The sequence below is a fragment of the Hakea prostrata genome, chromosome 8, assembly GCF_041222555.1.
Source record: "Hakea prostrata isolate BN-2017 chromosome 8, UWA_Hpros_2, whole genome shotgun sequence".
In the NCBI taxonomy this organism is placed as follows: domain Eukaryota; kingdom Viridiplantae; phylum Streptophyta; class Magnoliopsida; order Proteales; family Proteaceae; genus Hakea; species Hakea prostrata.
This window is the reverse complement of record NC_142607.1, coordinates 34652481-34724569: the sequence shown is the minus strand read 5'-3', so window position 1 is coordinate 34724569 and position 72089 is coordinate 34652481. Positions and strand designations below refer to the sequence as shown.

At 40.1% G+C, this 72089-nt stretch overlaps 1 protein-coding gene across 1 annotated transcript; it reads left to right on the top strand.

Moving 5' to 3' along the window:
- The first annotated feature begins 29661 nt into the window (after positions 1-29661).
- LOC149007646 (cytochrome C oxidase subunit) lies at positions 29662-68289 on the top strand. Its single transcript, XM_089167549.1, has 7 exons — positions 29662-30229; positions 30455-30792; positions 31721-31873; positions 32415-32507; positions 34383-34441; positions 65312-65405; positions 67456-68289. The coding sequence occupies exons 1-7, from the start codon at positions 29746-29748 to the stop codon at positions 67696-67698; spliced, it is 1464 nt and encodes a 487-aa protein (XP_089023675.1). The 5' UTR covers positions 29662-29745; the 3' UTR covers positions 67699-68289.
- The last annotated feature ends 3800 nt before the right edge of the window (positions 68290-72089 follow it).

Sequence of the window (72089 nt, the reverse complement as noted above, 5' to 3'; positions counted from 1 at the left end):
CAGCCGGTACCCTATCTGGCATACCCAAGTGTGTGATCCACAGTCCACAAGATCTAGTATCGAGAAAATCAACCTCCCACATTCACAATAATATAATCAAGAACAAGACTAAATCAAGGTTAACAATATTATTTAAATGAATCAAGGTAAAGTAACGAGATAATCATCAGAGTGCGGAAATGATACCAATAGATATATAAAATCAAACTGTAGAGTGAGGCGGAATCTCACTCCACGATTACAGCGGAATGTAGATCGAAAGTCAAAAAAGATTACAACTAGTTCTAAAGACAAGAAAGAAAGATATAATCTAACTAAGCTAAGAGTCTATTCTACTTTATAAAGAATGTCTTCATAAACATAGACTTCATCAATCATGCTCAGACGCTCCCACTCCACAGTAGGGCTAATCTTAGTAACAAGTAAGACTCCTCGAGGAATCCTCAGCGTAATCTTCATAGTTGCCAACACCTTGCGTGTAGTACGCTTCTTCAGTTTGCGCTTCCTCATATTGACCTTCATAGTCATCAATGCCTGCAGAATAATCTAACAAAAGATATTGTACGAAAGAAGTGAGTTTCAAAAGAAACCCAGTAAGGCAAGTTATTCCATAGCAACACAAATAACATGATAGCATAAGTAAAGCATATTGTGATATGATATGAGATAGATAAATGCAGGTATGAGCCTAACTCTATGTATGCTGGTCTCTATAGGCAGACATGCTTTAAGTCATAGCACCATACTTCTTTGGGTAGGTCTCAAATCACTCTCCCTAAACCAATCTCCATTGGTAATTGGGTCATGCATCCCTCATGGACATTCCTTGTTTAGGGGATTAGGTCACTTCTCTCACACATCACCATTGGTCTAAGTATTGGCGCATGTCAGAGTAAAGCCTAGCCCAATGCAAGTCTTCTACTTAGTCATATCAACTCAGGTCCCCCCCCCCTCCCCCCCCCCCTCCTCCCTTCCCCCCCCCGCCCCCCCGGCCCCCCCCCGCCCCCCCCCCACCACCCCCCCAGTCCGCGCGGGGGGGGCGCGCGCCCCCCCCCCCCCGCGCCCGGGCCCGGCCCCCCCGCCGCCCCCCCCCCACCTCCCCCCCCCCCCCCCCCCCCCCCCCCCCCCCCCCCGCAGCGCGGCCCCCCTCCCCCCCCCCCCCCCCCGCCCGGCCCCCCTTTGGGAACCCCGGGGGGCGCCCCGCGCCCCAGGGGCAGAGGGGCGGGGGCCCCCCCCCCCCCCACACCCGGGCACCCAAACAAGGGGATAATAAAAATGGGAAACGGTTACCCCCCCCCCCCCCATACTAAATATCATGAATAAGATAAGACTAAATAAATCGAGTGCGGAAGGCAATAACATTAAAGCATAATCATAAGGGTGAGAGAAGGTATGACAACCACTCTCTCAGAACAGCGGAAAAGAAGTGTGATAACGTCAAATACATGTCTAAGTGTCAAAAGGTAAACTCAAAGATAAGTTAGTTACAAGACCAATGGTTCCACAAATACACCAGGGGAATGGGGCACTATGCTAGGGTTTCTTCTATACTAATAGTAGTCTCCTCAACAGTACGGATGAAGTAAACCCAGCGCTGCCGCTCCCGCACAACTGTGGGGCTAACCCTGGTGCGAATAATAATCTTCCTCGGCTCCAATATACGAATCCTCACCGACGCCACTACCCGGAGGGTAGTATGTGGAATCATAGTCCGCCTCATAGGAGGTGCCATCGTAATCTTCGGTACCTGGAATGTAATCTAAAACATTTGCACAAAAGGAATGAGTTCGAAGAACTCAGCAAGGAAGTTATTCCATAATTAGAAATCATACACATTCGTAACATATAATAATGCAATGTGATATGGAACATATGATGCAGATATGAGCCTAACTCTATGAATGCTGGTCTCTAAGGTAGACATGCTTTAAGTCATAGCACCGTACTTCTCTGGGTCGTCAGTCACTCTCCCATTTCCATATCTTGGGAATACCCGGGGAAGATCGGTAAAGTCATCAAAAACCATGGTAAGGGGAATCGGTCACCGCTCTCTCACATCACCATTTGGTCAAGTACTGGCGCATGTCACAGTAAAGCCTAGCCCAATGCAAGTCATCTACTCAGTCGGTCAAGTCAGATTCAGATACGTCCATTCCTTGCCCCCGGCGATCCTTTCCGGTATCCTTCACACTAGAGTCAGCAAAATCCCGGATTTCGGACTCATCAACCCTATTGGTCATCCACATATAGTAAACGGGAAGCTCTCACGTCCTCTCACGGATTGGTTACCGGTCTTGAGCGCCCGTGAGCCCAAGTCTATCCATATGCAACTCTACCAATAAATGGCCCCTTTCAGGTATCCGTAGCATGGTTTATGTCCCCTACCGGATTGGCTACCGGCCTAGAGCGCCCATCCAACCATACACTACCACGGGTTGTTCGGTCTCAATGCCCTTCCGATTCGGGTCTGACACGACAAGGATGAACCTAGCCACACCACTAGAGACTCCTATGTATGTCATCCAATAACTCGGGAGAGTGTCGATAGGCACCATCGGAGAATATCCCATACTATTCCCTCCGATGCCCAAGGACAGAAGTGTCAGTAGGACACCCTCCAATCCCAAGTCATACGTAAGCAATCACACATCAGATCTCATCATTTCTCATGCATCCAATGCATATTCATAATAGTACTCAAATCATGATATTGAAACGAATCATTATAAACATAAGCAAATCAAAATGATAGAGTAACACAACAATTGTATAAAGATTTAAATATTACTGTTCCAACACATATGTATCAGTATCATAATGATTGAAAGAATTTAGGGACTTCATTCTTTGAATAAAGCATAGTTCAATATTTGATGACTTATATGTTTATGGATATAACCATCCTTACCTTGGATGAGTTGATGATGAATTGAGAATACCAAGAATAGTCCAATAGAAGTGTTAAGGCCCTAAACAAACATCAATAATAAGTTAGAAAAGAAGTCGGGAAGATCGGATGTCATTCGAGTCAAAATCGACCAAGGTTGCTGTGTCAAGAACAACTTTGGTCGATGGTTTTGGTCGATGGTATCGACCAAAATGATCGACCAAAATAGTCCTCGGGCAGAATAGTGGATTTTGGGGATTTTGGTCCGAAATGAGTCTTCCGGTGTTCGGATCAATCTGGAACTTGGAGGCATACTTAACAACAGTAGTAGGACACTATAAATCAAGGAATTAACCCAATCCAATGGTCTAATTAAAAAGCCCCAATTTGAGCTATCAAGTTCAAGTGATAAACATCATGGCATGAGTTGGAATTGATTGCATTGATGAGGAATAGCATGCAATAGCTAGAGGAACTAATAGAAATTCGATTGGAATCATATGGCAATGTTAAACATGAACATAATACACTTTATAGCTCAGTTTGATATCAAATGGTATGATGTTAATAGGTAAAGCATGGAATACATATGCTAGGCATGAGATATAAGCATTAGCATCAATGAATGGCTAAGGGAATCATGGATTGAGCATGAGTAGGCACTTGGAGTGGTGGTTGCAAGGTTGCAACACCATTCCAAATGTCCCATCAGCAAGATGACAATAGAAAGGAGTAGAAAATGGTAGGGTAGAGAGTGGAATGAAGAGTCTTACCTTAGTGTAGAAGATGAATGCAAGAATCAATGATAAACTAAGTGTCTTTGATGAGATACCCTTCACACTAACCAAGGAGCTGCTTTGGGAAGCTCTCCCCACGTTCCCAGTGAGAAAAATGATTGTAAAAGGCTCAAGGCTCGAGGTCATATTAAATAGAAAAGGAATATTCCATGGAATCATTAACTTGGCAGACTGGGACATTTTGGTCGATGCTTTTGGTCGATGGTATCGACCAAAATGATCGACCAAGATGATTTCAGCAGAAAACTCAGGTTTAGAATAGCAACTTCAAGTAGGGATTTGAAAGGCTATACAAGGTCAAATTGAGTGAGGTTTTCTTACACAATTCAATCAAGAAGTCTAGTTTCAGGGAATACCTTCGGATTGTGCATAGGAGGTCATTTGGTACATCAACCATATTAATCTTCTCCGATGCGCAGATTTTCCTTAAACACTGACAATGCATTTAAGCAAGGGGTATCATTGTCAATGTCCATGGGCTCGGTCTCCGAATCATGATCATCAATTAGGATGGTCCATAGATCTCTTCTTCCTCCGCTTCGGGTCCTCGGACCTGAATACAACAGTGGATCCGGGTCAGGGTCAAGGTTAGAATAGGGCTGGATATTACATTCTCCCCCCCCTTAAAAGAATTTTGTCCTCGAAATTGAAAGCGTACCTGTGCTTCCAAAAAGATGAGGAAACTTCTCCTTCATGTCTTCTTCTTTCTCCCATGAAGCTTCTTCAGGGGTATGGTTTTTCCATCGGATCTTCACCAGAGGGATGGTGCGATTCCGCAACTGCTTGTCCTTTCTATCTAGGATCTCGGCTGGTCCTTCATCATAAGAAAGATCGGCACTAAGTCCTTCGGGTGCTTGCTGTAGTATGTGTTCCGGGTTTTCTAGGTATTTCCGAAGCATTGAAACATGGAACACATTGTGAACTCCAGCAAGTGACGGAGGCAAGGCCAAGCGGTATGCTACCGGTCCAACCCTTTCCAGAATCTCAAAAGGTCCAATGAAGCGGGGACTAAGCTTTCCTTTCACATTGAATCTTGTCACCCCTTTCATAGGTGATACTTTAAGGAAGACTTTCTCTCCAATTGGAAATTCTAAGTCGATTCTTCTCTTGTCGGCATACGACTTCTGTCTAGATTGAGCAGACTTAATCCTTTCCCGAATCATGTCAACCATATCACTGGTAGCTTCAATCATCTCTGGACCTAAGACTTTTCTTTCACCAGTCTCAGTCCAATACAAGGGTGTTCTACAAGTGTTACCATACAAAGCCTTAAACGGAGCCATGCCTATTGTTGCTTGATAACTGTTGTTATAGGCAAACTCGACTAAGGCTAGGTGTTCATCCCAATTTCCACCCATGTCAACCACACAGGACCTAAGCATGTCTTCAAGAATGTGAATTGTCCGCTCAGATTGTCCATCAGACTGTGGGTGATGAGCTGTACTCAGATTCAATTGGGTTCCCAAGGCTTTCTGCAATCCATTCCAAAACCTTGAGGTGAACCTAGGATCACGGTCCGAAACGATACTCACTGGTACTCCGTGTAGACGAACTACATTGTCCACATAAAGTCTAGCTAGCTTATCCAAAGAGTAGGTGATCTTCATAGGAATGAAATGGGCTGATTTAGTCAACCTATCAACAATCACCCACACAAGTGTCATTTCCCTTACTCGTCCGCGGCAAGCTAGTGACAAAGTCCATTGAGATATCTTCCCACTTCCAACTAGGAATAGGAAGGGGCTGAAGTAATCCAGATGGGGGTTGGCGAACAGCTTTCACACGTTGGCAAGTTCCACACTTGGCAACAAAGTCTTCGACATCTGCTTTCAAACCAATCCACCAAAAATGTTCCCTTAAGTCCTTGTACATTTTGGTACTTCCAGGGTGTACTGTAAAGATGGACTGGTGTGCTTCTTTCAATATTTCTTTCTTGATTTCATCAACAGCGGGCACACAGAGTCTACCTCTAAACAATAATGTACCATCCGTAGATGTACTAAAAGCAGGGTCCATTTCTGAATTCGAGGCAATCTTATCAATCTTCTCTTTCAACTCCTGATCAGAACTTTGCAAGGCAACAATTCTATCTCTAAGGGAGGATCTTGCAGTCATGGCATAGAGAATACAATCCGAACCCTTAGGGATCACTTCCAAACCAAATCTTTCCATTGAGGACAACAAAGGCCGACTCAAAGCATTTAAATCCAACTCTTTTCTTTGACTCTTTCTACTAAGAGCATCCGCCACTACATTTGCTTTACCCGGGTGGTACTGGATGTCACAATCATAGTCAGAGACCAACTCCAACCATCTTCTCTGTCTCATATTCAACTCCTTCTGGGTGAAGAAGTATTTCAAACTTTTATGATCCGTGAAGATGGCGATCTTCTCACCGTATAGATAGTGTCTCCAAATTTTCAAAGCAAATACAATAGCTGCAAGCTCTAAGTCATGAGTGGGGTAGTTCCGCTCATAATCCTTTAGTTGTCGAGAGGCATAAGCCACTACCTTTCCATGTTGCATCAACACGCAGCCCAAACCGATTTTAGAAGCATCAGTGTAGACCGTCAATCCACCGGAACTATCAGGTATAGTCAGAACCGGCGCGCATGTCAATCTAACTTTCAGCTCTTCGAAGTTCTTCTCACAAGAATCGGTCCAGACAAACTTCTCCTCTTTTCTAGTTAGCTTAGTCATAGGGGCAGCCAACCTAGAAAAGTTTTCAATGAATCTCCGGTAGTATCCTGCTAATCCAAGAAAACTTCTTATCTCGGTCACAGTCTTCGGTCTTTCCCAATCAGTAACAGTTTGGACTTTCTCTGGGTCAACATGAATACCCTCGGCTGAAACAACATGGCCAAGAAACACTACACTTGAGAGCCAGAAGTCACACTTGCTAAATTTAGCATAGAGTTTCTTTTCTCTCAACCTTTGCAACGTGCAGTTCAGGTGCTCCGCATGCTCTTCCTCATTCTTTGAGTAAATCAAGATGTCATCAATGAAGACGATTACAAATTTATCGAGTACATCGTGAAATACTCGGTTCATGAGATCCATGAACACGGCGGGGGCATTAGTCAAGCCGAAAGGCATCACTTTAAATTCATAATGTCCGTACCTTGTTCTGAACGCTGTCTTAAGGATGTCACTTGACTTCACCTTCAGCTGGTGATATCCCGATCTCAAATCAATCTTTGAAAAGACAGCAGCACCTTTCAACTGATCAAAAAGGTCATCAATCCGAGGCAGAGGATATCTGTTCTTGATTGTCACCTTGTTCAATTCCCGGTAGTCAATGCACGACGCATACTACCATCTTTCTTCTTTACAAACAAGACCGGAGCTCCCCAAGGCGACACACTTGGCTGCACGAAACCTCTCTCTAAGAGTTCATTTAATTGAGTTTGCAACTCTTCGAGTTCGGTAGGTGCCATTCTGTAAGGGGCCTTGGATACAGGAGCCGCCTCCAGAATTAAGTCTATAGAAAACTCAACTTCCCTATCAGAGGCAAACCCGACAAGTCATCCGGAAAAACATCAGGGAATTCACTAACAACTCTGACTTCTTCAAGTCTCTTCTTCTCTCTGACCTTACTTCCAGACGAAGCATTTCCCAAAAAGGCATGGACTTGCATTAGAGTGGACAAGGTCTTTTTGCTAAATCTTCCCTTCTCTCCTTGAAATTCGAAAACTGAATTCTCTTCTACACGGAACTGAATCTTCTTTGAGGAACATAAGATCACGGCATTGTAGAAGGTCAACCAGTCGATTCCCAAGATTACATCAAAATCTCTCATGTCAAATAATACAAGGTTTGCCTTCAGATTCCTTCCACAAATCAAAATAGAACAATCTTCTAACACTTTATCTAGTTTAACAAAGAGATCCAACAGGGGTACAAATAGACAAATGACTAGATAAACATCGAGGTGTCAAGTTAGTCCTCAAGGCAAAAGTAGATGATATGAATGAATGTGATGCACCCGTATCAAATAATACAAATGCGGGAAGAGAAGCTACTAACAGAGTACCTGTTACAACATCGTGGCAGGGGTCTTGCTCGGTACCGGATATACTAAACACTCGCGGAGGGAGGGGCGAAGTAGCAGCAGGAGTACTCTTCACTACAGGAGCTTGAGATTGCACAGACTTGTTGGGGCAAGAACGAGCATAATGGCCTGCTTGCTTGCAGAGGAAGCAAGTAGTATCTTTCGGTCCAATAGGGGCTGCAGCAGGGGGAGGTCTCTGATAAGCTGGTCTAGGATTCACCATCCCGTGCCTAGGAGGATAAGTAGCTCCCTGAGGTCTGGCTCCACTGGACTGACCATGATAGCTCACAGGAAGGGAATTAGGATTCTGACCAACATGTCTCGGCTGAAAGGCGGGTGCAGGATAAGGAGTAGGTCTAGCAAAACGCCGATCAGTGCGGTCCACAAATCCGTAAGATCTAGGCTGCCGGGGTTTCGAACTCGAGCATTTTCCTTTTCATTCTCTTCAAGCTTCTTCGAGTTTTGAACCACCCGAGCATATCCTTCAAGAGGCAAGACAGTGAGGTATGCCTTAATAGAAGGTCGCAAACCCTTGAAAAACTTTTTCGCCTTGGCTTCTTCAGACTTAATAGACTCGGGGGCGAAGAAGAAAAGTTCTTCAAATTTCTGCTGATACTCAAGCACAGACAAAGTACCTTGTACTAAGGCCATGAACTCGGCCTCCTTTGCGTCCTTACACAGCTTCCGGAAAGTAGTTCTTGCAAAAAGCTTCCTTAAACTTCTCCCGTAACGACACCACCATTCAAGGTCTCAAGGATAGGCCTAGTGGAAGCCCACCATGCATCGCCTTCTTGCTGAAGCTTCGCTCGGCAAACAACACTTTCCGAGCATCGAACATTGCAAATGTCTCAAGGCCTTCTCCAACTCACGAAGCCACTTGTTCGGAAAGAGGGTGTCCTTTGTTACACCAAAGAAGGAAGGTACTTGCAACTTTAGGAAACTTTCCATCAAACGGGTGTGGGGTGTCCCGGTGAATCTTTCCATAAGAGGGGCTGCGGCTCCAGAAGTTCCAATTCCGGCACGGTTCTCATTGCGAAGGGTAGCAAAACCAGTCATCATTTGATTAAATTGGGCAGCCTGCTGTTGCATCATGTTGGTCATGACGCTGGCGATATCTCTAAAGCTTCCGATATCGGGGGCACCAGGAATGCCATTCGTGGTGTGGCTATCGTCCTGTGTCTGCTGATCAGAGCCCCCAGCAGGGGTTTCTTCGTTTCCGTTGCTTCCGGATCCGACGAAACGATTTCTAAGTAAGACCATTCTGCAAGGATCAAAGATAAGGATACCAAAATTTCAAATTTGACAAAGACAACTTGGCCAACGAATAGGATAACCAAATCATGGTTAGAATTATCAATATAACAATAAAATAAATCAGCATTGATCAAAATCCAAAGGAAATGAGTCCAAGAATCAAAAACTCCCAAAATAACCCAATGCAGAAAAATGAAGGATTTTGGTCGATGCTTTTGGTCGATGGTATCGACCAAAATAAATTCTGCGCGAAAAATCAGATTTAAAGGGCCCACTTCTCATTTCATTTTCATTTCTCACTCAACCATTTCGAGTTTAGCTCAGGAGAAAGCGATTTTCTAGGGTTTTCAAGAGTGCTAGGACTTGATTCAAGGCTTCAATCATTCTTGATAATCTCACTTGATCATCTACACAAGTAAGTTCTCTTTCTTTTTCTCTTTTCTTATAAACTTCGTTCACCATTGTTGTGTTCTTCAATAAAACTGAGTAATACTTGCAGCTAATGGTTAGAATCATACATATACATGATTAGAAACATGTTTTCATAACTTTTCAAATAAGATTAAGTTCCAAACACAAGATTGCATCCATTTTGGTTACCAAAACACTATTCATTTCACAAAAACTCAACTTTACAAGCACTAGTCTCATTTTCAACCCAAAAGGAATTTTGACATGAAACAAATTTCTACAACACTGATCTACTAGGGGTAAAGTGTTCCCACTCTCCATTCGGTCAAATTCCAATTTTTCAAAAATCACAAATGCAAGCCAAAAGAGTGATTTTTCTCTCTCTTACTTGCTGAATTTTCACTTTGAATATGCCAAAAAGATGGATTTTCACCAAATAAAGTATTCTAGCATGCTTGTGTAGGTCTTATGCATATGTTAGAATGATCAAACCAAAATTTCACCAAAAATCGAATTTTCTGAAAATTTACGAAAATGCCCTTCATCTAACAATCATACACTAAGACTAATCCAAATGAGTTTCTTTCCTTGTTTCAACAGATACACCATGCCTAGAAGAGGGAGACGAGTGGACAGGGGTAGAGGACTTGTTCCCCGGGCTGAGGTCATAGACGAGGAGCATTTCACTACTCCTATGGCGGAGTTTCTATACGAGCATTATTTCCATGATATACCGATCGAGCACGGACGATTGGTGGATGTGGATGATTTAGAGGTATTTCGCATCCGAGAGAGATTAGAGGCTATGGATTGGCTTCACTTATACACTACGGCACAGCCAGTCTACCCAGCTCTTATCAGATACTTCTATAGTAATCTGACTTACCGTATAGAGGATGATCCGAGGGATGGTTCTAGGATTGTCATAGATTCCATGGTCGGAGGTAGAGAGATCAGTTTCACCACGAGGACACTGGCTCGCATCTTAGATGTACCGATCGTACGAGATTCCCGTTGGTGGATTCCTGCTGGTACAGATATCACAGAGGTGCTTCTTCCTTATGAGGTATACGAGGTGTGCATGACTCTATGGGATGACATTGACTGTTATGTGCCCCGGTGTGGTACCGCGATGCGTCCTTCAGCTAGAGTTATCGCTCGCATCGTCGGGCGAAACATCCTTCCGAAGGCAGGGCATCATAGCAAAGTGTCGGCGATGGAGGCACTGATCATTTATAGTATGTATACTGGAGTACAAATCGATTTAGCATACATCATGCAAAATGTCATGATTGATCGGATCGAGTTTCCTGGGGATAGGAACTTGGCTTTCGGTCGACTCTTGACTCGTATCTTTGAGTACTTTGGTGTGGACTTGGAGCATACACCCACGATTCAGGGTCGAGATTTAGGTGAGCCCATTTGTGCATGGTTGATCAGGAAGATGGGGCTCCAGGATGCAGTCAGATCAGAGGATGAGGATGATATCGATGATGCATCAGGAGATGACGACTCAGAGGATGATAGTACTGATGATGATGACGGTGGTAACGATGATGAGCATAGTGAGGGTGATGATCAGGGTCATGATGATGCTCCGAGGCATGAGGAGGTCCCCGCTCCACGACTTACTGAGGTCGGAGGCCCATCACACACGACTTCTGAGGCTCCAGATGTGGCTTCCCATCAGTCGTCGATTTACTCTATTCTTGAGAGGATCGAGGCTCGGCAGGAGAGGATGGAGTTACACATGTGCACCCTCAGTGAGAGGTTTGCACGACTGGAAGAGGAGTTCAGATCTAGGAGGGATCAGACAGATCGCAGGAGTCGTTCACCTACATAGACATCACTAGGAATTTTCTTTTATGTCATTATGGATGTATTTCTCTTTTTCAGACTTGTAAAAATTTCCCTATGAAATCAATGAAGTGAAGTTGTTTTGTCTATATTATTATGTCTTATTCATGAGTCAAGTTATGTTTCCATATTTTGGTTTCTAGTCCAGGTTATCTATTATTCACTTCTAGGAGCACTTGAGTCACTTTCGGATCTGTGACTCGGAATGTTCCGTCACCGTTTCTGTGGTCGGGGTTCCACTTGATCTTGGGCTCTGATACCAATCTGTCACATCCACCCAGCCGGTACCCCATTTGGAATACCCGGGATGTGATCCACAGTCCAAGGATCAATGATCTGAGGTCCATGCCTCCCACATACACGGTAACACAATCATGAACAATAATAATCAATGGTAAAAACAATTAATACTAAATATCATGAATAAGATAAGACTAAATAAATCAGAGTGCGGAAGGCAATAACATTAAAGCATAATCATAAGGGTGAGAGAAGGTATGACAACCACTCTCTCAGAACAGCGGAAAAGAAGTGTGATAACGTCAAATACATGTCTAAGTGTCAAAAGGTAAACTCAAAGATAAGTTAGTTACAAGACCAATGGTTCCACAAATACACCAGGGGAATGGGGCACTATGCTAGGGTTTCTTCTATACTAATAGTAGTCTCCTCAACAGTACGGATGAAGTAAACCCAGCGCTGCCGCTCCCGCACAACTGTGGGGCTAACCCTGGTGCGAATAATAATCCTCCTCGGCTCCAATATACGAATCCTCACCGACGCCACTACCCGGAGGGTAGTATGTGGAATCATAGTCCGCCTCATAGGAGGTGCCATCGTAATCTTCGGTACCTGGAATGTAATCTAAAACATTTGCACAAAAGGAATGAGTTCGAAGAAATCAGCAAGGAAGTTATTCCATAATTAGAAATCATACACATTCAGAACATATAATAATGCAATGTGATATGGAACATATGATTCAGATATGAGCCTAACTCTATGAATGCTGGTCTCTAAGGTAAACATGCTTTAAGTCATAGCACCGTACTTCTCGGGTCGTCAGTCACTCTCCCATTTCCATATCTTGGGAATGCCCGGGAAGATCGGTAAAGTCATCAAAAACCATGGTAAGGGGAATCGGTCACCGCTCTCTCACATCACCATTTGGTCAAGTATCGGCGCATGTCACAAAGAAAGCCTAGCCCAATGCAAGTCATCTACTCAATCGGTCAAGTCAGATTCAGATACGTCCATTCCTTGCCCCCGGCGATCCTTTCCGGTATCCTTCACTCTAGAGTCAGCGAAATCCCGGATTTCGGACTCATCAACCCTATTGGTCATCCACATATAGTAAACGGGAAGCTCTCACGTCCTCTCACGGATTGGTTACCGGTCTTGAGCGCCCGTGAGCCCAAGTCTATCCATATGCAACTCTACCAATAAATGGCCCCTTTCGGGTATCCGTAGCATGGTTTATGTCCCCTACCGGATTGGCTACCGGCCTAGAGCGCCCATCCAACCATACACTACCACGGGTTGTTCGGTCTCAATGCCCTTCCGATTCGGGTCTGACACGACAAGGATGAACCTAGCCACACCACTAGACACTCCTATGTATGTCATCCAATAACTCGGGAGAGTGTCGATAGGCACCATCGGAGAATATCCCATACTATTCCCTCCGATGCCCAAGGACGGAAGTGTCGTAGGACACCCTCCAATCCCAAGTCATACGTAAGCAAGCACACATCAGATCTCATCATTTCTCATGCATCCAATGCATATTCATAATAGTACTCAAATCATGATATTGAAACGAATCATTATAAACATAAGCAAATCAAAATGATAGAGTAACACAACAATTGTATAAAGATTTAAATATTACTGTTCCAACACATGTATCAGTATCATAATGATTGAAAGAATTTAGGGACTTCATTCTTTGAATAAAGCATAGTTCAATATTTGATGACTTATATGTTTATGGATATAACCATCCTTACCTTGGATGAGTTGATGATGAATTGAGAATACCAAGAATAGTCCAATAGAAGTGTTAAGGCCCTAAACAAACATCAATAATAAGTTAGAAAAGAAGTCGGGAAGATCGGATGTCATTCGAGTCAAAATCGACCAAGGTTGTTGTCAAAGCAACAACTTTGGTCGATGGTTTTGGTCGATGGTATCGACCAAAATGATCGACCAAAATAGTCCTCGGGCAGAATAGTGGATTTTGGGGATTTTGGTCCGAAATGAGTCTTCCAGTGTTCGGATCAATCTGGAACTTGGAGGCATACTTAACAACAGTAGTAGGACACTATAAATCAAGGAATTAACCCAATCCAATGGTCTAATTAAAAAGCCCCAATTTGAGCTATCAAGTTCAAGTGATAAACATCATGGCATGAGTTGGAATTGATTGCATTGATGAGGAATAGCATGCAATAGCTAGAGGAACTAATAGAAATTCGATTGGAATCATATGGCAATGTTAAACATGAACATAATACACTTTATAGCTCAGTTTGATATCAAATGGTATGATGTTAATAGGTAAAGCATGGAATACATATGCTAGGCATGAGATATAAGCATTAGCATCAATGAATGGCTAAGGGAATCATGGATTGAGCATGAGTAGGCACTTGGAGTGGTGGTCGCAAGGTTGCAACACCATTCCAAATGTCCCATCAGCAAGATGACAATAGAAAGGAGTAGAAAATGGTAGGGTAGAGAGTGGAATGAAGAGTCTTACCTTAGTGTAGAAGATGAATGCAAGAATCAATGATAAACTAAGTGTTTTGGATGAGATACCCTTCACACTAACCAAGGAGCTGCTTTGGGAAGCTCTCCCCACGTTCCCAGGTGAGAAAAATGATTGCAAAAGGCTCAAGGCTCGAGGTCATATTAAATAGAAAAGGAATATTCCATGGAATCATTAACTTGGCAGACTGGGACATTTTGGTCGATGCTTTTGGTCAATGGTATCGACCAAAATGATCGACCAAGATGATTTCAGCAGAAAACTCAGGTTTAGAACAGCAACTTCAAGTAGGGATTTGAAAGGCTATACAAGGTGAAATTGAGTGAGGTTTTCTTACACAATTCAATCAAGAAGTCTAGTTTCAGGGAATACCTTAGGATTGTGCACAGGAGGTCATTTGGTACATCAACCATATTAATCTTCTCCGATGCGCAGATTTTCCTTAAACACTGACAATGCATTTAAGCAAGGGGTATCATTGTCAATGTCCATGGGCTCGGTCTCCGAATCATGATCATCAATCAGGATGGTCCATAGATCTCTTCTTCCACCGCTTCGGGTCCTCGGACCTGAATACCCCCCCGGCCCCCCCCCGCCCTAAGTGTGGTTGTGTTTACCCCCCCCCCCCCCCCGCCCCCCCCCCCCCCCCCCCCCCCCCCCCCCCCCCCCCCCCCGCCCCCCCCCCGCCCCCCCCCCCCCCCCCCCCCCTCCCATCTTATAAAAATATCCCACCCCCCCCCCCCCCCCCCCCCCCCCCCGCCTCCCCCCCCCACCCACCCCCACAACACACCGCCCCCAACTTTAACCCCCCCCCCCCCCCCCCCACCCCCCCCACCCCCAAAATAACAAACCCCCCCCCCCCCCCCCAAACCTCCCCTAAACCCCCCCACCATAATTCCCCCCCCTTCTCCCCCCCAATATCTCATCAAATAGAAGAGTATAATAAGACAAGATCAAATGAATAAGCAACATACATGAATAAGTATTCATACATGATCAAGTACATAAATTAAATAAGGAAATAAGATTTTACTTTACTTACAGCATTCATATCATAATAGAAACTAACATAACAGTAGCAAATCTAAGTAGTTCCCAAATTAGAAACTAAATCTATACAATCTATGTTAATATGGTAACAACTTTCCTTACCTTAAATAGATTCGAATATATTCCGGACGGACAAGAGGATGAATCCAATGTTAGCAAATAAACCCTAGAATAACATCATACAGTCATTAAGAAGTAGTCCTAAAAGAATGAGCATCAATCGAATCGAAACGGACGAAGAAATCCAATTCTGTCATTGCGCGTTGATTGGCTGGGTTGATTGATTCAGTCGACCTAGTCAATCTGCCCAAGAGTAAATCTGAATCCAAAAATAATATTTTCATCCGAAACCTATTCTATACAATTCGGAATGCTACGAAACTTGGAGAGAATGTCTAACACACTAGTCTAAGACTAAAAAGCATATTTTAGACATCAAACAACGATTAAAACCATTACTTACTAATTTGAAATCATACTTTCTATTTTGGTAAAAATCATGATTTTCATTGGAAACATGCTATGAATGAAAGAGATGAACTAGAGATGATGAGATCTCATTCTAGTACATGAATACAGTAAATCAGAGGTATGAATAATCATGGAGAGGCATCTATAATGCTAGAATAAATCAAAATAAGAATATGATCATAGTTTAAGAAGAAATCATAAAAATCATATTGAGAATGAATAAGATGATCATGGCATAAGAGAATGAAAAGAGATTGTAAAAGATATGACTACAAGGTTGCAGCATCTTCATCGTAATCTCAGTTCAAAGAAGAGAGTGATCATAGAAAGAATGAATCAATAACAGAATAGATTGAATACTAACCTTTGATTGAAGAACAAGAGAGAGAACTAGCAAGTTTGCAAGATTAGGTCTTCTTCAACACTTTTGGAGGCTTGGAGATGAGTTCCCTTCGTTCTCTAAGTGTTTTGGAGGCTAGGGATACTAAAATCACGAAATCATGAGGTATATATAGCAAAATATCCTAAACAGCAGATTGCTAGAGTTCAACATCTTTGGGTCGATTGGCTGGGTAGACTGGCCCAGTCGACCCAAGCAGTCGACCAAGGCAGACAGCAAAGCCAAACTCAGGGATTTGAGGGCCTTCCATTACTCGGAATCAAACGAAACTTTAAACACATATACTATAACTTACCTAGCATGGAAAAATGGCTTTAAATCATATCCCACCAAGCTCTATGGTCATCAACCAATCTTCTCTTCATCAAGGCGTAGTCTCTTTTCTAAATCCAACACTGTCTTCAAGTATGGGGCATCATCTTGAATTTCCATAGGTTCGGAGTCGAACACTATATCTTCTACTGATATGGCCCATAGTTGACTTTCACTTCTACTTCGGGTCTTCGGACCTACAGACAATAGAGTATCCGGATTAAGGTTAGGGCCGGGTTTCACAGTGGAGATCTTCCATAGAGCTTTCCATTCACCAACTAAACTTTTCTAAGGTTAATATATCATTTCTTCTCCCAATTATCTTCTCTTGATTCTTTGCCCTCAATGGATCCTTATGGAGAGATCCTTAGTTAGAAGAAACCATGGGTCTCCCCAATCATCCCATATGGTTACTGTTCATGCAACCCATACCCCCTATGGGTTGATTGGCCAAGGGTCTCCCCAACCAACCCATATAGGTACTGTTCATGCAACCCATACCCCCTGAGTCGAACAACCCCTACCTATTACTATTCATGAGACCCATAGTTTCCAATTTTGGTCTGCTTCTATTTTTGGCAAGAGACTTCTAGGGTTGTTTCTTTTGGAATTTTCTCTCTCCTCTCCAAACCTCCCCCAAAGATTCTCTCTCCTGCTTCTTGGCATTTTTGCCATATTTTCGTTAGATCTTTAACATAAAACCGTAGGTCTCACTTCATGTTGACGGGTCTAGTATTGTTTGCAAATCAAATGAGATTTCGCACAGATCTGGGTGTTTTGTGGAGTTTTTCATTTGAGAGGTAACTATCATTCTCTAAACTTTTTTTCTTTTCTTTTCAAAATGTATGCCATAATGTTGTTGGACAGATATGCAATTAATATATGTTGAATACAAAAGCTGATCTACAAACTCACGGAGTCAGAATTTTTTTTATGCTAAGTAATTTATTTATTTATTTTCAGGCGTCAAAAATTGTATTTTGTTTACATTGTAAATGCTTACTTTTTGCATGATATATGTGTTGTATCGTGATTGAAAAAATATATGTGGATTTCAATGGTCCGATCTATAAACTCATGGAGTCGAAATATTTTTACGACCCAATAAATATTTTTTTTAAACTAATTAAAATATAAATAATTATGAAAAAAGAGAAGAAAAATAAAGGAAATGATCTTGAAAATTAGAGAAAATTATTGAATAGGTATTTTTTGAAAAAAAAATTTATTTTCAAGTGTTGCTTGAGTGTGGTTTCAGCGTTGGTTTTGATATGGTAGCCTTTTCTTTTTGTCAAAAAACTTTAAATATTCATTTTGTATAAAATATTATTTTTGTATTGTTTAATTGCTTATGCAATCATTTTTCGATGCAACAGTTATCATGTTTGGCAGCGCGAGAGGAGCAGGTTCACAGGGAGGACAGTAGGGCCGGGGACAGGGTCAACCACAGGGAGCTGCAGCGAGGAAGATGGTTGATCCTGCATGGCAATATTGTGTTGCTATTGATGGCAACAAGAGTAGAACAAAATGCAACTTCTGTGGTAAGGAGTTGAACTCAGGTGGCATAAGCATGTTTAATGCTCACATCACTAGCAGTTCAAAGAATGTGGCCACGTGCATTGAGGTGCATGCTGATATAGTGAGGTAGTTAGAGAGCTAGAGAAAGAAAAGGGGAAGAAGAAACAGGAGAAGAGGAGGGTGAATGTTGCATTGGACAAGGCACCATCGTCTTAAAGAGTTGATTAGATTCTGGTTGAGATGTTGATCTTGTTGATATCAGAGAGCAAGAGGAGAGGGACATCAGACAGGCGATGGTTGAGAGTAGGGATATGCAATACCAGGAGCAGGAGAGGGCTAGAGTTAGATTTAGAAGAGCTGGTCCCTCTAGGGCTGCAAGGGCTGGATCATTTGGATCAGGGGCTAGAGCATCTGGATCAGGGGTTGGAGCATCTGGATCTAGGGACAAGGGTGGTATACATGGTATATTCAACCAATCACAGAGTCAAAGGTCACTTCTACATTAAATCTATGGGGACCACGTGTCTATCCTTAGAGGAGAGATTCTATCCTAGAGCAGGATCCTGGAATTTTTAGAAGGAAGGGAGTCAAGCAGCCCAAATTTACAGGTGCATGAAAAGGGATGGCTAAGAAAGTGAAGAAGGCAGTGTTGAAATGGATGTACTATAGTCCAGTTTCAGCAAACACAACACAAGTTCCTTATTACAAAAATATGATTGACACTATTGTAGAGGCAGGTCCTGGATATGCTGGTCCCACCCCTAAAGAGATGATTACCACCTTACTGATTGAGGAGAAGGAGGAGCTGCAGAAGTACATCGGTGGTTTGAGATCGATGTGATCAGTGGTTTGAGATCGATTTGGGGGTCATATGGATGCACCATTATGTGTGATGGATGGACCGGTTCGACAAGAAAGTCTATTATCAACTTTATGGTGTATTGTTACAGAAGGACCGTTTTTTTGAAATCTGTGGATGCTACTGGGCAAACAAAAGACCACATGAATATACTTGGACTCATGTAGGATGTTATTAATGAGGTTGGGAAAAATAATGTGGTACAGATTGTCACCGACAATGGTTCTAACTTCAAGAAGGCAGGTGAGGTACTAATGAATACACCTAAATATAATCTATATTGGACAACTTGCGCAGCTCACTGTATCGACATCATGTTAAAGGACATCAGTAAAATCAATATTATCCAGAGCACAGTGGAGAGGGTCAGGCAGATAACTAATTTCATCTATAATCATACCACTGCTCTGGATATGATGAGGTGAGCATGCAAGGGTGAGTTAGTGAGACCCAGTCGGACGAGATTCACCACGAATTTCATCCCCCTTAGCAGTATTCAGGAGCGAAAGGCGGGTCTAAGATCTTTGTTTGCATCACAGGAGTGGTTCTCATGGGTTGGATCCAAGTAAGTATTTTTTTTCTCTCCATTATTTGATTTAACAAGTTCTTATCCATTTATACTATGAATATCTAGTATGTAGTATTTATTACTAACATAATGTGTTTGTAATAATTCAGTACAAGTAGTGGGTGCACTGCACAAACGACACGACGATTTCGTCTGATGAGTTTTGGAGAAATGTGACAATTGTGCTGGAGACCTTAGATCCCATAATCAAGGTTTTGTGTATGGTTGATTTCTCTCTGAGGGGGTCCACTATGCCCCACATTTATGCAGCCCTTGAGCAAATGAAGATAGCAATTTAAAGAGCTAACCCCAGAGGTTGCACCGCTTACCTGAATATTGTGCACGTTAGATGGACCGCTCATCTAATCCATCCGATGCATAGGGCAGGTAAGTAATTAGTGTGGGCTATTAATTTGTAACTTGTAGTAGATATTAAGTCTCTAACTGTGAGTTTGTGAATTGTGCAGCCTATTATCTCAATCCCAAATATTAGTATAGTGAAAATTTGGGGTTGAAGTCAGACCTACTAAATGCCGTTATGCAGGTTATCTCAAAGTTGGAGCCAAGCCCAATGGTCCAGTCAAATTGCCACATGGAGGCTAGAACTTCGAACTTAGTACTTGCTTTTATTTGTGGAAGAATTTAGCTAACCATCAATACAAATGATTGTAGATCAATATGTTTAGGGATGCACTAGGGGCCTTTGGTTCCGATGTTGATATACATAACCAATAAAATTATGATCCAGGCTAAATGTACGATTATTACTATTATTATTACATTTTACATATAAGTATATAATTATATAAGTATGATTTTTTGTTAAGCATTAAAGTATTAACTTAATTTATTTGTGATAATGCAGCTCAATGGTGGGTTTTGTATGGGGGCAATATAGAGAACCTCCGGAGACTGGTAGTGAAGATCCTCTCCAAACTTGCTCAGCCTCTCGGTGTAAGAGGAACAAGAGTACATTTAGCATGATTCACTCCAAGAGGAGGAACAGGTTAGGAAGTCAATGCCTAAATGACCTCATGTATTGCCACTACAACATGAGGCTGAAGTTAGAGCATGCTAGGTTAAATGCTAACCGTGAGATGGACAAGGACATCCAGCTTGATGATATCTTCGAGGTCAGTGCATATGAGCAGCATCCCCTCATTGATTGTTGTTGGACAGGAGTGAGCCGGTGTTAGACCAGCCTGGAGGTAGGCCAAACCCAGTCATTGCTCAAGCTGCGGGAGTTAATGAAGATGAGTACATGGCATCTCGAGAGGGGTAGGTACATGTACAGGTGGTTGCTGCCACTTTGGATGAGGATTGGATGGTGGAGCCTGACACGCATGAGGATGATCCAGATTACACCCTTGTTCCCAATCCCAATCAGACACAGAGGGATGATGATGATGACGATGATGGTCTTGGTGGTGGTGGTGGAGGAATACATGAGCAATGATTACATGTTCCATTACTAGAGACACAACATCCCCTGGAGAGATACACTGGAGAGACTCAGTACATGCATGCCACCTAGGATGACGATCATGGTGGTGAGCTTTATCGTGGTTGTCCTACGAGCTACACTAAGCCAGGGAGGGGGGAGGGTCATGGGGGGAGCAACAACACATGCATGGGTATGGGCCATATGGCTATGGCTATGGTTATAGTGACGATACTCAATCCGTGATCATATGGCTCATACGACCATTTCGATCCGACGGACAGCTTGTCGGGAGCGATGGGGTCCAAGAGCTTGGAGGAGTTTGGAGGCTTTACATCTGCTTATGGCTATGGGGCTTATGGTTATGATGTCCCTTCCGCTTATGGACACGATGGTACATACCCGTCTTCTAAGAGTTCGCACTACTATGGGTATAATGATGGATCTTCCGTGAGCTTGGGTTCGCAGGACAACAAAACATCTGCTTATGGGAGTTATAATGGTTGAGTCATCATCATTAGAGTGTCCTGATTATGCCTCCATTTGGCTCGGAGACAACTGCTATGTTGGAGACAACATACTGATATCCTTTCGATCATATGACCCTACCACCATATTATCCACCACCAGAACCACGACACCCACCAGGGTTTCTTGACTCTATTCCGTATCTCCGTTCACATTACCCCCTGATGGGAGTAGTTTTGCATCCATGGATGATGCCAATTATAGAGCTCTGGTTTCTTTGTACGTCAACAACCATCAGCATGAGATGACATGGAGTGACTTCAAAAAAATAATGGAGCATAAGCTTGTTGTTGTAGCCTCCCCCCCGCCTCCCCGCGTCCCCCCCCCCCCCCGGGTGGTCGCTCCCCCCCGCCAGGCCAATTTGGTTTTTGCCTTTTGGGGTGCATTTGGGACCGAAACCGTATAACCGCACCGTATCGAACCGTTTAAACCGTGCCGTACCGTACCGTTTCCAAATTCGGTACGGTACGTTTTCGGTATATGGTACCATACCGTCGGTATGTACCGTATACCGTACCGGCAAACCGAATACCGTATACCATTTGATATACCGTATTGTGTACCGTATACCGGTAATAAATTAAAAGTTAAAACCCTAAACAGCTTGGTAACTTTGCTTTGTTCGTCAGTCGTTACATTCGAAGAGAACAGAGTTACAGAGCGGCGAGGGCTGCGACTGCGAGAGTCTTCCTGATGGCCTGGTAGTGATGCCTCTTGTTCTTCTTTCCTCTCATTCTTCCTTCGTTCTTGTACTCTGTTTGCTTTTTATTTTTTACAAATATCGTTCTTCTTTCCTTCTTACCGCTGCTCTGGGTAAGGACGACAATGGTAACTGGGTAAGCACATCGCCTCTCGTTCTTCCTTCTTCGAAGCTCCATCTAGTAAGGCCATAAGTAAGCTGCAGCCTGCAAGCAAGCCTGCAACTGCATCTGTGCATCGCCTCTTGAGGCTCTCATTCTTCGTCTTCCTTCTTCTGTCTGACAGTCTGAGGCTCTGAGCAAGTCTATTCATCGAACTGCTCTGCTCTGTTCGTCGAACCCAGTGGAAGGCCAGTCCGGGTGAGAATTTTTTTCTATTAATTTGTAAATTGCTGCTCCCTCTCCAAAATTAGAAATTTAAATTCCTAATTTATGGACGAGCTCATTTCCCAACTCCATTCTCACATCAATAAGGTTCTTTCATACATTCTTTAATTTAGTTTTTGTCTGTGTATGCCACTATGCCTACCTGTTCAACAAGAATTGGGTTTCCTTTTGTTTTAGGTTATCTCTGGCTAGGGGCGGTGCTGAAGCTGTACGAAGAAACAAGAGTCGGAATAAGCTTCTTCCAAGAGAATAGTTGCTATCACAGGTTTTGTGTCCTTCCTTTTTCCACCCCCTCTCTTTTGAAGTTTGAGAAATTGGATTAGGCATCACCGCATCAGAGTCTCAGACATATGCAATATCCTAAAAGAATTTTTTTTTTTTTAAGTTGATGATTAATTGAATGCAACTAATTCATATGGGCCATGTAGATTTTTTATTCAGATTTTTAAGTTTTGGGGATCAAATGCTATTCCAATCTTCTGACTTGTAGTTTTCAGGTCACCTAGATGGTGGCGTGAATGGTGAAGAAAGTACTGTAGCCTGAACTGTAATGAAGTTTTTTTTTTTTTTTGTAAACAACTGTAACGAAGTTACTGCGGTGTCAAGTGTGAAAGAAGTACTGTAATTACTATAGCAGACTAGCAGTAATAGGAATAAAGAAAAAATAGAGCATAGAGGAGAAAAGAGGGGGGAAAACTACCTTACCCACCTGCAGAAATACAGGTGAGGAAGAAGAAGAAACTTCAGAAGAGGGGGAGGGGAATCCATGAGAGAGAATTTTCACAAGAGAGACTGATGGGCTTTTTATATTATTTTTCTAATTCATTCATTGGTCCTCCCAATAACAACTAACTGAAACAGAAAATATTTTAGATAGATCAACTGTTTCTGGAATGGTGGCGTGAATGGGTGAAAAAAGTGCATAGTTTTTAAAATGCATAGTGTTTGTAGTCTTTCTCTCACAATAAAAAGATTCTTTCTTAAAATTGTACACGGATAAAGTGTTTGTAAATTGTAATTGTACACCTTATGGTATAGAAATTTCTATATAAATTCCCCCCCCCCCCCCCTCTCCCCCTCTTTCCTTGGTTTGCCTAGTTTATGTTTGACTTGCTTTGCTTCATCCCTAAGAATGAGAATGCATCTTTTATTACATATTTTAGATAGATCAACTTTTGTATTGTGATTTATAAGATATATTTGTAGACTTAAAACTCTTATTGGTTATCAACTGATTCTTTTGTGATTTCATGTTTATTGTTCTTGCTCTTGTTTCTATTTTTTGTAAGAGTGTAAGAGGTGAATTGTCCTATTTATCATCTTTGCAGTTACTACTATATTTGTCACTCCAACAAAATGAAAAGGCGTCGGTCTGAGATTTTTGAGCCACATGATGTTTTTGTTTTGGGTCCGGAACCTTCTCAGATTGAAAGAACTGTTGAGCAATTAGATAGCCAACAAGTAGAGACCCTTTCAGATTCAAATCAACCAACCAAAAGGGCAAAGTTAAAACATCATTATGTTGGACAAGTAATTGGTTCAAAATGGTTGATCTTGATCCCAAAAAATATCAAGATGGAAGGCCTAGAGCAGAATGCACAAAATGTGGGAAGATATTTTTGGCTGACCCTCAAAAAAATGGGACCACTGGTCTCAATAATCACATGAAAAAGTGTCCTAAGGCAGATAACAAAGACATAAATCAAATGGTGTTGCAACAAAGTGATGGGAACTTGGGGATGAGAAGTTTGAAAATTGACCCGAATGTAGTGCGTGATTTGGTCTTGGAGATGATTGTTAAGAATGAACTCCCTCTGAGATTTGTAGAGTATCCAACATTTAGGAAACTAATGTTATATCTTTATCCTGAGTACTCTCCTATTAGTAGGAATACTCTTTAGAGTGATATTCATAGAATCTTCAAGAAGGAGAAAGTTGCTATTAGAGAGGCAATGAAGATATCATCTGGAAGAGTGTCAATCACAACAGATCTATGGACTTCAATAGCTAATGATGGGTATATGACACTCACTGCTCATTATATTGATAACTCATGGGTTTTGCAGAAGAAATTGATCAAGTTTTCTATATTAGCACCTCCACACATTCGGGTGCTAATATATGTGAGGCTGTTCACAAGATTTTGATTGAGTGGGGGATTGAACAAAAATTATTTTCAGTGACAGTTGATAATGCAAGTTCCAATGATTCTGGGATTAATTATTTGAGGACCACTTTGAATTCAAAGAATGCATTGATTTGTAAAGGAGAATTTTTTCATATTCGATGTTGTGCCCATATTTTGAACCTTATAATTCAAGAAGGCATCAAATTCATAGATGCATCTGTTCAAAAGGTTCGAGATAGTATCAAGTATGTGAAGAGCTCACAAGCTAGGAAACTAAATTTTCAAGAATGTTGTGCTCGCCTAGGAATGTCATTTAATAGGGGTTTGCATGGAGATGTAACTACACGATGGAATTCGACATTTCAAATGCTTAGTGATGCTCTATTTTATAGGCCAGTATTTGAGACTTTGGGATATTCAGATCGAAGTTATGCATTGAACCCTGACTCGAATGAATGGGAGAGGGTTAAATAAATTTTAAAATTGTTGAAGCCATTCAATGAGGTCACAAAGGTTTTATCGGGTTCTAAATATCCTACTTCAAATCTATACTTTGTTTGTGTGTTGGAAATTTACTTAACTTTGAATAATGGATCACTGATAGATGAGTTTATGGCAGATATGTTAACAGCCATGAGACTAAAATTCAACAAATATTGGGAGAAATACTCTTTGATTTTGTCAGTTGCCATTATTTTGGATCCCCGATACAAAATGAGTATTGTTCAGGCTGCATTTGAATCAATCTATCAAGGAAACTCTTTCTTAGTGAAAGGTGAAATTCGACATGTTAAGGGAGCTTTGGAAAAGCTCTATGGGGAATATGCGAACATGTCAAAAGATAAAGAGTCTTCTTTTTCTTCTTCTTCTTCTTCTTCTGTTATGATCTACGAGGCCTCTTCTGATTTTCTCAAGGTATATTATTATATGTCTTTGATAATTTGTGTTATCATTTGATTGATATTTATTAGTTTTTATGTTATATAATACCTTGTATGTCTATTTTATAGAATTTCCTTCAAAAAAATTCTGTGGAAAAAGTTGGAACAAATAAGACTGAACTGGATCTGTATCTTGAAGAGCCATCCAAGCAATGGGCAAAGGATTTTGATATTCTTGCATATTGGAAGGTAGTTGAAGGACAATACCCTAATTTGGCACGGGTGGCTCGTGATGTTTTAGCAATTCCAGTGTCAACAGTGGCATCTGAGTCGGCATTTAGTGCTGGGGGTAGGGTGATTGATAAATATCGAAGTAAGTTACTCCCTAATAATGTTGAAGCCTTAGTATGCCTTCGAGATTGGATGTATGATGTGAACTTTGGAGGTAATATTTCTTTCTTGTTATTACTATGCGTATCTCCTAAAATATTGTTTTTTAACTCTAATTAGTTATTTTAATTGTTGTTTTTCTCATTTCGTATAGCTGAACCGGATCCAGATCAAGATACTGAAGAATTATCTGAAGCATTGCAAGATGTTTTTACAATGTATCCGGTTTCTACTGAAGGATCCTCAACTCCTAGCAACGTAGAGTAAGTCTATAAGAATATAAGATTGTTGTTGTATATGCTTCTGTTTTCATCTAAAAGTAATTGAAACTCAAGTTAATATTAATCCAAAGATGATATTCTAATTCCAAATTGCAGGGATTGATGTAGTGTGGAATTGTGGAAGGGAGGATGCATAGCAACAAAACATAGAGTTTATTTATAATTTCATCTAGTTCTTTGCTATGCATATGTTTTCATTAACTATATTTTCTGTTTAGATTATTCCTCATATCGTATTATTGTCAAGAACTGAGGAACTTTGGATTACAAATTTGGCAGGTCCAACGCCTTGTGCCCATAAACGTAAAGCTGTTTACCCAAAAGATATTTCTGATAGTCTTCATGATTATCAGATTGAATGTTGCTTGGTAGAGTCTAAACTCTAAAGAGAACTTATTATTGGTATTAAGGCTCAGTACAAGAAGGGTTAGAAGAACTGTCAAATTTATGATTTATATGCTTGTAGAAACTGCTGGTGAATATAAGTTGGAAAGAGTACCCGTATTACTTGCCACATGTTTGGATCACTCCCTCTAATCCTCTATATGAAAGATGTAATTTTATGACCCTTTAAACTTTTGATTGTAGACCAACATATGCATGATATGTTCTATTGAAAACGAAACAATAAGCTGGGGAAATTAACTAGCAAACCGGTGGTTTTTCTCAATAACCGGTTTGGTTTCTATTGATTACGCCAACCTTCTCATTGTAAATTTGTAATAGCCCCATCTCATACCGATTTTCATACCGTAACAAAACTGAACCGTATACCGAACCGTGCCGTTTTTTCATATCGAATTATTACCGTTTTCATACCGTACCGTTTTTAAAAATACCTTTTTCATACCGTACCGTATAAATTCGATACGGTACGAAAACGGTATGAAGTTTTCAAACCCAAAACCGTACCGTACCGTACCGAATTACCGATACCGTTCCGAATCGACACCCTTAATTGACATGATATTTAGTTGTATACTTGTATTTGTATACTAGTATAGTAGTATTTTATAATGATGTTTATCACTCTATTGTCGTTTTGCATAGTTATGCTGGTTTAATTCTTGAAAATAGTGTTATAGAATTCCAATTTTACCCGTATACAGTCGAGTATGTGCCGATCAATAACACCAATTTGGGTGAGGTTTTAGGCAAAACCAGTCATTCCACTATGTTTATTGGCATCAAATTAAAGTAGACACCAAGTTTCAGCCCAAAATGACCAAAAATACCCCTCGAAATGGAAGGGGGGGGTGAAATATGCCGATATTTGGGCAAAATCTCACTGAAATATCAACGAGATTTCGCCATTTTGGCCAGTTCGCTACCTCAATATGAAACGAAATTTTGTTCCTTGGTTGTTGCCACCAACAGAGGGATCACAACCATCTAGGGTACAAACTACAAATCTCATCATGGCATACCAATTGATCTTCTTGATTGATTTCCCATTGTCTCAACACCTTACTGGCTTCTGGTGTCAAGGAGCTTACATACCTCATCTTCTGTGTAGGGTTGTGAAATATTTCTAAGAAAAAAAATAATAGTAGCTTAGAAGTTTTATTGATCTTACGTATCTCATCTTACGTGTAGGGCTATGAATATTTCTAAGAAAAAAAATAATAGTAACTTAGAAGTTTTATCGCCTTTTTATTTGTTGTTCTTATATATCTTAGTAGATTCAAAATTAACAATAGGCAAAAATTATGCCTTTTTTATCGATTTATATGTATGATTTTATGTCATTCGAATTTAATCAGGGGACACAAAAATGACCAATCAAGAACAAGGATAGGGTCAATCAGGGATAGGAACAGGGGCATGGCCAATCAAGGACAAGGACAAGAATAGGGTCAGGGGGTCAATCGGGGCCGGGTCAGGGCCAAACCTTCTCGACTTGGCTCAATCAAGGACAATTAAGGCGAGAATGGGTTGAGCTAAGAATATATAGGCTGCGGCTGGAGTTGAAAAAGCCACACCCTATTGCAACCCTAGAAATAAGAAACAATAAACAAGAACATTACCATACAACCTCTAAGCTTGCACAGTTTGAAGTGTGCCGCATCCGATTTCATATTTTGAGGCATTCTCACCTATGCTTCTTCTTCTTGAGAAACCCTATGGATGTTGTATGAGTCTCTTCGCCTCTGCTTCTTCTTCCTCTCCTCCTCTCTCCAGGTTTCTCCTTTTTCTTCATCTCCCTCATCTCTCCATTTTTTATTTTTTTCTCTCTTCTCTCATGTCTTCTCCTTGATTCTTTCTCCGCTTTGCTCTGTTCTCTCCTGCATTCTCCGTCTCTCTCACCACCTCTCTCTCTTGTTTCTCCCTCCAGGTCTTTCCCTTCTTCGTTCTTCTCCATTCTTCTCCATTTATCCATCCTTGTCTCTTTGTTTCTCTCTTTTCTCAGTTTCTTGTCTCCCATTTCTCTCTCTTCGTTTGTCTTTTTTTTTCCCCCCTAACCGGTAGAAGTTTTCGGTTAAAAAAAGAAAACATCAGGTTGATGTGAGTCTTGGTGCATCCCGAGGATTTGGATTTTTTATTCAAGATCTGGAAGTGCCTTCGGCAAATCTGGAAGATCTCATTGTGATGAGCTTCTGCTGGTCGTTGAATGGACACATCCTCTTTTGGATCCACCATAGAGACAACCTTTTCCGCAATACGGGTGCCACCACTGCGACAACTGAGTCCCCGCCCTTGTAGATGTCCATCTCCACCTTTGTGGCGTTGGTAATGGAGGATACATATATTGTATCCATTGTGCTTAGTTATTGCTGTGATTGTTATAGCCATTATTCTAAGGTTTATTGGACTTGACCCATCCCTTAGCTTGGATGACCTTGTCCATGTACAATAGTTTGGTCAATTTTTGCTCATTTGTTCGGATCGAACCTTGTGTTTTTATGCATCTATCTTTTGTATTTCTTTATTTTTATGTATGTATGCCTATTTCCTTTCGAATTTATGATTGAAATCTTTAACTTCTTACCAAAAAAAAAGGCCAATTACTAGTACATCCGCTGAATCACCAAACTAGATGGCGGAGATTTCAAGGTTATGTTGATAAGATGCAGATCCGAGTTGTTCTTGCAAACCTATTGGGTGCCTGAAATTCAAGAGTTTGAATTAGATGTCCGGTAGGGGAGAGCCATGTGTTCCCCTAATGTTTTTGAACCACAAAATAGAGGATGGAGCCACTGAAATTTTCACTTTTATTTTTTTTAATTAATATTTAAAGGTGGGCCTCACCACCTACTGAGTAGTAGGTTTTTTTTTTTTTTTTTTTTTATTATTATTTTTATTTTTTGTACTGGTGCTTGTTTAATAATGGAAATGAAATGCCTTCCGCAATGGTCGATCTATAATGACTCCACTGAGAAGTATGGATCTTTACCACTCAACCAACCTTGCATTGGCACCTACTTAGTAGTTCAAAACCTCAAACCTCAAATTATGGCATTGGATGCATTCTTTTTGTTTTCTTATTTTTGGGTCAACAGAGAGTCCAGATCTTCTTTAGTGCTCCCTCGACGGCTTTATAATCACAAAATGTAGTGGGGCCCACGGATGGAGAAAAATTGAAAAAAATCTAATTTTTTCACCTCTGTGGTCCCACTGTATTTTGTGGTTGTAAAGCCTTTTCGGTGGGAGAGATGATCCGGATTCGTCCACAAATGCCCTCATATGCTTATGTGGCACATCTCAACGTTGGCGACAGGACATCTGGATCCAAATGGTTCGTCCCCAGCCTCACCTCATTCTGTTCACAGAGACCTTCTCCAGGTTCTAGCTATGTACTGTTAGAAATGGCTTCCTTAGCTCAGTCGTCATGGACCTTCTCTCCCAATTCGACTTCCGGCGTCTCTTTTTCTTCTTCCTTCAAAATCAACACTTACCCTTCGACCTTCGTTAAGGCAGTATCTTCAAGAAGTTTAAGGATTTCCTCCTCTCTAGGGAACTCCAATGTAGCAAATGATTCAGAGAAAATTGTCCAAGATGAACAGGAAACGACTGAACCAGTGAAGCTTGCTTTTGCCAGAGCGAAATCCTATAAGAAAGAGTTACAATCAAACCCAAGTCCCAACAAAGAATCGAACCAAGTAACAGAATCTGTTGGCAGCGGAAATAGAACTGAAGGTTCGGTTGCAGAGAATGTTGATGGAGGCACGAAGGAAGTCCCGATTGCTCTTAAGCAAGCCATGGAAAAAGCTACAGAATATAAAAAGAACAAAGGAATTAGAGGAAATGTGGATAGTTCTAGTAATGTTGGAGAAACAAAGAGCGATTCAGGTACTTGTTGGAAATGATTCGTTCTTTTACAATTTTCAATTGAATTATAATTGAACCTGATTAACATGGAGGTGTTGCTGACAAGTTCTGCTCGAATTTCTTCTGATAATATTTATAAAAAGTTGTCAGAAGTAGGTATTGAATTCATTTTTTAGGGTTATGTGGTTAAAGTATGTTCAGTGGAAAACAGTAAGAAGTGAATTATCTGTTTAATTTCCATTCTAGGACTAGAGGGAGCAAAGGTGGGGACATCAGGATGTGGGTTTGTTGAGAAAAGAGTTAGCAAGAAGGAAGGACCAACGGTTTCTAGTATTGATTTTATGGGTCTTGGCTTTTCGGATAAGAAGGAGGGCAAAAGACTGCCAGCAGGTTTGGCTCCACTGGTAGACACTTTTGCAGATGGGGATTTGCCTGAGGTAGAGATTATTGTTGGGGACACTAGCAATTTTGAAGCTCAAACACCTTCTGAGACAGAGCTAAAGAAAGAAGATGATTTTGATCTCTACAAACCTAAGGTTTCAACATGGGGAGTTTTCCCAAGGCCTGGCAACATTTCCAAGACGGTATGATATTGTTTGTCATCTTCCATCTGTGACAATTGACATGTAATTCTCTCAGCTGATATACTGATTTATATTTCATATTCCTAATAGGAGATGGCTGGGGAAACTGATTCTTTCATTACTCCAGTTAGGTCATTTGCTTGTTTGAGAAAGCAATTGTGTCAGTTATGACCCATTTTCAATCTAATTTTGCAAAGTCATTTACTGGCTAAATGTAAATCAACTTATCTTGAATGCTTTTCTCTTCTCTGTTAAAATACTAAATAGTTCCTGATAAATGGTAGAAATATTGAGAGGACTCTTTCAACTGGGGGAAATAAAAGAAAAGAAAAAGAAGTACGGTATTGTTGTTGAAAGGATGCTTACTTAAACTAGATATGTAATAGATGGGACTCGTACATTTTTCGGTATTAAATGAAGGACTTATACATTTTTCGGTATCAAACGATAGTAAAAATAACTGCCATCATCTCTTTCATTGGTAGCTTCCACAAGTCTCTGGTGACTTTTACCCTGTTGTTGCTTGTTATATTTGATGTGTTTTGTTAATCATGTCACTAGAAAAAATGAATCACACTTGAAGGTATTTTATGTTTGAGAGCTCTCTGAGCCAAAATAGGAAAGGGAAAGTAACTGCCTCAACCATATCATGGGTTATACATTAAACTTTAGCCCACTTCTACGTGAAGGAAAGGCAATCCTGTTAATTTTCCTTTTATGTACACGACAGATACAACATGAAGTTTCATATGTCGAATTTGCAGCAGGATCTATATGACTTCAATGTGTGGCTTGCAATACTTTTTCCTATTTCAATTTTCTCCATACTAGGTTTTTTTTTGATAGGATGCTGGAACATCATCTATATTTATGTTGCTCAGTCCTCATATCTTTGATCCATGCTGTCTACTATTCCATCTGATGTCAGTTTGGTGGAGGAAGAACTATTCGTCCAGGGGAGGTGCTTGAAACCGCTGAAGATAAAGCTGCTAAAGAAGCATGCACTAAACAGTTACTTGCAGCCTACAAGAACAGGATGGGCCTAGTAATTGACCCCAAACTGAAATCTGAGTGTGAGAAGGTATGGTTGAAACAACAAGCCTTTTAACGTGTTTCACATTCGCAATTTTACTTCGATGTGCTCTAGGGGATAGTTATATGTCACTTATATGATCACATCTTTTGAACAATTATGCATTGGAATGGGTGAGGGAAAGCTTTTAACAGTTAGCGTGACATGGATATTTTTCATATATGTTTAATGTGAGACAACACAGGTACATAGAATCATCATAGCCATTACAGGTTACTGTATAACTCACTTTCACAAAATCTGGTAAATCAAGTTTTACATGTTGGGAAGTTGGTACTTCCATTGGCAACTAGTCAAAATAAGCATAATTTCCCCCCTTATATGCTTGTATGTATTGCCCTAGATATTTCATGGTTTAAAGTGTATCTTCTTTACTTTCTCTTACTCAATAGGGGACCAACACACTGGGGAAACTAGGATGAAAAGTAATTTTGTCTCTAGAATCCTAGATGCATGTTTTTCTTTCTCCTCCTAATGGAGAATTTCCAAAAATATTGCTGGCCTAATTATCTTGTTTGTGCAATGGTAGGCTTTGAAAGATGGAGACTATTTGATGGATCGTGGGAACCTTAGGGAAGCATTACCTTATTATGAAAAAGTGATGAAGGGCTTAGCTTTTAAGGTAACTACTCTCAAGATACAACATTTCCCTTGAACTGATTTTGAGCTATTGACATGGGCAGAAATTTCATTCAATAGATTTTCTGTTGTAGTAAAACATACAGGATACAATGTTTTCTCTACTTTCTTGTTAAGAATTTCCCAAGAGAACTTACAGTGCTAAAATAATGGAACAGGATATGCATCCCATGATCCTGTGGGTGCTAAAATTAGCATGATCCAATTGCCACTAAACATAACCCAAGCAGATGTCCAAACCCCAATATGTGGCCCCTTTTTTGATGAATAATATATCATTAGTTCTCAAAATATCATTAGATATCCAAAAGGAGAAGGGAGAAAAAACTAAGATGGTCACAAATTTATAGCTGATGGATCTGGCTAGTAGAAAAGGGGGATTTATCCGTCGTGTTTTTGTTTCTGTTAGACAAACACCAAGAAATTATGGACAAGAACAGAAACAAATCGAAGGAACACAGAGAATTAACGTGGTTCACATACCAATGCCATGTGCTATGTACACGGATGAAGAAGAAGAACTTTCACTATATAGGAAGAAGATTACAATGGAAATCTCAAACCCAATTGCCAAAACAGTGTTACAAAAAACTCTCACCCAAAACCTAGGACAAAAATTTCAAATCTCACAATGACTGAATAAGAGAACAAGGTACATATTTATAGATTTCAATCAAGTAAATGGGTAGATCCATCGGGTCAGGTCCAGCCCTTTGCTTCCATCACTTATCTCACAAATCAGGTCATTCGGGTCATCCACCAAAATATGTTGGTGCAGGTCCATCCCTGAAGTCAGGTACAAGAATTTGGGTCATGTTTAACAGTTTCCATTCATTCAATTCTTCCTCAATGGAATGCTGGAAGTCTTGAGACAAGGCACAATGTCCCTTTTCTCTGCATTGCTTTAATTTCAGCACTATGCTAGAGTTCCTTGCATTGATTATTGTTTTAACCCCTTGGATTTTTCACACTGACAGTGCTCAACCATCATCACCGATACCCTTTCCTTTCCATCCAGTTTGCATGAAATGATAGATTATTGAAGGTCTTAAAAACAAAAATTTCTGACTAAAAGACTCTTCATATGAGAGGGAAACAAGTATATGTTGACATACAATGAGATTACTATTTTTTCCACAAAACTGGGTTTGACTTTACAACTCAATGATCCTCCCCAACCCTATCACCACCCTCCAAACACCCCCCCATCCCCCCCACACACACACAGAGAGAGAGAGAGAGAGAGAGATTCTGTAGAAAGCATTCTTTTGTGGTTGTGTAGTAATTAACTTATAGTAATGGTCCGACTGTTATTTTTAAATATCCCGTTAGTCTCCATTTATTTCAATAAAAATATTTCACTGGAAAATGGCACACTTTTGTTATAAAATTTATCTTGTGTTTCTTTTCCTTTTCTTTTTCTTACTATAAATACATTATCAGGAAGTATTTTTGTACAGATTGAAAATAATCTAGTCATATGATTGGGGTGGTGTCCGCAATTGATGGCCTCTGTATCATTGACTGGGAATCCTTTGAAAGTTGCTTTCTTGCAATTCCATTTTCTTTTAAGATAACTCTGTAAACTTTTTTTTTTTTTAACTAAGTGGCTTACATCCACAGTAATGCCTCTGAGAATGTTAATTGTGCACTAAATTTCTTATTAAATTAAATTACAATCAGCTATTTTTGTTACTCTTTTAAGTCCTGCCACACTAAAAGTGTCCAATCCGTTCATACTTGATCATTTCCAAATCTTAGGAACTTAGGAAAAAAACTCAATTTAATTTACTGCAAGAATTATTTTCTTATTTCTGTTTGTATTTTGTTATAATGCCATAAAATATTATTTACACAGAGTGAACTTCATGGATTGGCGGCTTTGCAATGGTCTATTTGTCAAGATTCACTTAGCAGGTACCATACCTATTTTGAAATTTTAAATGGTTTTAGTGTTGGATTAGTTTGATCTCATTATTATGTTTACTTACAATCCTAGTTAGACAACATTCTGTCTAGCAAATGTTAAGATACAATAATTTTCTTGAATTTTCATGCTACTTCAAATCCTAATGTCAAGAGCTTAGGTTTAGGCCAATTTACCCATCCTCACCAAACTTGGAGAATCATTCCCCTACATTATTACCTACATCGCATCCAAGTTTCAGCCCATTTTGATGCCTATGGACCCTAAGTTCTTCATGTCAAGAATATTCGGAAGTTTTCCCCTACAAGTTGGATTGATCCAATATTGTTCACAGATAACATTAACCACCGGACAGTTTCAACATTACCAGATCACCGAGGGATCCAGATCCCGTTGTTTTCACCTCTGGGAAACCATAGTTGAACTACAAGAGATCCCTTTGTAAAGGACACAATCACGCACAAAAGTTGAAAGTCAAATTTGAACTCCAACATGATAAGCAAGAGTCCAGGATGAGCAAGTCCTAAGAGAGATCCTAACTAACTCAATCTTTATCCTTTCTTCTTGTGGACTCTCTTGTAAAGCTGTGAAGAGTAATCGAGTTCAATTCGAACTCTATCCATATTTTCAAAGTTCAACTATACCTTGTATCAATACATTTATCGGTCTCACAATGAGATGCAGTGAGTATCGATTCATCTCTAACTCTAATGTGGTATCATGAGCCATTGACTAATTTCCTCATTTAGCAATGTCAATGTCCAAAGCCTTCTCCACCACAAACACCTCTTCCACTGCAACCCTCATCTCTCCTGTGAATACCATCCAACTCTTGCCATCAAGCTTGATGATATCAGTTTCCTTTTGTGGTAATCACAGTTTCAATCTTTTCTTGTTGCCCATGATTTAATGGGGGTATTCTGATAGCACCTTTCTATGTCCATCCCAAACTCTCACACCTGCTGCTGGTTCAACCAATCCCACCTGAATTCCTAATCCTGCTTTCAGCTTGTGGAAACGCCAAGACTAAGTTATCCTCTGTTGGATAATTTCTCATCTACCTGAGCATTCTATGGGTCGTATCATAGGAGTTTTTTATTCAAATGTGGCTTGGACCACTCTAAAACACCCTATGTGTCTCAGTCATAAGCCCATGTAATGCAGCTCAAATATCATTTGATGCAGATTCAAAAAGGTAACTACACCGTGGCTGGTTATCTCCACAAGATCCAAGAGCTGGTTGCCAACTTAGTTACTGCCTCTCATGCTGTTTCTAGGTGATTTTTATTAGTATTCTCTGCAGTTTAGGCATTGACTAGAAGTCTTTCACCATGCCCATCACAACCCAGGTCAACCCACTAAGTCTTGATGACTTCACTGGCCCACTCATAAGCCGGGAGATCCTAAAAGAACCGGGATCCCCTCTCTTGGATCTGCCAGGTGAAGAAGTAAATGTTGTTGCCAAAAACACCACTCCATCTCCTTCAAATAATTCACCGGATACCAGTCAACCCCATGCTCGCACTTATAGGTTGGTTTTGGCAAGATCTTGGTTGATTGGACCTCATTCAATTAAGGCTACTCATGCACTGGGTACACCCCTTTTGTGTTTACTTATTACCAAAGGTTACTAATAAATGGTGCTATCCTACATAGAAATTGAGAATACTTTGGTGATTCTAATCATATGATTCAAAATTTTATTTTTTGATGCTTCCTCTGTTTTGGAATTTCTAAATCTAACATACAAACATTCAAGTTGGCATTATGCATACTGTATCCATATCTTTTTGTAGCTGTTGCAAATTCATAAACATTTGAAATATTTTCTGCTTACTTAATAGTATGTAATTTAGATTTAAAAGATTGCTTAGGAATTGTCTACAGCAACTCAAGAAAGTGTTGAATTGGTTGCAAAGGTGGTTCTTAAATCTCAATACAAGTGGTCATGATGAAATTTGGAAAAGTTAGGAAGACCACATGGCCTTAACCATTGAAGTGATTAATCCTAGCAGTATGGAATGTTTCATTGATGAAGTCAAGTAATTGCATATTGTTAGAATTGTAGCCCTTCTAATCAGGCTAGGGATTGAAAGGAAATTCTGAAAGAGAAAGAAGAATAGAGAAAGACTGAAAAAGAAGAAATAAGAAGGATGGAAGAAGACTGAAGAAGAAGAATAGAAGAAGGGATAGAGCTTAAATGTGCATTTTGGCTCTCCCTTGGTATTTTATATAAAATGTAAAATCAAATCTTATTTTGGCTTCCTAAATTGAGTTACAACAAAAAGGAAAATTACATATTGCATAAAATCAAGTAATTGCATATTGTTAGAATTGTAGCCCTTCTAATCAGGCTAGGGATTGAAAGGAAATTCTGAAAGAGAAAGAAGAATAGAGAAAGACTGAAAAAGAAGAAAAAGAAGGATGGAAGAAGACTGAAGAAGAAGAATAGAAGAAGGGATAGAGCTTAAATGTGCATTTTGGCTCTCCCTTGGTATTTTATATAAAATGTAAAATCAAATCTTATTTTGGCTTCCTAAATTGAGTTACAACAAAAAGGAAAATTACATATTGCATAAAATCTCCCAAATCTACTAAAAAGTAAACTATCCTAAGGAGATTACTTGTCAATAAGCAACAAGAAAATAAAAAAGTAACCAAAATAGAAAGTAACTAAAATAGAAAGTAAACATAATTAGAAACCCTGAATTTTCAAAACTTGTGCACCAAGACTGCTTCTCCAAAATAGATACTTGTGCAACTTATGATTCTCAACACTCCCCCCTCAAGCTGAAGTATACACAAAGAACTCCAACTTGAACAATAAGAATAAACTTGAAAGGCAGCACCAGTCTTAAACAATATAGCAATAGCAAATGCCGATAAACATTGAGAGAACTTCACCCAGGAAATAATCAACAACTACTTAAAAAAAACCCCTTTAATTCTTCATGTCGAATGAACCATCCAATAATGAGAACAATTTGCGATGTTGAAGATGAACAAAATCCATAAATATAGCAACATCAAAAGCACCATTCAAATAATGCCAGTAGTATGGAAGAATCTCCACACTAATAAATAAAAATTCGAGCCAAAGGTCAAATATCATAAGTAGGTAAGGTGTAGCTCCAATGTCCATATAAGCTCTTTGCAAGAAGGCAAGTAGTAGGTGCACGCCGCAAGTATGGGTAGACTTAAAATGGTAGTCCATTCGCTCTAAATCTATCATTCTTATATAATTCTCGTCTCACTCTCCCACCTAATAGGTAGGTAAAAGAGTTCTTGTCTACTTTGGTTGGGTGGGATTAGAGGTTATTGAAAACCTTTCAATTTGTTATTTTTTGGTTCAGACAAGATTTGACAGTCGAATCAATATAGCATTACTTTGGACCAAGTAAATAGACAAATGACAGGCGCCCGAGGACCCGCGCCGAGGTGCGATTAGCGCGCCGCGCTTGCCTTGTGGGTGGTGGTGGTGTTGGTGACTACTGACCAAGTAAGTAGGTAAAAGGTGGTATAGGTTACTACAAACCAAGTAGGTAGGTAAAAGGTAGGTTAAGGTAGTATAGGTTATTACAAACCAAGTAGGTAGATAAAAAGTAGTATGGGTTAGTGCGGACTGAGTAGATAGGTATTGTTATCTCCACAAATAATACTCTTCCAAAGTTCTTGAACAAATATAGAATACGCCTCCAATCTCCCCCTCACGTGTGGCATTACATGTGGTCAAATAATGACAACCAATTGCCAACATCTCAATTTTGGTACTGAGGAATTGTGTTACATGATGGAACCAGGTGCAAGAACTTCCAGTCATTGTAGTCGAAATGATGCAGGGAAAACCCTAGAAATTAGGGGACCTATAAAGTTGGCTTCTAGATTCTTAGTGGGAGACTTATTCTTGATAGGTAGTTAAAAAGAAGAACTTGCATCGACTGAAATCTGATTAAGCATGCAGATAAAGACAATTAAAGCAAAGGAAGAACAATCAGTCCTAAGTAGTGAACACAACTAAACAATAATAAAATAGGGAGACGAGGGAATAGGGACCACGGCATCGTAACCCTAAATTTGAATGCGAAGTTATCAAGAATCCTAAATGGATATTTGCTGTCATAGTCAAGATCAAAATTCTAACAGAAAATTCAGCAAGAGCAATGCAAAGAAACCTTATACATTTATCTTCACAAACCTTCTGCAATGTGAAAAGACAACAATATAGGATAGCGAATAATTTACTGCTGGCTCTGATGAGGGCTGCAAGCAATGATTTTTTTAATTTTTTTTAAAGAAGAAGAAAAAGAATGCATGTAGCAGTAAGGTCTGCCAGGCAGAGATGCTGGATAGAAGGAGAAGGTTTTCTTCTTTTTTTTGAGAAAAGTGACAAAAGAAAAGAGAGAAAACAAAGTGAGAAGGCTGCTAGACTGAAAAAAGGGGGTTGGGGACTTGTTTCACACAAAGAAGAAAGAAGAAGGGGAAAAAAGACTTTACCATGAGAAGAAATCAAGAGAAGAAGACGCCAAGAGAGAGAAAAACGTGGGAAGCTTTTCTAGTCAATATTTCATTCATCTAATTCATCCATCGATTCCCAATACAAGGCTTTAAATAGAAATGTTTAATCCATCTCAACCCTACAACTAGATTCCCAAGATTAACCCTAAATGAAATAGCAAATTCTAACCCAAACCCAAAATAATCCAAATTTGGGCCAAAAATACTCTAGTGCCCACAATGACTCAAAACAAAATTAAAAAAATAATAGCAAACTAATACCCAACCCACTAAGATTCAAGAAAAATAAAATAACAAACTGCCTATGGGCAATGCTCCTCATTGAACTATAGGACCCTAGCAATCCGATAGCTTCTAAATTCGTTGTCCATCACATAGATGTTGGATGATCTTTATGTCGGCATCGCTTGTAGACTCGGAACTGTCGACTGATGTTCTCATAAACTCTCCCCAACTTTGAAGAATTCACCTCCGGTGAATATAGGCTTTGGTAGTACTCAAGCATGTCTGGGTCAAGTTGTTGTAGCTCCTCCATGGTGATCCAAGTGCTTTTGATCTCAGGATATCCACGCCACTTAACTAGGAATTCTCTGTAACCTCCCTCTCGTGTAGTTATAACTCTCTCATCAAGGATCTCCTCAATTGCTTGAACTTTGTCGTGAAACTTAGGCATATGTGGTATGAAGTGGTAGGGAGTGTAGGGTTTTACCAACAGGGTCATCAAAAACAAAGGGAAGGGTGTCAAGGTCATCTGGATAGAAAGATGTAGTAGTAGGAGTGTCATGGAACGGAACAAGACATAGGCATTAACTTTTAGTCTCTTCAAAATCTCGAATGGTCCTGCACTACGAGCATGTAGCATGCTTGCTTTCCCTTTAATGAAATGTTGTGGTCTGGTCCTAACCATTACCATGTCTCCTTAAAACTCCTGCAATTGTCGATGCACGTCAACTTTGGATTTATATTGATCATTACTCAGTGTTATTCGTGTCTTATACTTGCATGTAAATCTGATATGTGTTACGCAAAAGACTCAGTTGATGGGGAAGTCTTAGAGCTTGACACAACTGGAGTAAGGTCTATGGGAACTATAGGCTGGTATCCTAGACAAACCTCAAAAGGTGACAGACTAGTGGTTCTGTTCTTAGAGCTATTATGGGCAAACTCGACTTGGGTAAGGACCGGTCCCAATTGGTAAGGTACTCTCCTATAACTCAATGCAACAAATTCCATATACTCCTATTAACCTCGGTCTGACCATCGGTATGGGGGTTAGATGCAGAAGAGAAATGGTGTTTGGTTCCCATCATCCTCTATAAAGTTTGCCAAAAGTGATTGGTGGACATCCCTATTGGACACTATGGTATTAGGCAACCCATGGTACTTGACAACTTCGTGGAAGAAGAATTTAGCAACAACTGACTCGTCGTATCTCTTAGAACAGGGAATGAAATGAGCCATCTTCGAGAAGCGGTCGACTACTACAAATACAGAATCATGTCCTCTTGAAGTCCTAGGAAGGCCAAGCACAAAGTTTATACTTTATACTAAGGTCTTGCTACGGAGCATGTGGCACATGCAAGGGAGTATACAACCGATGTTCAATTTCTGTTGCTTAGCAATCTAACACGTCTTACACTGACTCAGTACCCCAACAACATCTCTTTTGAGTCCTAACTAGTAAAATCGGTCCTCTACTAGGCTAATAGTCTTATCTTAACCTTGCAATTCCCAGATTAAGAAATCTCGAAGTGAGGTCCCAGGGATGCAAAGTTTGGTTCCTTTGAAAAGGAAATCATCTTTTAGTAGGTAATTTGAGAGGCTAATAGGAGGATCTCCACTCAGGGAAGTGAATACCTCACTAAAATCAGGGCAAGTGGGGTATTGACCCTTGATTCGCTCAAATCCTATGACCTCAATGCTCATTGTTTGAAGTAGCGCGTTGGCCCGATTTGTAGCATTTGTGTGGTGGAGGTACATATTAACCCGGCTTAATGCATTGGCAACAATATTTTCAACACTAGGTCAATTGTTTTGAGTACAAAGGTGTACTCTTGTAGAAATCCAACCCACTTGGCATGCCTTTGATTTAGCTTTTTTTGGGTGCTTAAGTATTTCAGAGCTTGGTGATCAAGGTGTAACATAAATTCTTGTGGTAAGAGATAATGGTGCCAATAACGCAAAGCTTGGACAACCGCATAAAACTCTTTGTCATAAGTGGAATAGTGTTGCTTGGCATCATTAAGCATCTCACTAAAGTATGCAACAAGATGTCATTTTTGACTAAGGACACCACCTACCCAATGCCTGATGCATCACAATTGACTTCGAAGACTTTATGGAAGTTTAGAAGGTGTAGGATTGGAGCCTCCGTCATCAACTTCTTAATCTCTTTAAAAGCCTTCTTAGCACTTTTAGTCCATTTAAACTCTTTCCTTTTTATGCAATCTGTGATAGGAGACTTAATGGTACTAAACTGGTAGATGAACCTCCTATAGAAGGTGGCTAAGCCATAGAAGCTTTGCATCTCATGGATGTTAGTCGGTTTTGGCCACTTAATAATGGCTCTCACTTTCTCAGGATTAGCAAATACTCCCTGGCTGACATGATAAGTCCTTAGAAAATGATTTGATCACTCATAAATGTGCACTTCTTGAGATTGGTATACAGCTTTTCTCATTGAAGCACTTGGAAAACTTGGCACAAGTGATCTAAGTGGGAAGACAAGATTTTACTGTATATAAGGATGTCATCAAAGTAAACCACTAAAAGTTTTCCATTAAATAGCTGTAGCACCTGATTCATTACTCTCATAAACGTGCCAAGTGCGTTGGTTAAGCTAAAAGGCATGACTAACCATTCATAGAGGCCATCCTTTGTCTTAAAGGTCATCTTCTATTCATCCTTAGTTCTAACCCTAATCTAGTGGTGTACCCGCTCTTAAGATCAATCTTAGAAAAGATTGATGAACTAGCCATCAAATCTAGCACGTCATTAAGCCTAGGTATAGGAAACATATACTTAATGGTGATCTTATTAATGGCTCAGCCGTCCACACACATATGCCATGTGCCATCCTTCTTGGTTATGAGTTGGGAAGGTACTGCACAAGGGCTAAGACTCTCCCTAATGAATCCTTTTTTAAGCAATTCATTTACTTGCTGCTTCAGCTTATCATGTTCTTTGGGATTCATGCGATAATGGAGGAACTCGGGACCAAGTTAATTGCGTGCTCAACATCACGCATAAGTGGTAAGTCCTATGGTAATCCACGGGAAACAATTACCTGACTCCTTTAATAAGGGTTGCACCTCTCTTAGAGCATTAACAAATTTATCAGATGTGTTTTATGTATTTAGGTTACTCTGCGAGGCAACTAGAGCATAAACAACTCCTGACTCTTTACACTCAGCTTCAAATTGTTGCTAATTTAGTATGTCAAGTGTTTTAAAGCGAGTTTGTTTGGTGGTACTACCCTTATGCTCTCCAACCTTAAGCTATTTTGGGGCATTAGGGATCAATTGGATCTTTTTCCTTTTATATTCAAAGATACAGATGTTAGATCTCCCATAGGTGGTGATGTCCCCATCATATAACCATGGTCTCCCTAAAATGATGTGAGCGATATCCATCTCTAGGACATCATGCCACCCTCTATCCTGACAACCAGCAAAATGTAGGGGAACTAGGCATCTAAGAGTAACAGGGATGGTAAATTGATTTACCCATGTAACCTCATACGGTCTGGGGTGAGCCTCTGGTTTGAGTCCCATTCTAGTAACAACACTTTGAGCTATTACATTCATGCAACTACCACTATCTATGGCAACCCGACAATTCTTACCTTGATGGCAGGTGTAGGTAATAAAAATATTGGTCCATCACCAATTGTCAGTATCTTTGGGTTATGATACCATACAACGAACAACTCCAAGCCTAGACCCATCTACCATATCAAGATTCTCATTAGATATGTTCTCACTTGGTCTATGGTCCTCATATTCAGGCTCTTGATCATCATCCCAGTTTAAGTCCTCATGGTCTTGCCTTCCAACATAAAGGTTTTTATTGGGGCATTCCCTAGCAACATGTCCAAATCCTTGGCATTTGAAACATTGGAGCTTGCTAGTTTTCATGGGGGAGCCCCCAAAATGCCTTTACCCTTGTTATTAATTGGATGTTGTGTGTTAAATAGGGGTCTTTGGAAGTTGGTAGTGTTAGGGGTAGACCTTTAGAAACTAGATTCCTAGGGTTGAAAGCTCTTTTTTTGAGGAAAAGTCTTCATGGACGTCTCAAGTTCTAAAGAAATCCTAAAGGATTGAGGGACATATCACACTAAGTGGGGTGCAAGTCATAACCGGATATCTGAGTTAAATCCTGTAATAAACTTAGGAAGTGTTTGCTTAACATCCTCACACAAGTACGGCTTCTAATTTCAAGCTCATTGAATTTGGCCATGTACTCGGTCACATTTAATTTTCCTTGCTTTAGGGTGTTCACTTCATTCAACAACTTCAGCCTATAGGTGATGGGTAAGAACTCCCTCTTAAGCCTTTCTTGCATCTCAACCCAAATGGTCACTAGCTCAAGTCTAGGACATTTCTCTTAGTACTCTAATTTTGTAAAAAAATCTTGGGTAGCTCTGGTAAGCTTAATCTTAGCAAACCTAAAGCGAACCTCTTCCAACATATCATAAAAATCAAAGTACCAATTTATTTGCCTAATCTAGTCTAGTAAGACTTTGGCATCCATTTGACCATCATAAGATGGGGTCTACCCTCCTAATGTCGAACCCTCTGTCATAATTGTCCCCTCTATCATAGATGTCAAGACCATCATCATACTCATAGGTTTCATGGTGCATGGGACCAAGGTGTCCACGTGCTCCACGATCTCTACCTTGCCCATTACCTTGGAAACTATCCCTAATTCTATCAAGATCCTCGAAATGGTGGTCAAAGTTTTGGAGGTCCACTTGGTAGTTTTCAGTCCTAGGTCTATTGGCTTGAGCATTATGTCCTTGTTTCTCTTTTTGTCCCTTTATGGTAGTAATTCTTGTTACAAGGGTTTGAACATTACACTCTATGGCCTGAATGGTGGTGGGTTGGGCTACCTGTTCTCCTTGTGGTTATTTAACTCCTCTTGGGTTGCTTTAATGACTTTCAAGATCTCTCCATTTTGTTGGAGCAACTAGGTCAATTGCGCACTCGATGAACCAGTTAGTAGAATATTCGTTTCCACTTCGGGTTACCACCATACACGGGCTGACCTAATCACCTAAGACACCTAATCTAAAACCAGCAATTTCTAACAACCGAAACCTAAAAGTTCAGCAGTACTAACACTCTAAACCATGCTCTAATACCAAATTTGATGCAGGGGAAACCCTAGAAATTAGGGGACCTATAAAGTTGGCCACTAGACTCTTAGTGGGAGACACGTATTCTTGACAGGTAGTTAAAAAGAAGTACTTACAACAATTGAAATCTGATTAAGCGTGCAGATAAAGACTGTTGAAGTTTGGGCTGTTACTGTTCAAGTTAACAGTAATGTGAACAGTGTTATGCCATTATTCCTTGTTTCCTTTTTAGATATGCAACTCTTTCTAATGCAGGAATCTTGCTACACAAGTTTTGGTAGTATCTAGAAAGCATAGTTTCTATTTTGTATTAGTTACTAATTTCAAAACTTTCCTTTTTCAGTACATTCTATTTTGGACAGATTTTAGGAGTTAGTTTTACTAAAAAATTCTGTCCATAAGTTGTACTCTTTATTTCCTTTTTTAGAGGGCAAGATGGCTTACTTCTCAAGTTGTAATCTAAACTATTGATATCTAAGAGGCTGTGATTCTAGGAGTGCTAAGTTAGAATCGCAGGCGTATGTGATTCCTATCAATTCTTCTTCTTTCTTTTTCTTCTTCTGAGTTATTCTTGTTATTGCACTGTTTTGGTTGATTAAAGTTTATTTTCTAACATGGCATCAGAGCAAGTTTAATTAGCCTAGGGACTGTTTTCTCTCTCTTGGCTGCCCAGTTTTTTTTTCTTCTTTCCTTTTTCTTATCTAGGGAAGCCCCGACCTTCGCTGCAGTAGTTGTGAATGGCTGTCCTTCTTTGACTTTTGAAGCACCAAATATCTATGTATTAATACTACAAAAGGCACAGGCTTTCTGGAGATACATCTACCTATTTGATTCAACTGAGGCTGCTACTACCCTGCTTTTTGTGGAAATCTGAAGTTTGACCTGCACTATATTGATGTCCTGGGATTCCTCTTGATTCTTGCGAAGATATGCCCATAATTCGGATTGCAAGACCTAAGTATTGTTTTCCATTGTTTGGCTATTAGTTCTGCTGCAAGTCGTATACTAGTTCCCATGTTTCATTAAATTTCTCCGTTCCAAAAAATTCTGCTGCTACCGTCTTGCTTTACTACTACTTCCGTTGTTTATTTCAAAATCAAGTTTGGCCTTCTCTTTATTTAATACTTCTACAAACACCTAGAGGACTACTTTTCCTTCATATCGAGATCTATTAGAGTTTCAAATCTAGCGGAAGTTTGCTGCTATGGTCCAAGGTACAACGCAAGATGTCTATTTTCTTCCGAAGATCAGACTGCACTGGCGAGGACTTATGGGATGTTTTTCTATTAACTATGTCACTGCTGAATATTATAGTGGATTGCTGCATCAACTACTGCAATTCTAAGATTCCAAGCTGGTTCAGTAATTTTCTCTTGATTTAATTTGCTCCTGCACTATTTAAGAGTTAGTGGTGGTCCAGAATTTTTTTTCCCTGTGGTAAACAAGACTTTGTCATGTGAGACGATTTACTGCTGCTTGATCAGCTTTATTGGTGAATAATACACTGCTCTGTGGCTGCTACTTTTCCTTCTTGGGTTTCTTTTGCGACCTACTTTAAGATGCTTGTAATTGGTCATCATTAATTTTCCACGTGTAATGCTACACATGAGGGGGAGAATGGTACCTTATTCTATATCTATTTAAGATGTGCGGATGGATATTATTTGTGAAGATCTTTGTCCTCAACTTATGACATTCTACAACAATACCATTATTTACCTTTACCTATATTGTCCTTTACCTACGTAGTAACCTATACTACCTTAACTACTAGGTCCGTAGTAACCCATCCTACCTTACCTACTTAGTCTGCAATATCCCATACTGTCTTTTACCTTACCTACTTAGTCCGCAGTAACCCATACTGTTTTTTACCTTACCTACTTAGTCTGCAATATCCCATACTGTCTTTTACCTTACCTACTTAGTCCGAACCCTTACTGTTTTTTACCTTACCTACTTAGTCTGCCGTAACCCATACTGTCTATTACCTACCTACTTGGTCCGTAGTAACCCATACTACCTTACCTACTTGATCCATGGTAACCTATATTGTCTTTTGCCTACCTACTTGATCTACAGTAGTATATTGACTTTTACCTACCCATGCTTTACCTACTATTTGCCTTCTTGCAAAGCATTTATATGGACACTGGAGTTGCAATTTTAAAGATTTAGTGTGGATATTTCTCCCTACTACCGGCATTATGTGGTAGTGTCTTTGATCCTGCTATACTTATGGACTTTGTTCGTTTTCAACATCGTCAATTATTCTCATTATTGGGTGGTTCTTTCGACATGAAGAATTAAAGTTTTTTTAAGTTGGTGTTGATTATCTCTTGGGTGAAGTTTTCTCAGTGTTTATCGACGTCTGCTATTTCTACACGATTTAAGATTGGTGCTACCTTTCTGCAAGCTGAAGTTTTCTTTGTGTATACTCCAGCTTGAGGGGGAGTGTTGAAGTTTGGGCTGTTACTATTCAAGTGAAGAGTAACATCCCCCCCCCCACCCACCCCCCCCCCAAAAAAACCCCCCCCCCCCCCAAACCCCACCTTCCCCGACCTCCCCCCCCCTCCCCCCCCCCCGCCCTTTTCCCCATTCTTGAAAACTCAATTTCGAGCCTCAAATGCACTCAAATTGATTTGGATTTTTGCATACTAGCTATTTCAAACATAATAAACACTATAATAACTACTAGTTTACTAAAAACTACTGAATGTAACATCCAACATTCCAAGTATATAGTACATGAATCAGAGAAGAAGTTGTATTGTTATTACTTACAGTTACAACTTACAACTTACAACTTGCTTACAAGTCTATTCTATTCAAGCCTCGGTCTCCCTCTTCCGTCGCCCCCTCAAATGACAATATAACTCCCTGATGTTTGCCCCCGCCCCTATAGTTTTGGACATAGTCCGCACCTCTGTATGTGGCCTCTCCACTGCATGATTCCCTAACGGTGGGGTTGTGAATCTCCGGCTGGTGGTGGTGGGCCTTGTGGCGTGGAATAGTGTAGTCTCTCACATGGCCACCCCCCCCGGCTCTCGGGACTGGGGTGTCTGGTGCTGGTGACTCCGATTCGATAGTGGGGGACACCATGCTCCTGGCCGCTCCATACCTAGGCTCTGTCTGGCTGCCCCCCTCGATCCGGGGGACACCTTGGTCCATACCATGCCTAACCTGTCACTCGTAGACCTCTCTCCCGCGTTCTTGAGGACTCGCGCCTTGCCATCCGGATCCTCTGGGTGGAGGAGTCTCTGCTCATCATGCTCATCGATCTCATGATCCCACCGCTCTCCTCGTGGACGGTAGGCCCATTGTGGCGTGTCCTCTGTGCTCCGCCATGCTGTCTCCCCTTCCCCTTCCTCGTTGTGAGGACTTTTTGCCTCGAGATGCGCTCCGGATGGTCCGATCCCGTGTCGCGTGGGTGCCGCTCTCTCCGTGATCTCGGTGGTCGTCCTCCCCCCTGACTCTCCGTCCGCGTGTGGTGGTGGTGGTCTCTCCCTGGATCGCTGATCCCTCACGGGTCCCACACCCTCCTCTCCCCTCCATCTCCCATCCCGTCATCATCATCCCATCTCTCTCGCCGGAGGCCCGAGTCACCTCTTCTCGTGTCGGCCGATCTCCTCACTCGTGGATGCACTGGGTGTGGCACGAGGCGGCGGGCTCGCTGTGGCCTCCCCTCCCGGCCTGGTCCCCCACTCGCCCCCATCTCCTCTCGCATCCACTTTGGGAAGACCTCCATCCTCATCCAGTCCGTCTCCACTATCCCCGATCCGGTCCCCGGGTTATCATCATCATCCATCTCTTGTCCCAACTCGATATTGGTGCTCTCTCTCTCCTCCTCGTCTATTGATCCTCTCTCGCCTCTTTATAGTGTGGTAGACAGGTCCTCTGCGCTTCACCCCTCGGTTGCGCCTCTTGGTGAATGAGGCTGAAGGTGCTCCACTTTCGCTCCCCGTGGTACATGTTTGGGAGAGCACTTTGCTTGCAATCCTACTCGTTGTGTGAATCACGTCCAATTGCAACCACCACTCAGCTGCACAAACATGCTCCAGTCATTTTAATCTTAAATAACTAAATTAAAGATAATCTGATATATATTATGTATAATGTATAATGTTTAAATAAATGATGAACTTACCCAGGGCGTTTCCGTCCCGATACGCCCACGACCGAGCTCCCGGCATCCCTAGCCTTTATCTAATATATAAAGAGAAAACAATAACTAGTTGTACTTAGTAGTTACTAGTTACTACTTACTAGGTTAATGACTTAGTATAAAACTCAATTGTGATATCAATGATTCTAATCACTATCTCACCTCCTGGTGCTCTTGTTTGCGTATCCGGTTCGAACTTCTCCACTCGTTTGGCGATCCATCAAATCTTGCCTCATCCCAATATTGTCCTTGTAATGGTCTTGGGATTTAAATAGTATGTTGTGTAAGAAAAAGTATGTCATAAAAGGGAATAGTTAATGCTTGCCTTAATAGTGTGATAACATAATGAAATTAAATTAAATACTAGACTTAAGTACTTAACAACTTAACAACTCACCCCTTATGCAGGGATGCTGCACATGACTCCCATCTATTGTTGATGATTTGAGGACTTTCTTGTTGCCGCTGGGTGCTCGAGCAACTTGCTGCTTCATCCTATCTCTGCGCAATATGTGTGCTGGTGGTTTTCTTTGCTGATCTACCATCCTCACACATTCACCCCGCTCGCATCTTCACTACTATCCTCACATTGTGTCGAAACTCTCATCAAGGATAGTCAACCGAGCTCTCCTTCCTCCCACCGATGAAGAACCCTCCCGCTTAAACCACTCCTCCGATGCAAACATACTCCTAAGGCCAGTCTTCCTACTCTCAAAGCTCTGCAGTGCTATCCAATTAGTAGCAAATCTGGTTATGCCTGGCCTCACTAACTCACCCTGACACTTGTCCCTCATCATCCTTAATGCATAGGTGTGGTTATATATGAAGGTGCTAACATGTCGAGCTTGGTCCACCGTATTCTTCACAAGCTTGACCTTTCCAATCTCCTTCAACATTAAGTCAATGCAGTGAGCAGCACAAGGAGTCCAAAAGAGCCTATATCTGTCCATCCATCAAGGCATCAAGCCATCAATACAAAGTTATAAAGTGTACATGTATATGTGTAATGTAAATATATGTATTCACAAATGAAAATTAATACTATATGTTTAGACTTTAGATACCTGGAGTTCTCTTGCATCTTCAACCCAGCTTTCTTGTAGTTGGAGCCATTATCAGTCACAATTTGAACTACATTTTCCACTCCAACCTCCTTCACCACTTGCTTCAGTAATTTGTAAATGTATTTTGCATCCTTCTTCTCACCGGATGCATCTACTGACTTGAGGAACACTATCCTCCCATCACAATTCAACATGAAATTGATGATGGACTGTCTAGTGGGACCAGTCCAACCATCAGCCATCAGAGTCACTCCATAATGATTCCACATGGGCTTTAATCCCTTAATGTATTCATTTATGTCCTCTTTATGCTTAGGCAAATACACATTGTATATCTCATATGGAGTGGGGCCCCGTACACCACTCCCACCCCGCCTATCTCGCTCAATCATATCTCCGTAGTAGGGCCCCCGAGCTGTATGTGCTGGAACACTATGGTAATGTGCCCATTTGGAGAAAGCCATCCCCACTTTCTCCTTCACACTCCCCCATAAGTGCTTCAACTTTCTATGTTTATGCTCAGGCCTCGCAAATAGGGCCGGATCATTGCGAAGAATCTCAAGATCCGGATCTGTAGGATGTGCTGAGGAAGCTCGACCCCTTGTAGGGGCCCGTGGGATAGGAGCCTCCTGCCTGACACTCTGAGACCTCCTCATAGGGACTTGGGAGCCACCTACACCTCCCATACCTACTGGCTCTCTAGAGGACCCACAACCCAGACCCCTCTGTTGCCTCCCCGATGTCATCAATCCTCTGTTGCTCCCTACTCATCATCATCTCCCTCCTCGCCTGATCGGCCTCTCGGATCGGGGTCACCGTCTCCTGGCTCATCCCTACCATAACCCTCGGGATCCGGAAGGTCATCTAAGCGGCATCCTCGAACTCATCCCTCTCGTGTTCTCTTCTCTTTCCTCTTTTGCTTTCCACCACTAATATATGAGGCCATTGCCTTCTTGACCTCTACAGGCACCTTTGGGCACCCTGTTACATCCCCTGTTGCCACCAGCTAGATGCACCTTCAATCTAGTGGCCCCACCTCCTCCTATTTGTTTCTTGCGAATTACACTCACTCTTCCTCTTATCGCCTTCGTGGCCTTCCATGATCCCAAGCTATGTCCGACATCTTTAAAATAGAGTGCTGATACAAGAAACACATACTAAGTATCTTGAAAAGCTCCACAATATGCTCCAAAAATGACATACATGCTTCTAATAATAACCTCCTATTTTTAAATATTAAAAAAAATGTATAACTATATAAGTATTTTTTTAATATATAAATAATTTTAAAATATATAAAATACACACTAACTATCTTAAAAATATCCACAACATGCTCAAAAATTGCATACATGCTTCCACTAATACTCTCCTATTTTTAAATTTAAAACAGAAATTAATTATTTTTTAATATTTAAATATATTTTTTAATTATTTAAATATATATTAAATACAGTAAAATTACATAATTAACAGAAAAAAATTAATTCAACACCATCACAGCAATATGGTGTCTCAACTCTCACATACATCCATTTGAAGCTTATACATGTACTATACATAAACATTTTTAACAATATACATAATTTAGTAAATAATTTTTAATAACAGAAAAATCAAAAAATAGTAGGAAGAATCAAAAAATAATTTGACACTACAAATTCATAGATTATCACTCTAAAGTAAACATATATAAATTTGGAAGCAATCTAACATGATTTAAGGCACAAATGAAACAAAAATCAAAAATGAGGAAGTTGGTTACTCACCTTGCAAGATTTGAGAAATGCCAAATGGAGGAGCAAATCAAGTGTTTGAAGGAAATGGAATACTAGAAATTAGGTGTAGAAGCGGATGAAAACAAGAGAAATCAACAAAAATTCAAACACTCAAATGGCTCCGCGATATGGCTCGGTAGGTCGTGCCGCGATATGTCGCCGGTCGAGTGGGTATTTTATAGCCTACGCATGTGCGCTCGCCCGATATGGTATCGGGCCGATTGCTCGTCGCCAATTTCGGTCGTCGCGATGGATACTTTTGTGCCTACTACTCAATTTCGTTTCGAGTTGGATTTTGCAGGATTTCGATCGAAATTTCACCATTTCGATCGAATTTTCGGTCCTTTTTCCTTTTTTTTTCTTTTTTTCTCTTTACTGAGAGAGGAAGACAGGTTTGGTGGGGGTGGAAGGGAGTTTTTTTTTTTTTTTATTTTTTTCTTTTTTTTTTTTTTTTTTTTTTTTTGGGGGGGGGTGGGGGTGGTTTAAAAAAAAAATTTGCTGTGCCTTTTTTTCCCCTTTTTTTGAGGGCAAGATGGTTTGCTTCTCAAGTTGTAATCTAGACTATTGATATCTATAAATAAGAGGCTGTGGTTCTAGGAGTGCTAAGTTAGAATCGCAGGCTTATTTGATTCCTACCAATTCTTCTTATTTATTTTTCTCTTCTCTTCTTCCTTTTTCTTCTTCTTAGTTATTCTTGTTATTGCACTGTTTTGGTTGATTAAAATTTATTTTCTAACAAAGACAATTAAAGCAAAGGAAGAGCAGTCACTCCAAGTAATGAACACAACTAAACAATAATAAAATAGGGAGACAAGGGGATGGGGGGAAAAGAAAGAGAATGCATGCAGCAGTAAGGTCTGCCAGACAGAATTGAAAGAAGAAAAAGGAATGAAGATTGCAAAGAAGATAGAAGAAAGAAAAACAGAGGGCAGCAGAGACCCTGGATAGAAGGGAAGGTTTTCTTCCTTTTTGGAGAAAAGTGACAAGGAAAAAAGAGAAAAGGCAGCAAGAACACTGCCAGACAGAAAAAAAGAGGTGGGGAGTTGTTTCACGCAAAGAAGAGAGAAGAAGGGAAAAAGAGACTTACCGCGAGAAGAAATCGAGAGAAGAAGACACTATGAGAGAAACACATGGGATGCTTTTCCATTCAATATTTCATTCATCTAATTCATCCATCTATTCCCAATACAAGGCTTTAAATAGAAACATTTGACCCATCTCAACCCTATAACTGGATTCCCAAGATTAACCCTAAATAAAATAGCAAATTTTAACCCAAACCCAAACTTAATCCAAAATTGGGCAAAAAATACTTTAGGCCTAGCCCATAAGAACTCCACACACAAAAAAAAAAAAAAAAAAAAAAAAAAAAAAAATCAATAGCAAACTAATATCCAACCCATTAAGACTCAAGAAAATAAAATAACAAGAGCAAATTGCACTAGCACCCCAAAATGGAGGCTTTAAAGCACTGACACCTCACTTTATGTTTAAAAAACATAGACACCCCATTCATTAAACACAGTAGTCCATTCTGTTAGTGAAACCATTAACCCACTGCTTATTCTTCTTTAATTCCAAAAATGCCCTTACCAAGAGAAAAAAATGGACCATTAGATGGTTGACGTGGGTTTTATTCTAATCCTATGCTCATTATTCTTCCAACACTTAAGCCATGCTCTCATCCCCCAATCTATGCTCTCTCCTCACTCAGCTCTCCTCTGCTTCACCCTCTCCACTTTCGGCTCCGGCAGCGCCAACGCTGCCACCAGCATTATTGCATCCTACTTCCTCTTCGCAGAACAGAAGGTGGAAAGGGTTCATGAAACTCTTCACGCGTTCATGAAACTCCATTCATGAATGGAAAAGGATACATATATGGTCCAGAGTAGCCATTCGGCCTTAAGTATACATATACATATAAAATCCTTTACTGTAACTTTACTTTTGCCCCAAAACCTATCCTATCATTAAAATCGATAACCTCATCCTTATCCTCCTCAGGTTCAGAAACAATTGCACTCCTAATCGCCGATAGGTCGAGCCGAATCCTAGATTTTGGTGTCGATTTCTCCAAAACCTTGTGGCTAAAATCCGGAGATGAGTAAGCTCAGTGGAATTTAGATAGCTTGGGCTGTAATTTCTTGACGAAATTAATTTCAGCATGGGAAGTAGATTGGATGGCTGGAACAGAGAAGAAGAAGCTGAATTGATAAAGTTCTTGAGCTCTCTGTCAATGTGTTAGGGCCCTAGGATGAGGCCATGTGGAGGGAGAGAGAGAGAGAGAGAGAGAGAGAGAGAGAGAGAGAGAGAATTAGGGTTAGTTGAAGGAAATAAATAGAGGGACAATTGAGTGGAGAGGTATCGAATGTTTTATGAGAGTTCTTGGGCAGCTGTAGGCTGAGGGACACCACTGTGAGGTGTGGGGGTGACTAGCACCATTAAAACCAGTTTATCAGTGTTATTTCTTGCAATTTTAGTATTGATTTTTCTAAGATATTACCAGGGTCTTATCAAATTGGCATCAGAGCTGTATCGATCCTAGGGAGGAGAAATGGCTTTGTCACTGTTTTCTGGTGATGGGAAGGCGCAAGAATGGATGATAGAAGTTGAGCAATTTTGTTGTCAACACCAGATTAAGCAAGAACATTGGCTCGCAGAGCTCTCAAACATTTGGTTGGGGATGCATTTGATTGGATTTATCAGAGGACGTGGTCGGAATTCAACTGGCCAAGCTTCAACAAAGGCCTAAAAATCGAATTCAATGGCGGGACAGGGGCAGAAGCATGATCAACTTTGATGAGTTGTCGTAGTGGACTTGCGACCAAGGTGAAGGAGAAGGAGTTGCAAAACCACCCCGTAAATTCGAAAGAAGAGGCGATGGGAGTTGCAGTCGGTGTAGATGAGTCTCGCCAAGCATGGAGAAGAGAGGAGAAGAGAGGGAGAAGTTCGGGAATTGATGCTACCGTATTAGAGTTGTGGAAGAGAGAGATGCCGTTGAATCAAAGAAGAAGGTCGTTGGAAAGCTGCAGACGGCGGATGAAATTGTTATTTGCAAAAATTGGAGAAGACGATGGTGGAGTTGGAGGGTTTTTAGGGTTGGCTTGGTTCAAATTGAACCAGTTCGTGGGTTTATTCCAAACCAAATGAGTCTAAAGATTATATTATTTGGGCCACATTCAGTTATGCTTTGACTCAAACATAGGGCCCAAACAAACCCAATACAAAGATTGGGCCGCTAGACCCCCAAAGAAACCCCCTTGGGTCAAGCCCATTTCATTAAACCAAACCCATCGTATTTCATTAACTCAATATCCAACCCATATTTCTTAACCCACGATTTTAAGTGTTTATGCCTAGCCCATTCAACAGAATTATTTTGGGCCCATTACAGCTTCATAACCCAAAACCTAATCCCTTCGATCAAACCAACGATCAGCCCATTTCTCTTCACCCATGGGTTTAAGTATTTGGACCTTACCCCTTTTAACCATCTCTCATGGGCTTGACCTATTTTATTGACCCAAAACCCAAGCCTCAACATTACCTTGAACCCAAAAATTTTGGATGCACCAAAACCTAACTAGGAGACCAATTTGACCCATAGTCTCACCAAACCAGCAGCTCGACCAAACCAAAAAAGGGGAAAACCATCGTCTTCAACCTTACCTGCTACTGACGATGGAGGCGGAGGCGGAGGTGGAGGAAGAGAGGCGACTTTTGCGGTTGAGCTGGGCGTCTATTTTGTCGCCGGCAATAGAAATTTCTAGACCAATTGGTAGTACCAGGGAGGTTGCTCGTGAGGCGGAAGCGCAAAGACCTGATTTCGAAAACTTTGAAGGTGTGGTTGATAATCCTCTAATTCACCGCCAATGGTGCACAACCATTGCTGCAAATCTTAATTGGTGAAGCGTCTCATAGTAGCTTCAATTGATGGCCGATTTCGTCGGTAGCTATCTCGATCACCGCTTCTCCAACTACTTCTTGCATTCTGTTTACCTTTTACAACTGGAAATTGCTGAAACTGCATCGGCAAATCCATTGCCATCAGATTCATTTTGATGGTGTTTTTGGGGGTAATTTTGTTTCGGCACTTACACGACTCGCGAGGGATGGCTGGCACACATGTGGAGACTCAACCTCAAATTTTCCATCACCTTGAGGACAAGGTGATTTTTGAGGGGCCGGTAGTATTAGGACCCTAGGATGAGGCCATGTGGAGGAGAGAGAGAGAATTAGGGTTAGTTGAAGGTAATAAATAGAGGAACAATTGAGTGGAGAGGTATCGAATGTTTTATGAGAGTTCTTGGGCAGCCGTAGGCTGAGGGACACCACTGTGAGGTGTGGGGGTGACTGGCACCATTAAAACCCGTTTATTAGTGTTATTTCTTGCAATTTTAGTGTTGATTTTCTAAGATATTACCAGGGTCTTATCAAATAGTTTTAGGGCCCTAGGTTGAGGCCATTTGGAGGGGAGAGAGAGAATTAGGGTTAGTTGAAGGTAATAAATAGAGGGACAATTGAGTGGAGAGGTATCAAATGTTTTATGAGAGTTCTTGGGTAGCCATAGGCAGAGGGACACCACTGTGAGGTGTGGGGGTGACTGGCACCATTAAATCTAGTTTATCAGTGTTATTTCTTGCAATTTTAATATTGATTTTCTAAGATATTACCAGGGTCTTATCATAATGGAAGTAGTGATTTTCTTGAAAGAGTTGGCTTATTCCTCATCAACTCGAAATCCACATCAGCTGAGTCTCTCACCTCCCTCAAACCGTTCGAGATAAACGAGAAAGCTTTCTTTGTTGTTGCTGGAGAGGTCGAAGGTCCAGCTTCCGTTCGGAAATTCATCAAGCCCAACTCAAAATGCCCTCTCTGAATCCAAGTTTTGAATTAGGGTTCCTTTAATTCACTATCAAGGAGAGTAGAGAACTCAAGGAAAGTAATTTAAGCAGAACTAGAAAACACAAGAAGACAGGATACTTAAGTGAGGACTTCAATGAACAATGGGATTCTCTTCTCGAGTCTTCTCATTTTAGAGATTTTTGACATTGTGAGAAGGCAAATGCTAGCGCCGGAACTTGTTGTCGCCGCCGCTGCGATACACGAGATTCGGGGAGAAAGCCGAAGAGACGAGGCACATGAGAGACTCCAACTGATTCCTGGCCATGGAGTCACCGACGAAGGCAACGTGTTTGTTCCGAACAAGGCAGAGGAAGATGGAAGGTTTGAACTTGGGCAACCTGCATTGTTTGGGTTTCCACCTCCAAAACAGATAGTCCTTGTCTAGGCGACCATGGTTAAGGCAATTTAGGCCATCCTTGATGGTCTTGCAACTGTTGTTGGTGCTGAAGGTGGAGACGGTGAAGCAAAGGAGAGCTGAGTGAGGAGAGAGAATAGATTGGGGATGAAAACATGGCTTTTTAAGTGTTAGAAGAATAATGAGCATAGGATTAGAATAAAACACGTAGCAACCATCTAATGACCTTTTTTTTCTCTTGGTAAGGGCATTTTTTAAATTAAAGAAAAATGAACAGTGGGTTAATGGTTTCACTAACAGAATGGACTACTATGTTTAATGAATGGGGTGTCTGTGTTTTTTAAACATAAAGTGGGGTGTCAGTGCTTTAAAGCCTCCATTTTGGGGTGCCAGTGCAATTTGCTCAAATAACAAACTACCTATAGGCAGTGCTCCTCATCGAACCATAGGACCCTAGAAATCCTATAGCCTCCAAACTTATCATCCATCCACATAGATGATGTCATATGATGATTGCTACGCCGGCGTCGCTGGTAGACTTGGAACTGTCAACTGATGTCTCAACTCCTCATCAAGAAAATTCTGAAAAACCAGCATCTCAAACAGGGCAATAGCAAAAGTCATACGCAAACTTAACCGTAGTAAACCACTTAACAGTGAGGGCAGCACCTATTAATATTAAAAGGAAGAGCCAATGACCAGTAATATAAACCGGAGATCCAAAAAGTAGCAAATCAAATCAGAGAAAATTACCATAGAACTAATGGTCATTGATATACTATTCAATCTACCAGAAGAATAACATAATTGAAGTTGATTTTGACAGACCGAGGAGTAGGGTAAAAGGGGGCTACAGTCGATTCAGGTTAGTAGGACAGCAATATCATGTAAACAGAAAATTTTCCAAGGTGTTGGTTCACTCGAAACTATCAATGACAGCAATAGGGACAAAATAACCAACAAAAAAAATTTAGAACAGGAAAATTCAATAAAACAGGGGCAGCAGTTGTATATCTTGCAGCAGAATCCAATATGACATCAGCAGTATTTTGCAGAACACAAAACCTTAATGACCAAGGGGTAGCAACCAATGCAGTAGCTAGTATAGTATTTTTCAGAACCCAAAGAAAAAATGGCACATCATTAAGGAAGCAACAGTAGGAAAATAGTTTAATCAGCATATTTCTATTTATCAGACAATAGGGAACTGCAGTTGATTCTGATAAATAGAAAACGGCATGATAAACCCAATGGTAGCACTCCCAAATATATGCAGAACATTGTAGCAGTAATGGTAATGGCAATGATAGGAGCAGCAGTAGATATATCAATACCTCAGCAGTGGTTGGCAGTAATTGTAGAAAAAAGGGGAAGGTCTTCACCAATATGAGGACAGCAGACTATCTAGTTTATAGACTAAACTAACTAATGCGCCAAAACAAACATCCCAGACGATCACAATGGGACTGACAGATCTCATGAAACAAAAGTTGAGACAGCGATAAGTGGCTGCAAACCGAGTAAAAAAAACAGAAGGAAAATTGAACATTCAACAGAGAAAAAGCAGTCCCTGTGCTGATTAAACTTGCTTTGATATTTTAGCAGTTGTAATCAACATAGGGACTGAAAAGAAATTCAGAAAGAGGAAGACAGAAAAAGAAGAAAAAGAAGAATGGCAGAAGACTGAAGAAGAAGAGTAGAAGAAGAGAGAGAGAGCTTGAATGTGTATTTTGGTTCTCCCTCAGTACTTTATTTATAATGTAAAATCAACTCTCAGTTTAGGAAAGCTTCCTAAACTGAGTTACAGCAAAAAGGATAATTAATATTGCGTAAAATCTTCCAAATCTACCAAAAAGGAAACTATCCTAGGGAGATTATTTGTCAATCAAGCAACAAGAAAATTAGAAAGTAACCAAAATAGAAACTTTTAAAACTTGTGCACCAAGACTGCTTCTCCAAAATAGAGACTTGTGCAACTTGTGATTCTCAACACATGATCTATACTCCAGTGTTAGATTTTAATACCATAATTATTAGGGGATTGGTATAGGCTATGAAGGTGAAGAACTTGATAACTCTGTTCCTAAAGGATGAGAATACAATAAATTTTAGACTAAGATGAGAGGAATTGGATACTCCAATAAAACTTTGTGCAGAGATAAGTTTCTGTATGATCTGGTTTTGCCACACATAATGTTCAACATAAATTTAGATGGAAAAACCTGCTAAATTAGTAACTCTAGATTCTCCTCTCCTTGTTGCGTTAGGAAATTCTGTAACAGCCATCCAACACATTAACACTATGAAACTTGGAATCCCTTGAACCACATCAGGGTTCTACAAAGTATCATTGTCCCTAGGTAAGCCCTTCACTGTTTCCCTATGTGTTCTGTGGCATACATTGAACCATGACTTGTCCCTCTGGTGTCATTTTTTATTTTTCACATTAACTATACAAAAATGAAGAAGTGAAAATCCATGATAAATTCAGTCTCTTTCCAAACATTCATGAGCTATGAAACCCTTTTCTTTGCCATTTGTTGTCCCTATAAGAATGTGCAATTTGTGGTGCATGAACCTCTCTCCTTCCTCTCTAATCTGTCTTGTTCTTCTTTCTCTCCATTTTCTTCCCTTCTATTATTTCTTCTTTCTTCCATAATTCATCTTCAGTTCAGCTGGTACTCTTTTGTAGTATAGAAGAGAATCCCTTCAAGTCTTGTCCTACTATCCAGTAAGTGACCTGCAACTTATCTGATCTGGGAGTTGTTCTCTCCAAATTTCTGACATTTAGTTTCAGGTCTGTGTTTCTATTAGTCTTCAATTCTGTGTTTGTGATAAACTTGTATATTAGATTTTACTTGTTTGTTAGTATGAATAAGCTAATATTCTTAATTTTTGGCTAATCCATTTCCCATATTGTTATTAAACTGCTGCATAGATATGGCATCAATCCCATGAAACTCTCTGCAGTTGGAGTTGACATACTCTTAGTACTTGAAATGTGGGACCTCTCTCTCTGCAGCCATCACAAATTCCCAATAATGTTATCTTAATTGAATGTGTGTTCTGTACTAATGATAGGTGCTGTTATACATATATTGTTTGAATTTATGTTCTGTACTAATGATAGGTGATATTCATATACTTATATTATTGAATGAATTTTTGAAGTGAAATTGTTTTAAAATTGAACATTGGCCTTTCTGAGTTGCAATCTGCATTTCTTTGGCTGAGTCTTTGCCATTTTCTTACAGTTTTTAAGCGTAGTAACCCAACTGTTTTCCATTCCCAAATTTACTAACTAGGCTCCTAAGCTCCTCTGAATGTATGTGTTCCTAATCCTATCTATTAGAGTGAACTTCAAAGAAATAATGAATAAAAACTAAAAATAGGTCAACAGCTTGTGCTATGTCTCACACACCAACACATTGTGCTATGTCCATCGGCAAAGCTTAACAAGTTTTCGCTATGTTATGGAAAAAACTACAATGGAGATCTCTCGAGGTATCGAGGTCTCACGAGATATCTGTCTTTTTCCATTCAGCAAGGTGAGATGATGTGCTTTGCACATACAGTCTCAAGTCTCAACTACCAAGTTGTAACTTTGATAATTTGGAGCATCATTTGAACTATGTACATGTGTAATGTGTTAGCCATGTTTGAATATCGACCTTTGATGTATGAGTATATAATGTGTGCAATAGGCCATTTAAGTTTTCACTTCAGCATAGTCATTTCCCACTTATGGTCAAAGTGGAACTCACATTTATGCTTTTTGTTATAATAAAGCTGAGGTCACTAGCATGTTTAGACCATATGGCCTCAATTGGATTTAAACTAGTGGCTATATTTCAATGGTTGGATTAATTGGTATGGAGGAATATCAAGGATAATGGGTGTTAGTTTTGGAGAAAGTTAAAATGGCGGAATATCTAGTGGGATATGGCAGGTTCTTGAGATATAAGATGAAAAGTTGGAAAGGGGTGAATCTTGGAGGGAATGAAGATAATAGTATAGGGACATAAACCCTCAACTTTTGCTGGGTTTGGATGGCTAAATTAGAAGATATAAGGGTTCTTATTTTGGGGGTTTTAAAGAGTACAAACATTCAAGGAAAATTTATATCTTGAAACCGGGTGGTCAGAATGGGAATAAATTGGGTTTCTAAGGTCACTAAGGTTGGCATAGATCTGACCTTGAATTTTTGGTCCCTTGAAAAGTCCAAAAATTCAAGGAAAAAAGAAGAAGAAGAAGAAGAAGATGATGATGATATGAGAAGGGGAATGGAATTAGGTGCTGCCTTGTTACTTACTTGTAATGCAAGTCTGATAATGGGGTGTCGTGAAGATGGAAAGAAGTGGAAGCAAGCTAAGAGCATTGCTGAAGGAGAATCCTTCAAATAAAAACCCTAGGTTGCTTACTCGATCACTTGGAGGCCCCTTGCCACTACTAAGAAGCTCTACTAACACCTTGCTCTTAGGCAGCAACACTCTCTTAATTAATTGTATTCTCAGATCCATTCTCTATTACATGCACAAGGCTTTTCTATAGCCTTACATAGGAAGTCCAAGTGAAATTAGGACTTAGAAACTGCCTCTCCTAGTTGTGCTTAACATATTAATCCAAATCCAAAGGACTCTTATTACTAAACTAAAAGGACTCCTTATCATATCGTAGGTTGACTTAGACCCTTAAAACTTAAATAAAACATTAGAAAAAGACTATTCTTACTTACTTAAGTTGGGCAGAATTTTCATAATTAGACCAATGAAACTAAAATAAAATGCTATTTTCGTGCTTAACCTAAACACTAAATGTTGGATTCTATTAGGACTCTAATAAGAGTTTGTATAGGAGTTAAATTAGAGTTTGCATTCATGTAAACTTCTATTCCTTGTAATAGTCTATTTTCCACTTTATTATAAATAAAGGGCTTGAGATCATGGATCAATAAGCCATTCTACCAATTTCATATTTCTCAACATGGCATCAGAGCCTAAGTGCGATTAGGAAAACAAAACGAAGACCTACCTCCTTCTTCTGAATTTTTTTCAAACCCATCGCAAACCACTTCAATTCTCTGATTTTCTTCAAAAACATCGCAGTTCTTCAAACCGGTAGCAATTTCTGATTCTTTCCAAACATCGCTGCTTCCTGCGCTATCGAGAGAAAAAAAAAATGGGGGAGAGAAAGCAGAAGTTCTTCAGTTCTGGAATCTGCTGCTTCTACCGTCGCAGAAGTTCTTGGTAAGAAAGCAGAAGTTCTTCAGTTCTGGAATCTACTGCTTCTACTGTCATTACTGCTACAACTGCTGCTTCCTGCGCCATCAAGAGAAAAAAGAGGAGAAAAAAAGCAGAAGAAAAGCCACTGTTTCCTGCGCCTCAAACTGGTATCTATCATTCTTCAGTTTTTCTACCACCAAACCAGACGGAAAGGAAAGAGAGGACGAGACCACTTCCGCTGCCTGTTGCTGCTGTTTTCTGCTAGTTCAGGAGAAGCCGAACAGAATCACCACTTCCGCTGCCTGTTGCTGCTGTTTTTCTGCTACTTCAGGAGAAGCCGAACAGAATCTGCAATTCGTAATCATCGCCATCTCCAAGAAACCAAGTACCTTTCGTCTGAAACAAAACCCCTCTGTTCCCTTTACACCCTTTAAACCAAACCAAACATTACACCATTTGTCTAAAAGTCTTTATATTTAAACCAAACCACATCATATTTGGACCAAACCAAATTTGGACCAATCTCTTTACATTTAGACCAAACCTGACCATTGCATATTTGGCCGATATTTTTTTCTTTCTTCTAATCTACTATTATGCTTTACAACCAAAAAAAAAAAAAAAGTCTTGAGTTGTTTTGGCTATTGCATTCTGCGACGTTTCTATTACTTCGAAAGGGTGAAGACTGAAGAACTGCAGATAATTTTGTCAACATGACAACTATTGATGATACTACTGCTCCCACTGGATCCGAATATTTTTCCACTTTTCATTCTCTTTCGGTAAGATTTGACGGCACAAATTACTTGATCTGGTCTCGATCTGCTTACCTGACTATTGCTGGAAGAGGACTAGTTGGATACATTACGGGCACTACTATCAAACCCACTACCGCAGGTGTTTTACAGGATAAATGGATATCAAACGACTCTCTTATTATGTCATTCCTTTTGAATTCCATGCATCCAAATATTGCCCGGGGTTACCTATTACTTGATACTGCAGCCCAAATCTGGAAGGCTACTACTGAAACATATGGACAGTTGGGGAATGATGCACAGGTTTATGAGCTACGAAAGAAGCTTCATGAGACTACCCAAAAGGAACTAACTGTGGCCCACTATTATGCTGAGTTGAGGTCTCTTTGGCAAGAGTTGGATCATTATGGGGATTATCACCCCACTAATCCAAATGATGTGGTGACATATAAGAAGTACATTGATAAGATTCAAGTATATGACTTCTTGCCAGGTTTGAACGTAGAGTACGATCAGATCAGAGTGCAAGTCTTAAGTCGTTCTCCCTTTCCTACACTAGAACAGTCTTATGCTCTTGTTCAGTGTGAGGAAAGTCGTCGATTAGTCATGCTTCATACTCCTATTATGGAGAAATCAGCTTTACAATCTGTTTGCACTAAATCTGATCCGGCTAAGGAGATTGTCAAGTGTGAGCACTGTCACAAACCATATCATACCAAGGAAAATTGTTGGAAACTGCATGGGAAGCCTGCTGATTTTGAGCAAAAACGAGCACAAAGACAAGGAAAACAAAAGGCTAATCTTTCTGAGACAATTTCCACCACGCCCTCTGCAGACGTTGGTTTTTCGCAGGAGGAGTTCGCTACTCTGCGACGTATTATGCAGTCTTCTCTGCCCGGTACAGCCTCGACCATTGCTTCCTCTACTACCCCTACCAACTCCTACCTAGCTACTTCAGGATCTGGGGAAGGAGATTGGACGTGGTAAATGGACTTTATGCCGATTGGAGGATCTACTTCTACTTTGACTACATCTTCTAATCAGGTCCATTCGGTAATATTAGACCTTCATCAGTGGCACCGTAGGCTCGGTCATCCACCTTTCAAATTTTGTCATTTTCTCTAGATTTGGTTTCCTGATACTTTTATCTTACCATTACAATTTCTTCCTTTCCAAGTTTCCCCATTGGAATTTCCTTTGTTATTGTTTTCCCACGTGTAAAGCTACACGTGAGGGGGAGATTAAAGATTTAATGTCTACAATTCAATGCCTTTCATGTAGACTTCCTTATGTAGAATTTGATCTTTGTTACCTTTGAAAGTTTGTCCCTTACCTTCGCAATCTTCCACTTTGGAGATCTAACATTGCTATAGAACTATCTTTTTTACTGTGCAGAACCTGATCTCTGTTAACCCTGGAGATTTGCCCCTTAACTTGACATCTTCCCTTCGGAGATCTAATCTTGCAAAAGATTTGTTGTTTGACCTTTGCAGAACTTGATCTCTATTACCTTTGGAGATTGTCACTTATCTTGACAAATTTTCCCTTACCTTTGGAGATTGTCCCTTGGCAAACTTTCCCTTTAAAGATCTAACATTGCTACAAATCAAAACTTTCACTTTGGCTACTTTACCCTAGCTATTGTTACCTCAAAAATATATTTTCCCTCAGATTTGTGCAGAAATTTAGTCTTCTCAACATTTGAAGATTCTACCTTTTTACTTGGGCGTTCTTCCTTGGAGACATAAAGTTGCAATAAAGATGAGGACAAATCAAATGGAAGTCTATAAGGCAGAAGTAATCTATAAGTTTGAAGATCAAATTGCAGATGTTTACCTGGACAGATGTTTTATACTCTTTTGGTCAAGTTGGACATGTGTGATATCCATGCCTCAACTTGAGGGGGAGTGTTGGATTCTATTAGGAGTCTAATAAGAGTTTGTATAGGAGTTAAATTAGAGTTTGCATTCATATAAACTTCTATTCCTTGTAATAGTCTACTTTCCACTTTATTATAAATAAAGGGCTTGAGATCATGGATCAATAAGCCATTCTACCAATTTCATATTTCTCAACACTAAACTTATGACCACATAGAATTGGTTCATGACCACATAAACTGGCTTAACAAAGGCCCAACACCCATATCTATCTACCCAAAGTTAATTTCAGAAAGAAGTTGGCCAATTTGGTGCCAGACCTGCATTAGATAGGCCTTGAAGTCAACATCTTGAACGATGCAACAAAGGCATCACAAGCTCTCTCCCTGAAACCTCAATTGAAAACTCCATATCTCATTGTGGTTTACAAGAGAATAGTTAGGTATATAATAATACTTCAGACAGGTAAACAGGTCAATCCATTGGGTGATACCGTGGGGTTTTTGTCCATGCTTCCCAGTGAGCAACATGATCAATGATGGTCTGCTACCAAGTGCCAACACAGATCTTAGAAAATTGTCCATTCAGGTCCCTTTGCAATGTATGTCAAAGTGGATCGATATTTGATCTGGGAACAAAACAATTCAAGTTACACACTACATTAACCTTTCAGACATGTCACTTATCCACCTCGGCTTATTCATCATGGGTATCCCTGAATATTTATTCTGAAAGTGTTCAATTAACTTCTTTTTTTGGTTTGTGATTTTCACTAAATTGTATCAATGAGAAAAAGATTTCGTAATACTAGATATTTTGGTTCTTTCAAAGGGCTTATCACTTATTTGAAACAAAACAGGACGGATGAAGCTCGAGTAATGTATGAAAAGCTCCAAGTGCACCCAAATGCTCAAGTGAGCAAAAAGGCAAGGGAGTTCATGTTTAGCTTCCAGGTATTATTCCTTCTTGACATTTGATATTGAATTATTCTGAATAGGACTATCTTCAGCGTATCATTGATCTTTATTTCTCCTGTTATCATTATCATTTGGTTACTAAAATTTTTTGAGCAATAACATTCACCCCCTTGGGTTTGTGGGTTTTTTTTTCTTTTTTTTTTTACAGACAACCCCCTCTTTGGTCAATTACGTCCATAATCATAAAGGTTGATGATGTTAGTTATGAAATGAAAAAGACATTTCTACCCTAGTATGTCTTGAATTAAATGCTTAGTCTTAAATGCCATTTGTACAATCTTCCTTGAAACAAATCTTCTAGTCGATTTTGAAAGGTTTGTTGCATACCATCTCAGATGAAGGTGAAGAAGATACAACTTTCTGGCAGACCTTCCCTTGCTCAGTAACTATCCACCCTCACTTTTCCTCTTCTTTTAGGAATGACTAGAAAAGGTTCTTTGAGACTGTCTTTCTTCATGTACATTATCCTTTCTTAAACATGAGGCTTACCTATACCAACATAAAAAGATAAATAAATAAATAAAACAAACCCCAGTCCCAATCTTCCACCCTCCAGTCACCACTGATCTCCCTGGACCACCCTTTTCTTCAACTGCCCAGCCCATCTCACTACCTGTAACTGTGCCTCCACCCTGGTTAGAGAATACATGGGAGAGTGGAGAATAGAAGCAAGATAGATCAAGAACTGTTGGTTGGGTCTCAGGGAATAGGAGCAATGTACAGGGAAACTCAAACTTATTCAAATCAAAACAACTTGGATTGAATTATTCTGTCAGAAAACTGATGCTATTCTCATTGTATTAAATCAACCAGCTGGTATGATTCAAAGCAATTCTAAAAATGGCAGATATAAAAGAACAATAGCAACCCCTTTCCCAAATAAATGGGGTTGGCTATATGGATCATTGCCTTCTAATCAACTCTATTTGAGGCAATACTAGTTACAAAACCTAAGCTATGCATATCCTTTCCCACAACTTCTCTTAAGGTTTTTTTTTTTTTAGGTTTGCCCCTAGTTCTTTTAATTTATTCTATTTGGATTAAATCACTTCTCTGCATAGGGGTGTTTAAAGGCCTCCATTGAACATGGTCATGCCACCTCAATCAATTGGGCTACTCTCGGTCTAGTTCTAATATGATTATTTCTTACCTTATCTTTCCTAGTTTTGCCACGTCCGAATGACACTCTACACCATACATTATAGTTGGTCATGACGGTCTTATAGAATTTTTCTTTGAGCTTTAATGGAATACGTTAATCACACAAGAACCAAACACACCTCTCCACTTCATCCAACTATTTTAATTCTTTAGGAAGCATTATCCTCTATATCACCTTCTTTGTTTCTAATTTAGCCAAGATGCCTAAAATAATCACATTTTATAATCTATGCCTCATCAAGTCTTACCACCTCATCATCTGTCTGATCGTGACCAAAGTTATGCACTAGATATTCCGTCTTAGTTCTACTTAGTTTTAAGTCTTTTGGTTCCAAATTTGCTTTCCATGATTAAAGATGCCTTACATGAGTTGATATAAAGATGCCTTACATGCACCTTTAATTTGGTATTAATCCCTACTTGTGTATCATCTTCCAAAATAATATCATCAACAAGAAGTATACAACAAGGAACTTTCAAAATAGCAGATTTGAAACTAAGGATTTACTAGAAATTTGAGATGTTTAAATTTGTTCAACTTCGAAAAAACAGTTTTGATATTTGGAATGGTATCATTGGTGATGTATGGTTCATTTGTATCATTTTGTCCATACCATTTATCAAAGGCTATAGTAATGTCATAACGATAACATACCGTATTTTATTTGGTATGATATAAATGGCACGGTTTCAGTTTCAGTAAATGGCAATATGGTATGAGTTAACACCTTTAGGTGTATGTAATAGAAAACAACTCGAAGATGCTTGTAAAAGATGCAAAACCTAGGGGGTGCATATACTTTTGCCTTTTAAGTACTATCATGGTAGTAGTACCTTTGATCTTTTACATTCATTTACCACACAGGCCATGGAGATGATGAGGGTAACAGGCACATCTCGCTCTCCAAAGACAACAGGCTTCCAGAGCTATTTTGAAGCATTTATAGAAGATAAGCCTGACTACCCTCAGGGTGCTATCAAGGAGGAACAGTATTCCTTGATATCAACTGAATTCCTTCCATATATACTGTTTCTTGTTTCACCCATTTTTCTTGTAATTCTTTATAGCTGTACAACGGGGTACCTGATTCTTACATTTCGTCTCTAAGTAAGATTCATGTAAAGTATAAATAAATAAATAAATAAAGGCTTCATATAATTATCCTCCATTTATGCCATAATTTTTCTTTTATTTTTATTTTTATTTTTTGGTAGGGGCCATAAGCAGATGTACTTTATCATGAGAAAATGATAACATACCCTTAAAGGTGTCAATTATGTATAGAAACCGTGTAAACCATACCGAACCGTGCTATTCAAAATCGGTACTGTATGTACTGAATCCGAATTTATAAATTAGGTACAATATGGTATGGGTTCTAGGTACTCATACCGTCGATATGTATCAAAATCGTACTGAATTACTATACCAATGGTATGTACCGAATTTGGTACAGTATAGTATTGTTTCTTAAGAGTTTTAGAAGATTTTGCAGTGCAATCTTTGTGGATTTAAGGGCAAAAAAACCATTCAAGAAGTGAATTTGCACTTTCAGCTAGTGAAACTCAAAAAGACTCAGCTAGAACATGACCGAAAAAGTGACAGTTTAAAGCAATATCAATGTCACTCAAGACAATAAGGACTTTCCTTTAGAGCGTAGATTAGTCGGAGCATAGATCTTAACAAACAAACCAATAACAAAAGTGGAATGGGTTCTTTTGTTATGAAATTATACCGCAGTATATATTGTGTTTAAACCGTTTTTTCACACCGATTTTGTACCAAAATTGTATTATACCGTGTAAATTTGACACGGTATAGTTTTGATTTTCGATATTCAAAGTCGGTACCATACTGAAACCATATCAATTGACATCCTTACATACCTGTCCCTTTCTTACTAAAATACCAAACTACTTGCTTGTATCCTTTCAAAGGGTATATTCAAGTTTTATGGCTGTTTGTTGATTTAATTGCATAGTTTTTTCGCTTTTGAGGGTTTTAGCTAATGGACCCCTTTAGTTTGTATAATATAATAATCTTGCTGGTAATCATTAATAGAAACCTGTATCATCTCATCTTGTTAGTAATATAGCTTTTGGTCTCGAAAGAAGCTGGACTTGTCTTCAGTTGGAAGCTTTGTTACTTATTACTGCATATTCTTTCCACCCAAGTGTCAGTCTTCTCATTCCTTCACCTTTAGGGTAGGCTTGTGTGAGCCCAAGTGTGAGTGTGGATGGGTGGACAGCTTGTTTGGGTGGAGAGGATCTGAATTGGGTACTTAAACCTAATGTAAGAAATTTCGGCAGAGTTTGCCGGTTCGCTACCTGGCAAACCGGCGAAAGAAAGATTTCGCCGACATAGCAAATCACTGACATATTGTCATATACGGAAATCAGCAAATGTGAGCCTGTGGTAAAGTTTTTAAAATATAAAATAATGTTATATCCTGCAAACAAATAAGATTGTCAAAAATATCATTTGATGGTCTATGTGTGTAACAAGTCATGTCACTTTCATCGTTTATGTTAAGTGATTTTCTAACCTTTTTATCTTTTACAATTCCATGGTTTTGACAGTGCCACGCGTGTGGCTACAAATGCAAAACGTACTCTCTAAGTCATCCACTTATCTTTTGAGAAATACCAAAAGTTCATTTCATCTTCTTCAGGTAGTTCGGTGATAGAAGACTTCAAAAAAGCTACAGCACATTCCAAAGATGGCACTCATCTTTGGGACCCGTTCTTCCCACCCATTCAGTTTTCTAAATACTCCATGATTTGAACTTCAAAGATTTGAAATCCTAGATATTGGACACTCCAAACTTGAAACAAGCCCTTAAGTCATCCACTCATCTTTGAGAAAACCAAAAGTTCATTTCACTCCGGTTGTCTGGCATCATCTTCTTCTTCTCAAACTTAAAAAAAGATTTGGACCTCACAGCTCGACACAGAGACGACTGCACCGTGTTTCTTGGTTTTTTTTTTCCCCTTTCTCGAATTTGTCATTTGACGACAACATTTCTCAGGTTTGGCGGCGATCTCGCCAATATTTCGCTAGTTCGGTCATTTTTTGGTGATTTTTCGGCGAGATTGTGTGATTTCATTTTTCGGTGAGTATTTAGGTTCACTACTCACCAAACCAGGTGAAATTTGCCAATTTTTCGGCGAGAAATGTTTTACCTTGCTTATACCTATATCAAACACTGGGAAATGTACTAATTGACACACTTAGATATAAGTATTGGTATTGTTTTGGACATTTCAATATCTATGCATGCAAATATATGGTAATAAGGATGTAATAGAGATGGGCTAGGTTGGGCTTTGCAAACTCAAATCCCAGCCTTGAATGCTATTTTCTAAGCTCATTCCTCAAACCTAAGCCTAAATTAGGTCTAAAATTCTTGTCATTGGTCTCAACTTTGATGGGCCAAGTCAAGCCCAGTTCTACCCTAATTGTCCATTGGACCTGGGCCTGGGCCTGGCACTGGCCCTAATGATTTTGATATAAAAAGTATTTCATCCAAATAGGAATGAAATGCACAACCATGACAATTAAAATTCCAAAACCCTTGTTTTAAAAATCAAAGAAAAATAAAACATCCATGCTATTATTATTCTCCACATTTTAAATATGACATAATAAAAAAGTCAAGGACAAATCGAAACAGGTTGACTGGTTGGGCAAGACAAACACATATCTCATACCTACCCCTACACTTGACCCATCCTCAGAACTAAAACCTTGAGCCCAAATCTTGCACTTCTTTTTGATGTTGATACTTTTAGAAGATAAAATAGTCAACCAAAAAATCAGTAGCATTAATATTAAAACTCACCCACTCACGTAATGAAGAAGAAAGAGAACAAGAAGAAGTAAGACAAGCAAGGTTTTATATTATTTGCTATTTGCTACTTTATATTAAAACTCATCCCAAGAGTTTGCATCCCCTTCATGTGGGACTCTCCTAAGAATATTCTTGCTTGGAATAGAAAATCCGACGTGATTAAATCCTAGAGCTCATTAGGTATTATTGGGAGATTTCCTTTAAAAAGAAGCTCAAATAGACGCTTTAGTTGTCACATCCCGCCCTAAATCCACCAAGGGGATACCCTATCTGGATTACCCGGGGAGTGAATTACAATCCCGCCGATCAAGTTTAGGAACGATCATAGTCACTTAGCACAATAATATAATCAAAAGCAAGAACAATTCCTTGTATCCAAATAATTTAATAATAAAAGTCGAGAAAGTACCTCAGAAGGATTCACAAATAACATCAGAGTGCGAAAAGGATTTCATTAGTGTAAACAATCAAGTGTGAAAAGGAGGGAGGAAACCCATCCTATAAAAATAGCGGAAGAAGGTTCGACTAAAATTTAAAGATTACAACCGGTTCACCAAATAACAAGTGAAACAACTAAACTATAGTCCCGACAATTCAAATAAAATGTTAAAAAGGGAATGAGGCGACATCCCATCCCTAACACACAAATATAAAACTGAATTGCTACAAACAAGTCCCGATCTCGGCCTACTCGTCTTTATCAACTGGTTCATCGCCACCGGGACATGATACAAGTCTTCAACTCGGCCTCCAGAGGGTTGGACTTGCCATAGTCAACGGTGGTAGTACCGCAGGAAAGTCTAACAAAATATGTTGCAAAAAGGAGTGAGTTCGAAAGAACTCAGCAAGGTAGTCATTCCATAAAATATAAACCATATGATACAAGCCATAACATGATGCAATATGATATGGAACACATGATGCTAGTATGGTTCTAACTCTATGAATGCTGGTCTCTAAGGTAGACATGCTTTAAGTCATAGCACCATACTTCTCTGGGTCGTCTGTCACTCTCCCGTTCCATATCTTGGGAATGTCCGGGGAATATCGGTAAAGTCCTCAAAAAAACCATGGTTGGGGATTTAGTCACCACTCTCTCACATCACCATTTGGTATAAGTATTGGCGCATGTCACAGTAAAGCCTAGCCCAATGCAAGTCATCTACTCGGTCATATCAACTCGGATCCGGATACGTCCATTCCTCGCCCCCGGCGATCCTTTCCGGTATCCTTCTCACTAGAGTCAGCGTAATCCCGGATTACGGACTCATCAACCCTATTGGTCATCCACATATAGGAAACGGGAAGCTCTCACGTCCTCTCACGGGTTGGTTACCGGTCTTGAGCGCCCGTGAGCCCAAGTCTATCCATATGCAACCCTACCAATAAATGGCTCCCACAATGAGATTTATGACCTCTCACGGATTGGTTACCGGTCTTGAGTGCCCACAAATCCCCATTGCTACCACGGGTCGTTCGGTCTCAATGCTTTTCCGATTCGGGTCTGATACGACAGGGACATCCTAGCCAAACAACTAGACAATCCTATGTATGTCATCCAATAACCCGGGAAAGAGTCGATAGGCACCATCGGAGAACATCCCATACTATTCCCTCCGGTGCCCAAGGACGACGAAGCGTCAATAGG

Bases quoted from the DNA above. Each gene is read 5' to 3' on its own strand.
- LOC149007646 (XM_089167549.1), top strand. From the start codon at position 29,746: ATGGCTTCCTTAGCTCAGTCGTCATGGACCTTCTCTCCCAATTCGACT. The intron at 31,874-32,414 runs GTATGGTTGAAA...GTGCAATGGTAG, and splicing joins TGAAATCTGAGTGTGAGAAG to GCTTTGAAAGATGGAGACTA. The intron at 32,508-34,382 runs GTAACTACTCTC...TTATTTACACAG, and splicing joins TGAAGGGCTTAGCTTTTAAG to AGTGAACTTCATGGATTGGC.